The 72089-nt window shown below is 35.5% G+C and overlaps 2 protein-coding genes across 2 annotated transcripts; one reads left to right on the forward strand and one right to left on the reverse strand.

The window, feature by feature from the left end:
* The first annotated feature begins 16263 nt into the window (after positions 1-16263).
* LOC139887919 (uncharacterized) lies at positions 16264-17193 on the forward strand. Its single transcript, XM_071870966.1, has one exon. The coding sequence runs from the start codon at positions 16264-16266 to the stop codon at positions 17191-17193; it is 930 nt and encodes a 309-aa protein (XP_071727067.1).
* Positions 17194-23009: 5816 nt separating this feature from the next.
* Positions 23010-50233, reverse strand: LOC139887920 (uncharacterized). Its single transcript, XM_071870967.1, has 3 exons — positions 49805-50233; positions 23691-23828; positions 23010-23591 (listed from the first exon to the last, which is right to left on the reverse strand). Exons 1-3 carry the CDS (start codon positions 50231-50233, stop codon positions 23010-23012), a joined length of 1149 nt encoding a protein of 382 aa, XP_071727068.1.
* Between the last annotated feature and the right edge of the window lie 21856 nt (positions 50234-72089).

Genomic DNA, 72089 nt, shown 5'->3' on the forward strand with positions numbered 1-72089 from the left:
ACACCTCCTACATACACTACTTGTAGATACTCTTCATATTATTATTATTATTATTATTATTATTATTATTATTTTATTATTATTATTATTATTATTATTATTATTATTATTATTATTATTATTATCCCTACATACTAAAACACATCCCTAGATTCGTAGTTTCAGTTATATCCAATCGTCCTTTCGAGTTTTCGTTCACACTACAACCGGTCCCTCAACTTCGGCTTACTTTACACAACGACCCCTTGAGTTTACACCTTTTCGGGGGCTGAAGTCGTAATTATATAATTTTATTAAAATAAAAGAAACTAACTCCACCCGAAATTTTAACGGGCCCTATCTTCTCGCTCGGTGCGAACTCGAAAAAATCTGATGAACACAACGCGACTAACTATACGCGAAACAGACGTCGTTAAAAAACACTAAATAACGGGCCCTATATTGTCGCTTGGTGCGAGTTAAATTTTTCCGAGACCACCGTTCAACTCGAAATAATTTTACGAACACAACGAGACTAACTATACGCGAAACGGACATCGTTAAAAAAATACTAAATATTTCGGGCTGTATTTCATACATATACATACATGTTCAACAAACAACCTAACCTACTAGATATATTAGGTACCAAATAACGTATATTCAAATTCGATGGCAAGTTGAATACAACCGCAGCAACGCGCGGTTTAAATTTTTTCTAGTTTAACACTAAAACCGCCATTTCTATCAACAAATTACTCTTCTCTTCGTGGTAAGCTTTTGATCAACTATAAGGGTTTGTTTATCATTTAAATTATTGATTATTAATACTTTGTATCTTGTGTACAAATCTATATATTACTGTCAGTTTTTGATTTAATTGATTTGTATATATTTTTTTATTTTAAAGTTTTTTGCATTATTATCTATAACCTTCTCATTAATTTTATGTTTCTGAATTTATATCATGTGTTTAGCTTCCAAAGGGCTTCAATCGTCATCGCTAATTGGGTAAGATTTTGAATTGAAGTTGTTTTAGGTTTGTATGTGTCTTTTTATCACTGATAAAAGCTTTCAATTTCATTATTGGAGCTTTTGTTTATGAGCTAATTTTTTTTGAATTTATGTTTTGAACTTAAAGAATATCATCAGGTTGATTTTCTACTGTTTCGTTCTTCCGAAAATATAGCAACTCACGCTGAATCGATTATGTGGTTACACTTTCCCAAATTCATTTATGATTTTGGCTACACTTAATCTATTTTCGTTTTTGATTTGATGTTGCTTATGCTTCTTTAGGATTATGTGGGTCGCTGATTAATGTTGCCTATGCTTCTATTTTAAGTTTTGCTGGGTCACTAAATATTGGTAAGATATGCCTCCTCTTTTTACATGTTCATTAATTTGTTCCAATTTTTAAGATTAATTAGGAGCAACAACATATATCGAAAATATACAACCACACGCTGATGCATCCATGGCGTCATATAGTATAGTTATGATTTTGATATTACCAATTTAATTGTTTATGTACGATAACATATGTGATTAAGAAGTAGGTATAATTTGTTATACTTTGGGTAGTTGATGAAACTTGGAAGAAGCGTCTGCCTTTTTGATTTACGAAACAACAAAATTCTACTCGTAATAGAAGTTAATAACCCGCGTCTTCGTATTTGACAGATCATCATAATTTTGAAGGTCAATAACATGGAGCATGCCTTCAGAAATGGTGTATTTGCATTTTCTCAAATATCTCATTGTTCTCATTGTTCTCCTTTCAGTTTAAGTTTATTCTTACAAACCTTTTTTTTGGCATAACTTCTTATAGAACTTAGAAAATTTTGCCTAGAAAATAATATTTACCTACTTTTTATGTTTGTTTGTGAAAAAGGTCTTACAGAAGTCGCTGCTTGATCAAGAGAAGCACAGTGTGAAATTTAAAGCTTAAATCTAAAGTGTGAAATTTAAAGATTAAATCTAAAGTTGAGGCCAGATTTTATTATCATTTACAATACTTATATGTGCCTCATTCAGATTAAATTAGTTAACACCAATGTAAGAATGTGAATCAATATATCTACATGGGTATATAGTCCTGCCTCTTCTTGCTCAACTATAGTCATTAACTAAAGGTCAACTTCAGTTGCATAAATGAATTGTCAAAAATCAATGGCATTGAAGAAAGTAGTCACCTGCATTCAATTAACATCATGAATATCATAGGAAACTACATATGACCAACCTTAAGCTGTTAAGTCAAAGCTTAAGGTGTAACCAACAAGTTTACTGTGCGCTTGAACTCTATTAGTTGTTACCCCTTTCATTTTATACCAACTGTTACGATATATGACTTCATATTGGATTTTGATTTCAGTCAGTTTCAAGGTGTTTAGTGGTGGTTATTATGGAGGTTCAGATTGTCTTGTGACCGAAGAAGGCAGAACTCATGCTTCACGTACTAGAAACTCATATCAACATATCGACATCGGCTGCTAATGTTGTTTCATCTGTTGGTGGTGTATGTGTCTTTATATATACAAAGTATCATTATGTGGATGTAACAACCAACCAAGAGAAACACATGTGCAGTTATATGATAAAACTACACCACTTCTGTAAATTGTCAATTAAAAATTATATATATGTATTATGGAGTACAATTTTATTTTGAAGAAGAGATTAGTTTGTTTTGCAATCTACTAACTTTGAATTTTGTACATTTTCAAATGAACACTCTTAGTGTCGATGGAGAGTAATGTCCATGTTTCCAAGCAAGTTGAGACATGGATGATGTTTTTTACATTATGGGCCGTGCGTATGCACGGCAAAGACATACTAGTATGTATGTATATATATATATATATATATATATATATATATATATATATATATATATATATAAGGGCGAAGCTAGGTGGGGTTCGGGGGGCGTCCGCACCCACTGGATTTGGAATTTTAGTGCATAAATTTTTAATTTTTTTTATTTGCTCCCGGTGAATTTTTTTCTTTGCCTAAAACTCTACATATTTTGCCTCAAAAGTCTCTATATTTTATCCAAAAGTCTTTATATTTTATCAAAGAGAAATTTAACCTCAGTGAAAAAAATTCTGATGCCACCACTATATATATATATATATATATATATATATATATATATATATATATATATATATATATATATATATATATATTAGGAATATATTTTTATTTAAGGAATAGAATTTATATATTTTTTATTTTTTATATTATTTAATTAAAAGTTACTAATAATTTAATTATTTATTTTGACTTTTATTCATTTATTATATATATATATATATATATATATATATATATATATATATATATATATATATGAGATACAGAGTCTAAGATGCTTTAGTTGTTTGTGTTTATTAGAAATTACAATTATATAAATAAATTATACTAATTGTCATCGTCTTTTGAGAGAATTGTTGATGTTGAAAAAAAATAGAACACACGAGAAAAATCTACTATATCAGTTAGAGAATCAAATAACTTTTAATGATTTTATTTAACAACTCTGCAACACACGGGCTCAAAAATCTACTAATCACATTTTGTTGACACTATTCTATTTATAGGTCATAACAATGATTGTCTGATAAATTCAATTAATTTTGTACGATTATTTTATCAACTCGTGCAATACACATGCTCTAAAACCTAGTATATACAGTAATATATGTACACGATATCATATTTATTTCCTCTTTTTATTCATAGTTGTAGTTGTTCCATATAATTAAAAATCTCCTTAATTTCTTCATGCAATTGATGTATCTATATATTCATATAAAGCACTAATTAAAATGATGATGTTATCATTTTACTAATTACCCTTTAATTTTTGTAATGATGATGTCATTATTTTATATTAATATTAATTCTAATTAAAAAAATACAAAATAAAAACAATTAAATGCCAAAAATGTATGAATGCATTTAGAAAGCAAAAATAATTAATAAGAATATCATTTAATATTTAAATACGGTATTACTATTTTATAAATATATGCATCTCAACCATATATTATCATAACTTTTTTCTCAATCTGTACAAACTTTCATATCATTGTTAATAGTTTTTTTCAAAGAATTATTCTCTTTTATGTGTTGTTTGATGATGAAATTTATCACACCTTGAATGTTTTATTATTATATGTTAGTTAAACAATATGATTCTGAAAATCGATAACATACGTCAAATCATATTGTGACTATTTAAAATGAAGGTATATAGTATGATAGAAGAATTAAAAAATAATCATAATTTTCGCGAGGTTTAACCAAGTATTTTGAATCCCATTTTTAATGTTAAATAAGCTCATTTATGACAAGAAAATAGTAATTGTAATGAAAATTGAGAGAGGATGGTGGGAGAATTAATGTAGTTCATTTATTTTTACTAAGTTCACGACGATAAGTTTTTTAGTCGAAATTTGTGGTCCCACGAGTCATTAAACTAAATAATTTTAGCATTTTACATTCACTTAATACCTAAAACATATCACTAAATTATTTCATTTAAACAACCCCTCATTTCAATGGTTACTCTACTAATTAAGGTACATACAACGTTAGATTTTACCAAACACATGATTACCAAAGATCGAGGAGGTGGCACACCCTCCTAAATTTTCCCCCACGTTCTTGAATATTAGTTAGTCAAATCATATCGCATTATAACACAATTGTTATAATTCAGTAGGCTTATAACTACCTTTAGTGGTTTGATTCTTGATGTTATAATTCAGTAGGCTTATAACTACCTTTAGTGGTTTGATTCTTGATGTTATAATTCAGTAGGCTTATAACTACCTTTAGTGATTTGATTCTTGATTTAGAATACTAATAATGAAGTGTAAGAACAAAGATGATAATGGAGAGAAAGAAAGAAACACTTTGTAAGTGTGAGAAATGGTGCAAGTTTAATGCTTGCATTCATGAGTATTTATAGCCTAAAATCTCAATATAAAAATACATACTTTGTGTACCAAAATTGACTATATGTATACACCAAAATTGACTATCCATATCTATATTATTATTATTATTATAACACTCCCCCTTGGATAGCAATTTTATTTTGTTGAAGATCAACTATAAATTACTGCCTCGTTAAAAACCTTGCTAAAGAAAACCCAGTGGGAAAAAACTTTAGCTAAGGGAAAAAGAGTGCAGCATGGAGTTGACTCCCCCTCAAGTAGACATCGCTTCAGCTGTTACATCTTTTGAACATGTCTCATGCCAATGTTATGAACGTGTGTTCTGAAAATAGCAGTTGGAAGTGCTTTCGTGAAAAGATCAGCAGAGTTTTTGCTAGATTGCACATATCTCATTTCAATCTGGTTGTCCTTAATGAGATTTTGAGTGTATGAGAAGAATCTAGGTGGTATGTGTTTTGTTCGGTCACTTTTGATATACCCTTCTTTCATCTGTGCTATGCAAGCTGCATTATCTTCATAGATAGTTGTTGGACTTTTATCGCGTTCTAGTCCACAAGAATCAGTAATGAGTTGTGTCATTGATCTCAACCAAAAACATTCTCGAGTAGCTTCATGTAATGCAATCACTTCGGCATGATTTGACGATGTAGCAACAAGTGTTTGTTTTTGAGAACGCCATGATATTGCAGTACCTCCATTTAGGAATACATATCCAGTTTGAGATTTAGCTTTATGTGGATCAGATAAATAACCTGCATCTGCATAACCAACCAAATCTTGTTTTGATTCGTTAGAATAAAATAATCCTAAATCAGTAGTTCCTCGAAGGTATCGAAATATGTGTTTGATCCCATTCCAGTGTCTTTTGGTAGGAGCAGAGCTGAACCTTGCCAACAAATTAACTGCAAAAGAAATGTCAGGTCTTGTACAATTTGTAAGATACATAAGAGCTCCAATTGCACTAAGATATGGTACTTCTGGTCCAAGAATGTCTTCTTGATCTTCACATGGACGAAATGGATCAGCTTCAACATTGAGTGATCTAACAACCATAGGAGTACTTAATGGTTTTGCCTTGTCCATATTGAAACGTTTCAAAATCTTTTCAGTATATGTTGTTTGATGTACAAGTAAACCATTAGGCATATGCTCAATTTGTAAACCAAGGCAATACTTGGTTTTTCCGAGATCTTTCATTTCAAATTCTTTCTTTAGAAGTTGAATGGCTTCATGGATCTCTTTATTTGTACCTATGATGTTAAGATCATCAACATAAACAGCTATGATCACATATCCGGATGTTGTTTTCTTAATGAAAACACAAGGGCAAGTAAGATTATTTGTATACCCTTTGCTTATCAAGTAATCACTTAATCGGTTATACCACATACGTCCCGATTGTTTTAACCCATATAAAGATCTTTGTAATTTAATCGAATACATTTCTTTGGGTTTTGCATTTGATGCTTCTGGTACCTTAAATCCTTCAGGTATCTTCATATATATATCACTATCAAGTGATCCATATAGATAAGCAGTCACAACATCCATGAGATGCATTTCTAAATTTTTAGAAACTGCCAGACTGATTAAGTACCTAAAAGTAATTGCATCCATAACAGGAGAATAAGTTTCTTCATAATCAATTCCAGGTCTTTGAGAAAAACCTTGAGCTACAAGTCTAGCTTTATACCTTGTAACTTCATTTTTCTCATTTCTTTTTCGGACAAAAATCCATCTGTATCCTACAGGTTTCACATCTTTAGGAGTGAGAATGATGGATCCGAAAACTTTTCTTTTATTGAGTGATTCTAATTCAGCTCGTATTGCTTCTTTCCATTGAGCCCAATCATGTCTATTTTGACATTCAACCATAGATGTTGGTTCTGGATCATCATCATTATTCATGATGTCATATGCAACATTAAATGAAAATTTCTCATCAAGATTTTTCATTTCATTTCGGTTCCATAATATTTTTGAATATGCATAATTGATTGCAATTTCTGTATTGACATCATCAATCTCCTCTGCAGTAGGAGTACTGATTTGTGGTTCTTCTTGAACACTTTCTTTTACTTCATTATCAGCTGATTTTCTTTTTCGAGGATTTTTATCCTTTGAACCGATTGGTCTTCCACGTTTCTGACGTGGCAAAGATTCATGAGTGACGTTATTGCCAGCTTTTGGAATTTCAATTCGAGCTGGAGTATTTACTGCTGGTATATATGATTTTGTCACCGTTTTTGTATCTGTAAATGCATCAGGCAATTGATTTGCAAGTTCTTGTATATGCATTATCTTTTGAACTTCTGTCTCGCATTCTTTTGTGCGAGGATCGAGATACTTTAATTGAGGTTCACACCATGAAACATCATTTTCTTTATTTTTCATTTCTCCCCCTAATCTAGGGAACAATGTTTCATTAAAATGACAATCAGCAAAACGTGCTGTAAAAACGTCACCTGTCATAGGTTCAATATACCTTAATATTGAAGATGTTTCATATCCAACATATATTCCCAACCTCCTTTGAGGACCCATTTTTGTACGTTGTGGTGTCGCAATTGGAACATACACTGCACAACCAAATGTTCTAAGATGGGAAATATTTGGCTCTTGACCAAAAGCAAGTTGTAGGGGGGAATATTTATGACTTGCACTTGGTCTGATGCGAATCAATGCAGCAGCATGTAAAATTGCATAACCCCATATAGATACAGGGAGTTTTGTTCTCATTATCAATGGTCTAGCGATTAACTGTAAACGTTTAATCAATGACTCGGCTAAACCATTTTGTGTATGCACATGAGCAACAGAATGTTCAACAACAATTCCTATAGACATGCAATAGTCATTAAATGCTTGAGATGTAAATTCACCAGCATTATCAAGTCTCACCCTTTTAATGGTGTAATCAGGAAAATGAGCTCTCAATTTAATAATTTGGGCAAGAAATTTTGCAAATGCCACATTACGGCTTGATAACAGACAAACATGAGACCATCTGCTAGATGCGTCTATTAGAACCATGAAATATCTAAATGGTCCACATGGTGGATGAATTGGTCCACATATATCACCTTGAATTCTTTCAAGAAACATTGGTGATTCTTTCTCAACCTTAAGTGGTGAGGGTCTAGTTATCAATTTTCCAAGAGAGCAAGATGTACATGGAACCATTGTATCATGATGGATTTTTCTATCCTTTAGTGGATGTCCATGAGTACATTCAATAATCCTTTTCATCATTGTTGATCCTGGATGGCCTAATCTGTTATGCCATAAACTGAATACACCAGGATCAATATATTTTTCGTTAACTACCATATGTATTTCTGGTACATTTATATGTGTATAATGTAATCCAGAACTAAGTCTTGGCAGTTTTTCAACCACATGACTCTTGTCAGTGATACTTAAATATTTCTCATTTTCTGTTGTCACTGACTGATAATCATACCCGTTAAGGTATATGTCGGAGAAACTCAATAAATTTCTGCTTGACTTGGGAGAAAATAAGGCATCATTTATTAAAAATTTTGTACCATTTGGTAGTATGAAATTTGCCTTTCCTATCCCTTTTATCAAGTTAGCAGGTCCTGATATTGTATGTATAGTTCCTTCCGTTGGTTTTAGATCAATAAAATATTTCTCGGATTTAAGTATAGTGTGTGTAGTTCCACTGTCTGCTATACAGAGATCTCCACCACTTGATTGATGTTGTATTCCAGCAAAATTCATATTGAACTTCATATATAAGAAATAAATAGTGAGTACATTAATATTACACAATATTTTAAACGCAAATAGATAGTACTGAAACATTTAGCAAACATAATGACAAAGACAGACGATATTAAATCGTTTATTTTTCAAAAAACACACAACTTAAACATTCAAGAAATCTTCATATAAATCAGATGGTTTCTCAGTGACTGTTGGATCAATATTATCCACAAAATTCACTTCCTTTTCTTTACCTTTCAGCGAATCCTGATACATCTTAACAAGATGTTTAGATGTTCGGCAAGTATTAGCCCAGTGGCCCATTCTACCACATCTGTAGCAAGATTCTTCAGAATTTTTAGAAGAATTTTCTTCAACATCTTGTTTAATGGGCTTGTTTTGTGGTTGATATTTATATTTTCGTGGATTACTATTTCTTTGACCACCATGGCCACGACCACGACCACGTCCACGCCCATTACCATTACCATAAGGATGGTTTCTACCATAGTTATGGCTTTTGGCATGATGATGGTGATGGTTATTATAACCACGACCTTGCCCGCGTCCTTGTCCCTGTTTATAATTATTTGCAGTATTTGCTTCAGGGATTGCAAGTGTACCAGTAGGACGGGATTGCTGATTTTTCATTAATAGCTCATCATTTTGCTCTGCAACTAAGAGATATGAATTAAGTTCAGGATATGTTTTGAACTTTAGCATTCTCAAATTTCTTTGCACTGTGATGTTTGCAGCATTCATTGTGGAGAAAGTTTTCTCCATCATGTCTGCATCACTAATTTCATGTCCACAGAATTTAAGTTGTGAACATGTATTATACAGAGCTGAGCTGTATTCATTTACTTTCTTAAAGTCTTGGAACCTTAATGTTCTCCATTGTTCCATTGCAGCTGGAAGTAAAATTTCTCTTTGATTATTGAATCTGCTTTTGAGACCTTCCCATAAAACATGGGGATCTTCTACAGTCACATAATTATTTTGTAAGCATTCATCAATATGTTGATGAATAAAGCAACATGCCGTAGCTTGTTCTTTTTCAGAACAAGTGTTGTTTTCATTTATGGTTTCAAGAATGCCCATTGATTTAAGATGCATTTTTACTTTTATAACCCATGGCATGTAGTTGTTTCCAGTTGATTCTAAAGGAGTAAATTTAAGCTTTTCCAGATTCGACATTTTCTATTATCAAAAATTAAAACAAACATCATGATAAATTAGAGTCAATTTATATTCATAAGTATATAAACATTAAACATAAATTTAATATAACATAAATGATAAGTAGGTGACAGTGTCGACCATGTGTAAGCAATCATAAATAAATGTTATATAACAAAAATATAAATATTAGTAAACATAAATGAAAATTTGGCGACAGTGTCGACCATATATTTTTTCAGGTGGTATAACCGACCTATATCATTCTGGTGGTATAACCGACCATATATCATTTTGGTGGTATAACCGACCATATATCATTTTGGTGGTATAACCGACCATATATCATTTTGGTGGCAGAGCCAACCATATTTAGTATTAAGATTATCGTGCTGATAACGTGTTATAATTCAGTAGGCTTATAACTACCTTTAGTGGTTTGATTCTTGATGTTATAATTCAGTAGGCTTATAACTACCTTTAGTGGTTTGATTCTTGATGTTATAATTCAGTAGGCTTATAACTACCTTTAGTGATTTGATTCTTGATTTAGAATACTAATAATGAAGTGTAAGAACAAAGATGATAATGGAGAGAAAGAAAGAAACACTTTGTAAGTGTGAGAAATGGTGCAAGTTTAATGCTTGCATTCATGAGTATTTATAGCCTAAAATCTCAATATAAAAATACATACTTTGTGTACCAAAATTGACTATATGTATACACCAAAATTGACTATCCATATCTATATTATTATTATTATTATAACAACAATTAATTACTCCACATTGGTACCTATAGTCCTATATATACACACACAGTCAACTCATACAAAAACAATTCACAAGCTTCAACTATAGTCTATATACATCAATTAACTTGTATGTATCGCAACATGTTCAAAAGGCAACAACAATACCTTCTCGTTCTGTTTATCTTCTACCTTATTATAAATACAACCTTCTCAATCGTGGAAGCAAGTCGAATGATCAACATAACAACAGGAAAGGCGGATGGTCTTAAAGGTGAAGGGTCAGTAGTCGAAGACAATGTTACAAGTCTTGTAGTGGTTGAACGCTCAGGTCCGAGTCCAGGTGAAGGACACAAGCAAGTTGAAGTCGTCAGGAAACACAATACTACTCATTAGACATTTCTGTTAGTTAACTAGGTTTGTTACTACGTAGTATACATCTTACTATAAATGGACGTGATATAATTTCACAATAATATGATTGTTATTTTGAATGTTACCTATATATGAAATGCTTATGCTTATACATGTATACATTATACGTGTTTATACCATGACGCTAGCGACTAAGCATAAAAATTCCGGAGTACTTTTCTAGCAGTACTGTCATATGAATAAAAGTTGATCGGAACTAATGAATCATCTGAATTATATTAATATTACAATTACAATTGTTCCACTTACATACTGTCTCAGGATTACTTGCGATGCTATTTATGACTACAATTTGAGTTCGCTATTTTATTTAAAAATAGGAAAAGAAAATATTTAAATGCAGTAAAGGAGACCCACCATTTACGATAAATCTGCCAAGTTCTTAACGGAATTAATAATAATAATAATAATAATAATAATAATAATAATAATAATAATAATAATAAGACAAAATTGTCCAAATCGTCCATGTGTTTGACTTTTTGCTCAAATCGTCCCTATGTTAACAAAACTGCATAAATCATCTTTAAATGCCAAATAACGTCCCAAATTAGTCTCTGCCTTAACTTTTGTTGAACTCTCCGTTAGTCAAAAATACACGATTAGTCCCCGAAGTTTCTTAAAAAATTGCAATAAAGATCCTCTTCATCATCTTCAAGATGAAGCTTTAGTGAAACAAAGATCATCTTCATCTTGAAGACATAAAGTTTATTAATATCATTATTTTATGTCTTCAAGATGATGATCTTTGTTTCACTAAAGTTTCATCTTGAAGATGATGATGAAGAGGATCTTTATTGTAATTTTTAAGAAACTTCAGGGACCAATCGTGTATTTTTGACTAACGGGGAGTTTAACAAAAGTTAAGTATGGACTAATTTGGAACGTTATTTGGCATTTAAGGATTATTTATGCAATTTTGTTAACACATAGATGATTTGAGCAAAAAGTCATAAACACATGGACGATTTGGGCAATTATGTCTAATAATAATAATAATAATAATAATAATAATAATAATAATAATAATAATAATAATAATAATAATAATAATAATAATAACTAGTTGTTGAACCCTCGCTTCGCGCCGGGAGTTCGGTTTTCAATGTATTTTATTGCGTTTAGTTTGTAAAATTATTTCGTAGCTAAAGATGATGTCGTTGAAGCGCAACTCGAGTCGAACTAAAAGATATAACCCGTGAAAGATTTAAATGTTATTTTAAATTAACAATATATGTCCATCTCCGCGTTTAGCTATGTAATTATCAACTTTTAAAAATTTAACGCAAAATCAACGTGTATGAAAAGTAACCCAATTTTTTAGCGTTTTTGCATTTAGTTAGTGACATTGTGTTCCTAAAATTATTTCGAGTTTAATGATGGTGTCGGAAAAATTTAACTCGTTGCGAGGGAGAAGATATGACCCGTTGAATATTTGGGTGGAGTTTATTTAAGATTTTTTATGAAAATGGTTATATGACACTTGACCCCCCTGTTTGGGGGGTCGATTTGAAAATTTGAAAAAAATGTGAGGGTATTTGTTGGTGTAATGAAATTTAATTAGAATTAAAAAAAAAGTGAAATGACAAAAATGCTCCTAGTTACTATTCACAATTTTTGTCTATTAGATAATATAGTAACAAGTTGTTGAACCCTCGCTTCGCGCCGGGGGTTCGGTTTTCAATGTATTTTATTGCGTTTAGTTTGTAAAATTATTTCGTGGCTAAAGAATGATGTCGTTGAAGCGCAACTCGAGTCGAACTAAAATGTATAACCCGTGAAAGATTTAAATGTTATTTTAAATTAACAATATATGTCCATCTCCGCGTTTAGCTATGTAATTATCGACTTTTAAAAATTTAACGCAAAATCAACGTGTATGAAAAATACCCCAAATTTTTGCGCTTTTTAAAAAGCGTCCGTTTTGCGTATAGTTAGTGACATTGTGTTCCTAAAATTATTTTGAGTTTAACGATGGTGTCGGAAAAATTTAACTCGTTGCGAGCGAGAAGATATGACCCGTTGAATATTTGGGTGTAGTTTATTTAAGATTTTTTATGAAAATGGTTATATGACACTTGACGCCTCTGTTTGGGGGGTCGATTTGAATATTTGAAAAAAGTGTGGGGTATTTGTTGGTGTAGTGAAATTTAATTATAATTAAAAAATGAAATGACGAAAATGCCCCTTGTTACTATTTACCATTTTTGTCTATTAGATAATAACTAGTTGTGGAGCCCTCGCTTCGCGCCGGGGGCTCCGTTTTGAATGCAAGTTAAAAAAAGTCGTGATCTATTTTGTAAAAAAAAAAAAATTTCGATATCTAACATTGAAGGGTTGTTCCTTTTGTGAAAGTTGCTTCTTTTAGCGTCGTTTGTTTTTTGTTTTTTTTAAAAAAGTTAGTTGATCTATTTTATAAAAAAGAATGTTTTTCGACATCTTTTGGTAGCATTGAAGGGTTGTTCCTTTTATGAAAGTTGTCTCCTTTATCGTTGAGGAAGAAAAGGGAAAAAAAGTTAGTTAATTTTTTTTGGTAAAAAAGAATTTTTTTCGACATCTTTTGGTAACATTGAAGGGTTGGTTCTTTTATGAGAGTTGCTTCTTTTATCATTGGAGACAAAAAATAAAATAAAATAAAATTGTAAAATGACAAAAATACCCCTAGTTAATATTGATGAATAGTGCTACAGGGTTTTGTTAACAGTGAAGGGTTGTTCCTTTTGTAAAAGTTGCTTCTTTTAGCGCCCGTTTTTTTAAAGTTAGTTGATCTATTTTGTAAAGAAGAATGTTTTTCGACATCTTTTGGTAGCATTGAAGGGTTGTTCCTTTTATGAAAGTTGCCTCCTTTATCGTTGAGGAAAAAAGGAAAAAAAAAAAAAAGGTTAGTTGATTTTTTTTTGGTAAAAAAGAATTTTTTTCGATATCTTTTGGTAAAATTGAAGGGTTGGTTCTTTTATAAGAGTTGCTTCTTTTATCGTTGGAGACCAAAAAAAAAAATTTGTGAAATGACGAAAATACTCTTGGTTACTATTGATGAATAGTGCTATAGGGTTTTGTCTATTAGATATATAGATAATAATAATAATAATAATAATAATAATAATAATAATAATAATAATAATTTTATTTTAATCATTGGCAAGTAGAGAGAGAGAAAATGTGTGAGAGAGAAAATAGAGAGAGAGAGAGAGAGGGCTGGAGCGGCTAGGGCACGGGATGGCTACAACGGCGGAGACTTACAACACCGATTCAAGTGGTCAAGCAGAAGCGATTTGACATCGTACATGTTCTTCAACTTTCCGAAGGAGTACAAGGTGGTCGATCTTTGGAAGACATTCAAACCTTTTGGCTCGGTTCGTGATGTTTATGTGGCGAGTAAATGCCTAAGAAATGGGGAAAAGTTTGCATTTATCAGATTTGCAGATGTGGGAGATGCAGATAGATTGCTTCAAGCATTACAAGGAATAAAGTTCAGTGGGAAGTCCATCAAAGTATTCAAAGCTACATCGAGGAAACCCATCTCTAATACAACTGGTGGTCATTCCTATGGGGCCAATGGTGCTCAACCGAAGAGTAAGGTGGTGAACAATAGTTTCTGTGATAATAGGAAATTCAATGAAGTCCTGGGAAATTTCAAGGAAGATCTTAGGTCAATTCTAAATAACAAAAGAAAGTGTGAAGAGCAAAAAACAGCACCCTCTAATGTTGAAGGAAATAAAGGTAGCAATGTCATTGTTATCGGTGATGATAAGTGCAACAATGAAACATTGAAGAGTGCAATAATTGCTGAGGCGATTAACTATGATGTCCTTAAAAACCTTGAGTCCATTTGTTTGGAGGAAGGTTTTTTCGATATTCAAATCAAATTGCTTTGGGGATTAAACATATTGGTCATCTTCAGTAATGAAGAGGCTGCAATAGATGTGGTTAATAGGGCAGATCATCCACTTAAATGATGGATCCTTAAAGTCACGCGATGGGATGCTTCGAATTGGCCAGACGGTAGAATGTCGTGGTTACATATTAAGGGGGTTCCGCCACATTGCTGGACTAAGGAGGTATTCTCTTCCATTTCAGAGTGGTGGGGTATTGTGTACGATATGGAAAATTGTTCATTACTTGAGTCTCAAAGATTGGAATTCGGTAGGGTTTTTGTTAAATTATACAACCCGGAGGTGGTGAATGGGTCCCTGGTATTACAACATAAGAGCAACAAATTTTTCATCAATATTACTGAGGAGAAAAAGGAATTTGCTTGCTTTGAGGACAACACTAATGGCTTCTCTGACTATAGTTCAGATATGGTAGAATCGGATGAGTTTTCTAGTGATGACAAATCCATAAAACCTACAGATCAAGAAGATGATGACGATGCCTTCGATACTTTTATTGATTCGGATGATGACGATATCTCTGAATCTGTATCAATTCCTGGTTTCAAACCTAAAAAGGATGTAGATGAAGCAGGCAAAAGTCCACAGGAAGAAGAAGATCAAGAGTCGAGATGCTTGGGGAAGGGGGAATTAACGTGGAAAACGAGGAGTTGGTTGAAGAAACCGTGTTTAATGATGAGGGTAACCCCAGTCCCAAAAAGTTATCAGTCGACACGCATGGGGTAAATTCGGCGGATGACTGTTCCAATAACATGGATTAGGTGGATATTACTCAAAAGGTATCTGGGCCAAATGAAATAAATAATGGGCCTGAGGTGGGCATTAATAATGGGCCTGATTCATGTGTGGGAATTAGCCCTAATAAAAATTCAAACAATTCAGACAATTCAGATTCTCTTGGGGCTAATATGGTGCATGGCCCAACAGGCCCAACCTCGGGTACAACTAAAAAAGGTAAAGGTAAAAGGATACCGTCAAAATCAAGGTCTGGTGCACAACCTTCTGAAGTCTCGATCTGCAATCGTTGCTATTGGAACTCAATTGGGAATTGGAAGACTTCATCACGCATCATGAAACTAAAAAGATTGGCTAGGAGTGGGTGTGATGCTTTTTGTGGAGATCGAACTAACTGCAAAACCTGTCAAAAAATTGCTGCTTCAAGAAAGAGTAAGTCACGGAAATCAAAGACATCGCAAGGTAATGGGGTCTCGATTGGGGGGTCTGTGAATAATGTGGAATTAAATGAGTATGGGGAACAGATTGGGCTGGTTTGGCCTCAATCTCAGTAAGTTCCTTTTCCTTCTCTCGTCTTTTTTAGTTGTAGATGAAGATTTTATCTCTAAATGTGCGGGGTTTCGGGGTAACGGGTAAATTTGGTTGGGTCAAAGGTTTATGCTATAATGTGAGACCGGACATAGCTGCGTTCCAAGAAACAAAGTGTAGGGTTCTTGGGGATCAATGGGTTCAACAATTATGGGGTCATGATGATTTTGGATATATTCAAAAGGAGGTGGTCGGGAACTCTGGGGGTTTGTTGATTATTTGGGATACAAATAGATTTAAGGTGAACTGTGCAGTAGGTGGTGAATTTTTCATTTCCATTAGGAGGACTTGGGTGGGATCTGGACATGATACGATCCTCGTTAATGTCTACGGTCCACATTGCGATGCGGGTAAAAAGAAGATGTGGGAATCTCTGGATAACCTTTTGTTATGCAGCGACTCGGGATGGGTTTTATGTGGGGATTTCAATGAGGTGCGGGAACAATCGGACAGGCTTAATTGTGATTTCCACGAAGCTAGGGCTAGGAGATTCAATGAGTTCATTGTTAGGAATAACTTAATTGAGATCCCAATTAAAGGTAGAAAATTTACTCGTGTTAGTGACGATGGCGTTAAGTTTAGCAAGCTTGGCCGCTTTCTTGTAACGGATAATTTCATCAAATTGTGGAAAGATCTCTCCATCAATGTGCTTGATAGAAAAGAGTCCGATCATTGTCCGTTGGTTTTACAAGACGGTGTAATTGATTTTGGTCCCAAACCTTTTAAAATTTTTGATAATTGGTTAGAGTTAGAAGGTGCGGGTAATATTATTCATGAAGGTTGGAATAAAAATGTACGTGGGACTTTAAAGGATTGTATCTTCCGAGACAAACTCAAAAATGTGAAAGCGGATTTAAAGAGTTGGAATAAAAAAGAATTCGGGAATCTTGATGAGGAAATAAATAATTTGAAGGAAAATGCATTGAAGTAGGAATTGAAAGCTGAAAATGGTACACTATCGGAAACTGAACGTAAGTGTTGGTTAGATACCCGTAGGAATTGGTTAGCGAAAGAAAAAATGAAGGTGGGTATGTTAAAGCAAAAGTCATGGGCTCGTTGGGTTCTCGAAGGAGATGAAAATTCAAAAAATTTTCACGCCTCAATCCGTAGAAAGTATAACAAAAATAACATTCGTGGTTTGAATATTAATGGCAATTGGTGCGAAGACCCAAAAGAAATCAAAGCAACAGTGTGCGAATACTTCAAAAAAAATTTCAGTGTAGGCATGAACAGAAGGCCGTATCTGCTACCTGAAAATTGGGCCTGTGATGAAATGATTACTAGTGGGCCTGGTGGGCCTAAGAACCCGAATTGTAGGCATGTTTGCTCAGAGTCTGTCCATGTTCCTGTTTCTGACTCGAATTCTATTCAGACAGCTGCTGGGTCACGACTATACAGGTTATCAAGTGAGATGTCGGATTTATTAGAAGCACAATTCAGCGAAAGTGAGATATGGAACGCGATTAAAGATTGTGGGAGTTCTAAAGCTCCTGGGCCCGATGGTTTTAATATGCATTTCTACAAAAAGTTTTGGCACTTAATCAAAGAAGACTTGATGGCGGCAATCCATGAATTCTGGGTGACGGGTAAAATCTCCAATGGTTGCAATGCGTCGTTTATCACACTTGTCCCGAAAAAATCGGATCCTTCGACTCTTAATGACTATCGACCTATTAGTCTTATCGAGAGTTATTACAAAGTCATTGCTAGAGTTCTTTCCAACCGACTTAGGAAGGTTGTTCCAAACCTAGTCAGTTTCGAGCAGAGTGCGTTTATCAAGGGTAGAAATATCCTTGACGGTGCATTGATAGCAAATGAATCCCTTGATTTTCTAAAACATAAGCGACTAAAAAGCCTAATTTTTAAAGTTGACTTCGAGAAGGCGTTTGATTGCCTAAGTTGGGATTTCCTCTTGGAAATCATGGAAATCATGGGTTTTGGTTCCAAATGGAGAGGGTGGATCCTTTCATGCCTCAAATCGGCCTCAATATCAGTTCTTGTGAATGGTTCTCCGACTAGTGAGTTTAAGCTTGAATGTGGTGTTCTACAAGGCGACCCGCTATCGCCTTTTCTCTTTATCATTGCGGCGGAAGGATTGAATGTGATGGCAAAAAAAGCGGTTTGCAACAAGAAGTTCATTGGTGTGGAAATCGGGAATGATAAAATTCCCATCTCGCATCTTCAATATGCGGATGATACCATTTTCTTTGGTGAATGGAGTGAAAATAATCTTCGAAATCTCTTTAAACTTCTTAAGTGTTTTGAGCTCACTTCGGGGCTCAAGGTTAATTATCTTAAAAGTAGCTTGTTTGGGGTTGGTGTCGAAAAAGTGGATGTTGAAGCTATGGCTACTTTGTTCGGGTGTAAGATTGGAACTTTTCCATTCACTTATCTTGGCCTCCCGGTTGGGGGTAGAATGAACAAACTTGAAAGTTGGAATCCGGTTTTGGAAAAAATTTCCAAAAGGCTCTCGGATTGGAAGGAACGCTCGGTGTCTTATGGTGGACGCTTGACCCTCGTGAAATCGGTGTTAAATAGTCTCCTGTTGTACTACTTCTCGCTCTTCCACGCCCCGCCTTGTGTGGTAAAAAAACTTGAGTGTGTAAGATGTTCTTTTTTTTGGGGTGGGTCGGGATCAAAATCTAAAATTTCGTGGGTAAAATGAGAGGAAACCCTTCTTCCTTTCGAGAAAGGAGGGTCAAATTTGGGCACATTAAAGGGTAAAAACTTAGCCTTGATCGGCAAGTGGTGGTGGCGGTTTAAATCCAAAACCTCCTCATTGTGGGTCAAGGTTATCTCGAGCATATATGGGTCTTCGGGCGGGCTTTCTAATCATAGTGACTCTCATGTTGCCACACTATATACCTCAGTATGGACTAATATCATAAAAGCAGGAAAACACATTGATACACTTGGTATTGCTTTTTCGAGTTCTTTTGTCAGGAGCATTGGTGACGGGCAATCAACTTCATTCTGGAACGATCTCTGGCTTGGTAATGTAGTCCTAAAAGACAGATTTAAACGGCTGGCGTACTTGGAGACTGACTTGGATGCTACTGTTGGGGCAAGGATCGTACAAGGTGGGACTGGAACAGTGGGTAATTGGAATTGGGTTCGGGAGCCGTCAGGTAGGTCGCTTGGCGAACTTGAGGAGTTACAGGGGCTGCTGAATTCGATGGCTCTTAATACAGATAGGGTTGATTCTTGGAGCTGGGCATTAAGTAATAATGGTCGCTTCAACTTTAAATCTCTTTCAGGTCTTATCAATTCGAAGCTCCTGAATAATACTTCTGTTTTGGCGGGCACTATGCGAAACAATTTAGTTCCCAAAAAAGTGGAGGTATTTATTTGGCGAGTAAGAAAAGGTAGGATCCCAGTATTGGCGGAATTGGACAAAAGGGGTATTGACTTACATTCGGTACGTTGTCCACTTTGTGATAATGATATCGAAGACGTCAATCACTCCCTCCTAAATTGCGAATGGGTGTGGGAAATAAGGTTGCGAGTCTTTGATTGGTGGGGTGTCACACGACCCGCTGTCATGGGATTAAACGACATACTAGAAGGTAACGTGGGTAGCTTCGGAACGGATCCGGGTAAAGATGTTTGGCAAGCGGCTCTCTGGACAAGTATGTACTTAATCTGGAAGAATCGTAATGAGAAAGTCTTCAAATACAAATGTTGGAGTGTGCCGGTCGCTTTAAGTGAGATTCAAGTAAAACGATTCGAGTGGACTGCAAAACGGTGCAAAAGAAAAGTTATCGACTGGCATAGCTGGTTTCATAACCCATATTCTCTAACCGTTTAGCAACTGTGTATTCTTGTATATATGTATCTAATGGTGTTGACTTGACACCTTTGCGCATTGTACTGTAAACTGTGAGCCATGGTAGTTTGCTTTGTTTAAAGCGCTACCTTTGAGTTATTAATAATAATATTTGATTGCCTTTCAAAAAAAAATAATAATAATAATAAGAATAATAATAATAACATGTATTAGATAAAATTTTAGGGTTTATTTGTCATTTATATATGTTATGTCTGCAATATTAAAAAGCATATATTTAAATTTGTGCGGTTACCAACATAATAATGAGACATTAATTATTCTTATGTCTTTAGTAAAAATAAATAGTTCAAAGTGAAGAGACGGCTCCCAAACATATAATATAGAAAAATGTATTGATTAAAAAATAAAGCCCATTTTTTTTTTTTTTTTTGAAAAGCAAGATATTATATTAACTCACAAATCGCAAGGTACAATGTATGATACAACGCAATCGTAGAGATGCCGAGCTAGAATCCTACGTCCACTAGAGATTAAGAGTAAGCGTACTAATATTTACAAATTATACAAGTAATGAACTAGGATTATGTAGCCATTCGTGCCATTCAATTCTTCTTGTTTTGCAACGCTTCGCGATCCAATCAAAGCTTAGTACTTGAATCTCACTAAGTGCATTTGGAGGAGTCCACGAGGTCTTCTTGAAAACTTTTTGATTTCTATTCTTCCAAATGAGATAGCCGCAAGTCCACTCAACCGCTTGCCAAAGATGACCCCCCCAATCGGAACAAGTCGAAGGGACAAAACCGCAAAAGAGATTATCAAAAGAGAGGTTTGCCGAATCAAATCCCCACTATTCGCGAACCTTTTCCCAAATTACCCGAACATGAGAGCATGACAAGATCGAGTGATCTACCGTTTCCACATCCTTATCGCAAAGCGGGCAAAGGACGGAATGAAGGTCAATACCCCGCTTGTCGAGTTCGGATAGAACGGGCAATCTTACACGCTTCGCTCTCCATACAAAGACTTCTACTTTTTTAGGAACAAGATTGTTTTTCATTGAAACCGTGCTTGCATTATTTGAAGGATACATCTTTTCCATGATATGTTTTGTTAACTTTTTTGTTGAAAACGAACCACAATTACTTAGCTTCCACGAAAAATAGTCTTCTTTCTCCGGATCCATCGCAAAGGTTGAAAGTAATGATTCAAGGTTATCCATCTCTCCCTTTGTACGACCCGTAACAATTCGAGACCAATTCCATGAGAAAACAATCGAGCCATCAATGGATTGAATACGATTAGCAACCAAAACATGGGGATTATATTCAAGCCATACCAATCTTTTAAAAACCTCCTTTAGCAGTTTGTCCAATAACCAAGCGTCTTCCCAAAATCTAGTGTTGCGCCCATTTCCAATCTTTTTTTCGAACGACCTTGTAAACTCGACCCCCGCATTGTCTATCTCGAATCCTGCTTTAACAATGTTACTCCAAGTAGAATTAGTAGATAAAAAATTCCTTCCCGTATTAAGAAGCCCAGAAACCCCATAAATACTCTTAATGACCTTAACCCACAAGGAAGTGGATTCGGAATGGAACCTCCACCACCACTTGCCGATTAATGCCAAATTTTTACAATTTAAAGAACCCACATTAAGTCCGCCATCCGCCCAAGGGCGGATGACATCATCCCATTTAACCCACGGAATTTTTGATCCCTCACCCGACCCACCCCAAAAAAAATTACGTCTTACACACTCGAGTTTTTTAAGCACGGAGGGCGGGGCACGAAAGAGCGAGAAGTAGTACAACGGTAAACTATTTAGAACCGCATTCACGAGAGTTAAACGTCCATCGAAGGAAATCGTACGCGCTTTCCAATCCGATAATCTTTTCCCAAATTTATCAAACACCGGTTTCCAATTCGATAATTTTTTCATATTAGCACCAATAGGAAGCCCGAGGTAAGTCATGGGAAAGGATCCCATTTTGCAACCAAACACATCCGTCATTTCTATAACTTCATCCTTATCAACCCCCACGCCAAATAAATTGCTCTTATTATAATTTACTTTAAGTCCGGAGCTTAGTTCAAAACACTTCAAGAGCTTCATTAGGTTTTCCATATTCTCAAAACTCCACTTGCCAAAAAAGATGGTATCGTCCGCGTATTGCAAATGAGATAAAGGGATTCTATCATTACCAATTTCAACACCACAAAAGAGACCCTTAGCTACCACCGATTTAGCCATCCAATTAAGACCTTCCGCCGCGATAATGAAAAGAAATGGAGAAAGGGGGTCACCTTGCCTAACCCCTCTCCCAAGGTTAAATTCTTTGGTTGGAGATCCATTAACTAAGACCGAAATGGAAGCCGAACCAAGACATGAAGCAATCCATCTCCTCCACTTGAAGCCAAATCCCATCAAGAACATCATTTCATCCAAGAATTCCCAATTAAGGCTATTAAAAGCCTTTTCAAAGTCGACTTTAAATACCATACTCTTCATGTGCTTGCTCCTCAAAAATTCAAGAGATTCATTCGCGATCAAAACACCATCCATAATATTTCTTCCTTTAATAAATGCACTTTGTTCGAAGCCAACGAGATTAGGGATGACCTTTTTAATCCGGTTTGAGAGAAGCTTGGCAATAATCTTATAAAAGCTACCGACGAGGCTAATAGGCCTATACTCGCTTAGGCTTACTGGGTTAGCAACCTTGGGAATTAAAGTGATAAAGGATGAATTGCAACCCGGGGAGATAGTCCCATTTCGCCAAAAATCGCGAATAACCTCAATCAAATCTGCACTAATAATTGCCCAAAACTTTTTAAAAAATCTCATGTTAAACCCATCCGGACCTGGAGCTTTGTTATTCGCACACCCTTTGACAGCCTCCCAAATTTCTTCCTCACTAAACTGCATTTCGAGATCCACAGCTTGCGATTCGGATAACTTAAAAGACCCCTGAACAGAATTGTTGGGGGCTCGCTGTAGACTGACCAGCAGGCCTGGTTACCGAAACAGAATGAAGAGGCCCGTTGGGCTGGGAAACAGTAAGCCCAATTAATCGAACATGAGATGAAAAGGCAGAAATAAAAACGTGACCAGGAGCAGGCCCGGAAGCTTGGACAGGCCCAATCGTATCTTTCGGTAAAAAACTGGGCCGAGGCCTGGGATTGCTGGTAAAAATACAACTGAAGCGTTTGAAAATCGAATCTTTTAACATAGTCGGGTCTTCAACCCATGCCCCATTGATATTAAGTCCCCGAAAATTACACTTAGTATTTTTCCTACGAATCATGGCATGAAAAAACTTGGTATTTTCGTCTCCCTCCAAAGTCCACTTCAATCGCGCTTTTTGTTTCAACATGTTTGCTTTTGTTTTTGTTTTCTCACCCCAACGCCTTCTACAATCTAACCATTTTTCCCTTTCCGAATTTGTAATATTATTTGCTTCCGCTTTAAGTTCCCACTCCAAAACTTCCTTGTTAAGATCATCAATTTCCCTATCAAGACCCCCAAACTTACTAGTACTCTACTCCCTTAGTGCAAACTTCACATTCTTAAGTCAATCCCTAAAGTTACGATCCTTTTTCGAACCCCGAATAGGAACTTTCCATGCCTCCATAATCACCTTATCAACCTCTTCATAATTAAACCACTCATCGAAGACTTTAAACGGTTTCGGCCCGTAGTCTATAACCTTATCCCTTAAGATCAAGGGGCAATGATCCGAGAGATGCCTATCTAATGCAATCACCGAAAGATCGTCCTAAAGCCCAAGAAAAGAGTTATCAACCAAGAACCTATCTAGCTTGCTAAACTTCATTCTATCATCACTAATTCGTGTAAATTTCCTTCCACTAATATCGATCTCGATTAATCTGTTCCTGATGTGTCAAAACGTAACCTTTAAAATGAAGACAATATGCTTAATAATTAACACATAATACAGGCAACTAAAACCCGATCATGCAGTAACTAGCAAGTAAATTGACCAGTTCAATCCACAGGGAGAAGTTTGTTTTTAAGATTTTACCACGATTAATTATTCTAAAAGGGGGGTTTTGTGTTTGAAGTTGTATTTTCGTTTAACGAAACAGTAAATAAATATAGTAATTAACAAGAATGAGAATGCGATGTTTACTTCTATGCTTGATAAATGATAGGGATTGTTCTTCTATAATTAAAACCGTTATGTAATAGTTACAATAGAGTAGTTTATATCAATTTCACAATTTCTATAAACTTAAGAGTTATGTTTAATCAACAAGATTCTTTCGTGGTTGAATTCACATAAAACCTAGTTTACTAAGATCACTCTAAGTAAAATACATGATTGTATATCTTAAATATCGTTCAATTAACATCCTATACTCACATACAGGTGGCTAGATCACTAGGTGTTGAAGTATAAGCTATGGTCTTTGATAAATTCACATAAATCAAGTCATAACTTACATAATTGAACTAGGATACAAGGATGATTACAACTATGGATCTTTTGAAAGAACATGGTGATTTAGATTGATTAACTAACTAGATTCAATCCGGTTAAAATCACGTGAAACATAAATTACAACAATCACTTGAGGTAATTTCATAACTATGATGCTTTGGAACTTATTCAATTACCGAATTAAACACATAACAAAATCACTTAAGTTTATGCATCTAATCGTCTAGATTACTAGGTGTATTGAAGTATAGATTGTTTTCCTAGTTAACTCACAATAATAGGTTTGCAATCTATATAATTGAAGTAATGAACTAAACAAGCATAACAATGGTTCTTACGGTTGAACTAGATAATTTAATCAATCAAACATATATATAACTAGCATAACATCAAAGTATAGAACAATCCCAAGCCATAAATCTTACATTGAAGCAAACACACAAGGCTTTTAGCCTAACATAATCATAGTAGAACTAATGAAACAGTAAATACAAGTTGAATTCATGTTTAAAAAGATATAGAACAATAGTACCAATTGCGATAAACGATCCTAGCTTAATCTTGATGTTGAAAGAGTGGAGATTGACTTGCAGCCTTCCTTGAACCTTGAAAATCGTATTATAACTGAGGGAAAACGTAGTAGTGAAGGTGTATGAAGTATGTAACCAAAGGCTCTCTTAAATAGGCTCAAAAGTTAGGTAAAATGGCCAGAAATTGACCAGATGCGCCGCATCTCTTTGGGATGCGCCGCATCTCTTTACGTTCAGTAGATTCTAGCTCGATTCTGCACTCAGGACTGTCGTCAGGGGAGCAGATGCGCCGCATCTGGGATAGATGCGCCGCATCCATCTCAGATGCGCCGCATCTGAGGCTGTTTTGGTCCAGAATTCTTTATGCTCCGCATCTGAAACTGTCGGGAGTTATTTGGTGCAGAGATACGCCGCATCTAGGAGAGATGCGCCGCTTTTGGACCTGTTTCAGTGATTTCGGGCTGTTTTACGCGTTCAATCTTCGTTTTAACTCTGTTTTCGCTGTTGGTCTTCATTTATTCATTCACAATGGACTTTTACAAATATACACGAATTACAATACATACGTACAACAATTACATACAAATGGAACAACTTTGGATCGAAATAACGGCAATAAACATGTATGATTTTGGCGTTATCAAAATCTCCACACTTAAACCTTGCTTGTCCTCAAGCAAGACTTACAAGAAATCAAAATTTACTACAGTAAACATACTTATTTAATTGAGAACACAAAAATGGGAATCACACTCACTCGATATAGTACACAAGATACATAAATTATTTTGGAACACAATAACTCACGCTATATGGAACACACACTCGGGTCACAATATATACACACTCACACTTTTTATTTCACACACGAATCAAACTCACGTGTTTTGAGTATACACAACCCTTAGGAGTACACATGCTTTTATTTATTTCATAACGTAATACACACACGAAATGAAATCACACCAAAGTCGAAAGGTGAGTTTTAAAGTCCACATTTCTTAAAAATTTGGATCCTTAGAGAAATTGGGACCTTTGCGAAAAACCTTTTATATTTTGAAAATTAGACATGTTAGTTTTTACACTAACAAGTTTTCCGGTTTTAACCTCAAAGTCCGGTTGAGGGTAACTGAAAACCAAAGCATCAGTCGGCGTTTAGCAAGCTACTCGCCCCCATGATTGAAGTATCATGGAACTTGAAACCGGATGTCCTAAAAATGGTTTTACACAATATAGTTCATAAAATAGCATAAGTTTTTAGAAGAAACTATATCATGTCCAAATATCATCGGTGAACCATGAGTTTGCACACCTCAATTTGTTATGGCATATGTATGTTGGCCGCAGTCAACATAGATGCAGTTGATCTTTACGGAGATCATCCATCTGGGGATTAGATTCATTAGTCTTAAAAGCTAATTTGCAATGTGCCCCCCACTGTACGAGACAGATCCATCTCATGGTTAGGATAAGTCTGACCACCAAAAACCCTGTTTGATGCTGAGGTGAGGTGGATTTCCAGCCGATGATAGAGATGACTTTTCAAGATTTTTCGTCAACCTACAGCTGTTCTGGACTACATCTTCTAACATAAGTTAGCAAGTGTGTCATATTGGAAGACTTGACTTCCTTCACAATCCTTACATAGATGAGCATTGGATTAGATTGTTAGAACAACAAATTACTTGATGATTCTTTTTCATTCAGAATGTGGTATAGCATGATGATTATATCTTTTATATGACTACTAGTTTTATGATTTTTAACAAAATAAACTCAATCATTTGGTTGTTTCTTAATTTGTTTTGTGATAATAATTTCGGTGTATACACCTAGTTTTAAAATCTACAAATTTTAAACAAAATTTGAATTTATGAAGATAAAAGTTTAAAATTTTTCACCATTTTAAGCCTTTTTAACCAAAATCAAAAACCAATTTATAACTTCCTCCCCACACTTGAGTTCATGTATCGTCCTCGTTACATGAAATCAGAAAAATTTAAATTCAAGAGGGTTAAAGAGTGTAAGAGATTTATTACTTTCAAGGTCTAAAACCGAAGTTCACGGGATGATGGCGCTGAACTGAACGTCAGCATAAGAACATCATCCGCTTCTTGCAACCACAAAACAATCACCAATCAAGTATGTGCTGAACTTACTGCCAGTCTTTGTAAAAAATGCAGCATATAACATAATGCTCACCTGTATCAATTCAAACATAGCAAACATACGATAAACACAAATAAATGGGGGTGTACTCCATGTACTAAAAACCCCACTTATAATTATCTAAATTATTCAAATTACAATCATCCAAAATACTATCAAGTTATTACACACCAAACATAAAGATAAATTGTTTTTGAAACAAACCAACATCAATCAAACCGTTCACACACTTCACCAATAATCATGTCAACTTCAGAAGAATCCCCAAAAAGAGTTACTTGGGCCAGCTCCGCCTTCATTTTGGTTTCCCACGTCGTCGTCCTGAAATATTGAGGGGTTGTACCCCTGATAAGTTGCTTGAGCAGGGACGACAGCAGTGTCTTCAGTAGGCGGGTTAGGAGGAGGAGGATAAGGCACAGGATATGGATCACCCATTCAAACCCATGGTTCGTATGCAGGCCAAGGAGAGGGGGTATAGTTAGCGAGATCTGTAGCATATGACACAGTCTGTTCATGTATCTAGTTAAGCTAATTTTGCTGCCCCGCTTGAGTGTACCACGTTCGATCATTCCCTACATCAATGTAATGTTGCATCTCCCTGTTACCTGTATCGTAGTGATCAATTACCTTTTGGGTGTTTCGATCATTATGGAGTCGCAAATCCAAAAACTGTCGCGCCATGTAAGCCTCCCAATCATTTCCCGGACCCGAACTACTTCCAACATTCGGCTGTGGATCTGGCTGCGGTTGTGGTTGCGGTTGCCTGTTCACGGGATCCACATACCTAGTTAGAAGGCCGTTCGACCCCCTAGTTAAAATGTTTGCCCTTGTATAGCTTACTCTATCAAAGGTAATCATATGTTTCTCCTCTAACCCACTTGTATTGATACGAAAATGTTGGGCAATCCTGGTTACAAAATGGCCGCCCATGATTGGTGTAATCTTTTTCCTTTCTTCGAGAAGGAAAGTAAGAATCATTCGTGGAATATGAACATGGGAGTGATCCATTATCGCGTGAATGTACCAGATATCCAAGTTGGTAACTTTTTCGCTACTGTCTTTTCGACAGTTTATGGTACTTGAAATGAATCTTTGGACGCATCGATGCTCGTAGGTACGTAGCTTGCTGCAAGTCTGCTTGCTTGCATTGTATGCGCTATTGCTCATGTCCACCCATGCTTCTGAATGATTAAAAGAAGAAACATAGTATATACATTGATTAAAGTAATTTTGCATCAATTGGTGTGGCAACCCTTCATAGATATCCAACGCCTTTACAAATTGTAGTAGTGTTAATGTTCGGTCTTGTCCTCCAAGATGAAATCTCGTAAAGGTACCGGATGTTGGTGACGTGTAATCAACCCTAAGTGAACCAACGAATTCTTTGACTAAAAGTGGGTACACTCTTTCTTGCATTCTGAATAGGTTTTCCCATGCATATATTCGATGGCCTTGATACGTTACTAGGAAAAGGTTGCAAAAATTTTGATATTCGCCGGCTTCTTCTAATGGTGTCCAATCGATATATTTCCTCGGATACACGTCTTTGTGTAGAAGTGCCTTCATCCATTCATGATATTCCGGATGCCTCAAAACTGCATTGATCCATGGATCCGGAGTGGTTAATCCACGGACATTTAATTTCCAGTTGTCAATATCCATTTCTTCTTCTTCAACGGAATTTTCTTCCTCACTTGTTTCCTCATCTATAATTGCCGGGGCTTTTTGCTTCTTTGATTTTGGGTTTGATGATGATGCTCTAGTATACAAAAACACAACAAAATCAAACAAACAAAACAACAAACCAAGTTGATTAGCGTTAAAGTTATTCAAAACATCTTTCATTTTGCACAAGCCAAAACCATGTAGAACACGTTATATCGAACGCATTACACAAACTCTCATGTCAAACATGATTCTATCATGGATGTACTTATCTCATTTTTAACAAACATGTACTAGTATGACTCATAATCTTTATCACTTCATAAGTTCAATCATATCTAGCATAATTAGTTTCACCAAAACAAGTGTATGAAACCATTAGCATTCATCAATAAGCATGTCAAACAATATGCAATCAATGGTTATCATATATTTAGACACTAAATTCGACTCAAGTTAACAATTTCATCAAAAAACCTAAGCATACAATCCTTAACTTTCATAAGTAAAACTTTTCAATTCGAACAAACATTAAGTTAAGGCATATATGAATTTAGTATAATCAATGCATTGCTTTAATTCCACTTAGAACACTTACTAGTCAACAAAAGTCAAAATTCCCAATTTAAGAACCTTAAAATTCAATAATTTGTGTAATCGTGTAATTCAACTAAGGTTCATGCGGATTTGCTAATGTATACTAGTAATTGCACTCTAAAACATCCCAATTTAAACAAGTAATGGTCATTCTTTCGAAATCCCCAAATTCATGAAGAACCCTAATTTCTAAAGTAAATTTTTGAGCAATTAAGCATGAAATTCGAGCATGAATAAGGATTAGTAACAAAAATACAATCATATAATGACCAAAACATGAAGATTTAAACATCCCCACACTTAGAACAAGCTAAATCCGAATTTGAGAATGAAGAACACAATAACCATGAAGAAATGAAGATTAATCATACCTTTCTCATGTTGATAGACGGATTAGATGCTCAAAGATGGGTTTAATCGGTTGATTTAGTGTTTAGATATGGAAACCTTGAGAGAAAAAGAGATGAAGTTCGGAGCTGTAGGTGAAAAAATGAATAAAAATGATAAACTCCCGTATTTGTGAAAAAAAAATTAGGCAGACTCCAACATTCAGACACAGATGCGGTGCATCTGGCTCAGATGCGGCGCATCTGAGGTAGATGCGGCGCATCTGGTGGCCCAAAAGTGGCGCATGACCTAATCTCGGCGCATCTAAAACTGTCGGTTTTTTTCTTGTCCTCAGATGCGGCGCATCCACTACAGTTGCGGCGCATCTGGCCCTGTTGCACCAGCTTTTGATGTTTTTTCGCGTTTTAAACATTGCGGAAGGTCCCTAAATAACTTGGTTCGTACTAAAATTCGAAAAATCACTCAAAACACTCAAAAACAATCAATCCTAAGAAACGAGACGCATGAATGAGACTATGTACACGTTGTGAGGTTTATTAGTGAGTCGTTCACGCGACTCCTTCCCAAGCTAATTAGCGTTGGGGGAGAAAGTGATGTCATCTTGAACCGTGGTATCAAATCCATCAAAATAGAGTTTTAATCGATGACCATTCACTTTAAAAGTATTTCCGTTTCCAAACAACTCAACATATCCCGATGGAAATGCTTGTTTCACCAAATAAGGTCCCGTCCATCGGGACTTCAACTTTCCGGGAGAAAATTTAAACTGCGAGTTAAAAACCAAAACCTTATCACCGGTTTTAAACTCTTTCACTTCTTTCAATCGGGCAACATGCCACCTTTTCGTTTTCTCCTTATACGAGCTCGAATTCTCGTACACCTCTAACCTCAACTCTTCCAATTCATGCATTTGCATGAATCGGTTTTCACCAGCTTTTTCCATGTCTAAATTACAAAGTTTCAATGCCCAGTATGCTCTATGTTCCACTTCAACCGGAAGATGGCACGCTTTACCATATACAAGTCTAAATGGTGTGGTGCCGATTGGTGTTTTAAAAGTAGTCCTAAAGGCCCACAACGCATCATCTAACTTGCGTTGCCAAATTTTAGGGTTGTTATCAACCGTCTTCTCATGTATGCGTTTCAAGGCACGATTTGTGTTCTCCACTTGACCACTCGTTTGCGGGTGGTACGGAGTAGAGAAACGATGAGTTACGCCATACTTCTTCAACACCTTTTCAAGAAGGTTGTTGGCAAAATGTGTTCCTCGATCGGATATGAGCGCTTTTAGGATTCCAAAGCGCGAGAAGAGATTTTTCAAGAAGTTCACCACCACCCTAGCATCATTCGTAGGTAAAGCTTTCGCTTCAGCCCACTTAGATACATAGTCAACGGCTACTAGGATATACTTGCACTTATGGGAACTTGGAAATGGTCCCATGAAATCGATTCCCCAAATATCAAAGATTTCACAAACTTGGATGCCGGTTTGAGGCAGCTCATCCTTTTTCGTGATGTTACCCGTTCGTTGGCATGCATTACAAGTCCGAACAAAATTATGGGCATCTTTAAAGATCGTGGGCCAATAAAAGCCCGAGTTAAGGATTTTTATTGCGGTGTGGTTTGGTCCGAAATGACCGTCGGTGGGCCCTTGATGACAATGCTCAAGAATTTGTTGAGCCTCTTTTCCGTACACACAACGGAGAATCATTTGATCCGCACTAACACGAAATAGGTCGGGATGTTCCCAGAAATAGGACTTCAAATCCGCAAAGAATTTCTTCTTTTGTTGATAAGAAAGTCCTTTTTGCAGAATGCCTGACGCAAGATAGTTTGCAAAATGGGCAAACCATGGGATTTCAGATTCCTTGTTAACCCTCATTAGAGATTCATCAGGAAATGTGTCCTTGATGATTGTATCATCGAGTTTTTCTAATTCGGGGTTTTCAAGTCGGGATAAATGGTTGGCGGCTAGATTCTCGGCTCCTTTCTTATCACATATCTCAATGTTAAACTCTTGAAGTAAAAGAACCCAACGTATGAGACGATGTTTTGCATCTAGTTTCGAGAATAAGTACCTAAGGGTCGAATGGTCCGTGTAAACAATGGTTTTGGACAACACCACATATGACCGAAATTTATCAAACGCATAAACAACCGCCAAGAGCTCCTTTTTCGTGGTGGTATAATTAATTTGAGCTCTCGTTAGCGTTTTACTCGCATAATAAATTGGACGAAAATGATTATTGAGTCGTTGTCCCAAGACAGCACCTAAGGCATAGTCGCTCGCATCACACATTAACTCAAAAGGCATACTCCAATGCGGAGATACGATAATGGGAGCTTGTGTGAGTTTTGACTTTAGAATGGAGAATGCATTCTCGCAATTGGAATCGAAGTCAAATGGAGCATCCTTTTCAAGAAGTTTGGTCATTGGGCGGGCGATTTTAGAAAAATCTTTGATAAATCGTCTGTAGAATCCCGCGTGATCAAGAAAGCTTCTAATGGCCTTGACATTTGTCGGTATAGGTAGCTTAGAGATAACTTCAATTTTAGCTTTATCTACCTCTATTCCCGCACAAGATATCTTGTGACCAAGTACAATGCCCTCCTTCACCATGAAGTGGCATTTTTCCCAATTTAGGACCAAGTTTTATTTCTCACATCGGATAAGCATACTGTGATGCCCCATACAAAACCATCGTGTACGAATCATCAACAACAGGATCATTACAAGGTTAAGTACTATATGCGTTTTCAAAGCAAGTTGCATTCATGATTAAAAGGTGACGTCATAACCGACGTCGAATGTTTTAAATCAAAAGCGTGCTTCAATAAACAGAAGCAAATAAATAAGTGTGCGTGACCCCAATAGTCGTTACAAGCATAGTTTCAAAAGTAGTAAAGTTATGAATGCAGAAGTAAACGTTCATGCAGGACATCTCTAGAGCAGCGGGTGTCTACAGCATGACTAGTACACAGCGGAAGCTAACCTCAAGCACCTGAGAAAAACATGCTTAAAAATGTCAACACAAAGGTTGGTGAGCTATAGTTTAAGTATAACAGTAAGTAAGGTAGGCCACGAGATTTCAGTGCTACAAAGAGCGTTTCAAAATAGTATGATAAAGTATATGTTAACCGTGGGCACTTGGTAACTAACTTAACGTTTATACCCCCTGAAAGTACACTTGGCAAGTGCGTATGTCTACGAAGTATTAAACACTCATTAAATGCTAGCGCTACTAGCCCGAGTGGGGATGTCAAACCCTATGGATCCATATCTAAGATTCGCGTTCACCGGTTCAAAAACCAATGACTAAACGTTACCGAGCTAAAGGGAATGTTTCTGCCTTTATATAACCCACACATATATAAGTTTAAGTACTCGTGCCTAGTATGTAAAACATAAAATCCGCATGTATTCTCAGTTCCCAAAATAAGTTAAAGTAAAAAGGGAATGCTATAACTCACAATGATAATGTAGTCGTAAAGTTGGTTCGGAAAAGGTGTGCAAGTAATCGGTCCGAAGGTCCTCAACCTAAGGTAAATAGTACTAAGTCAGTAAATCGTCTTAATAGGTTTAAAAGTATGTATTTAAGGTCATAAAGGTCATCATCATTCATCATCAAACAAAAGACGTAAAGTAGGTTTCGTTTATGAAAGTAGTTTACAACAAAGGCTGACTTCAGTCAGTCACCACGGCCTCTACCCTTACTGAATTAAAGTGAGACCAGTGTCCATGGATCTGTCTATGAGTCCTTTAAGTGTGGTAAAATTTACAGAAGCAAACTCGTCTTCGTTTGACCGTGGCGACAGTCTAAGTGCGAGTAGGTCAGAAATTTCTGCACAACGTTAAAGGACATAGTAACGATCGGAGGGCCATAAATCCTAAACCGTAACTCGGATTAAGACGAGTCCTATATTAAAAGTTATCTACTCGAAAAGTTCTATCTAAAAATCATGGTCTCAGTAGCCTAGGTCTACTGGTCTGTTACAGAAACAGAAGGTCAGTAGGGTTTGGACAGAAACAGTAAGTTCAAGTGAGTTCCGGTGGTCTTGGTGCTTGATGTTCATCATGGTTCTCATCCTTGATGCATATAGCTTCAAGTGTACAACTCATTGATGTATCTACATCATCTTAACCAAGTCTTGACCATCATAACTCTAGTGAAAGTCTAAGACATGAAGCACAACTCACTTAAGAGTTGCATGTAGTTTGATGAACCAAAGTTACATCAAAGTCTTAGGTTTGACACTTACATGAACTATAATAGAAATATTGAACTCTAAACTTGAAAATAAACTAATTAATCAAGATCTTAAGATGTAGAACATAGTTCTTAGTTAGATCTTGAAGATCCATGACTCAAAAGTCTAGATCAAGCATAAGTATACAAAGTTATATTTAAAGAAAACTTATTTGTGTGTTCTTGAACTTTCAAGGTTAACTTTTAGTTCAAGATTAATGAGATCAAGACTAACTTGTAGTACTTGACCATTTAAACTAATTACATGAAAGTAAAGTGCAAGAAGAAGTAAACTAAGTAAACAAGTAAATTATTCATGGTTGTTCATACTTTAAAGATTCAAACCAAATTTTGATCTTTAGAAAGTAAACTTTCAAGTTTACTTCATGAACTTCAAGTATGTCTTTCAACCATGAACTTTATAATCTTTTGAAACAAATAAGGTAGAACATAACTAGATAGATTATGTTCTTGTTGTTCTTGTTATAACAAGATAAAAATGAAGAATCAAACTAGTAAGTTCATTCTTGTAACATGAAAGTAAGTAGCAACAATTATCAAAGACAAGTAGTTAAACAATAATCAAGAACAAGTAACAATTAACAAATGATGATGATGGATGACTTTAGGATTAGGTTTTCATTCAAGAAAGAAGAGGAAGAACAAGTTCAAGTTACTTACAAAGAGATAAGAGAAATGAGAGAAAATTGAAGCTAGTTTGTGTGTGTGTTTTTGAGAGAGAATACAAGAGATGAAGTAATGAAGAAAAATGAAATCAAAAGCACCCATATGGTACTCCTAAACCAACAGTTTGGGGCCTTCAAGGGGGGAGAGGAGTGTTTGTTGGTTAATAGCAAGTAAAGCCTTACAAAAGGTGGTTAAAAGATGTAGTTTCATGGGGATTAAGGCATAACTAGATTCCAATCCTTACAAACTAACTAGTTACCATTTAATTGATACTTACACTTTGAAAGAGTGGGCTAACTAAGCCCACTTAAAGGTAGGGTGGGCTTACAAGTCTTAATTCATGAGTCCATTAACTAATCAAAGCCCAAGTTTAATTAATTAACAATTAAACCCAATTAAAGCCCAAGTAACTAACTAATAGCCTTAGTTAATTAAAATGATTAATAAAATTAATCATGAATGTAAATAATATCTAGAAATATTATTCGTGAAGTTTCGTGTGTCACAAAGACGTTTCGGGCACTTAAAAGTCAAGTACGGGCAATCATGGCAACATGTAAATGTAATCACATACATTCGTTTAATCACACGTATTAATAAAAATAATTATTAATAAATAAAAGTTGGAATTTCCATGGTCGTTACGTTACCCACCTGTTAAAGGAAATTTCGTCCCGAAATTTAAGCTGAGGTTGATGGAGGAGTCGGGAAAAGGTGAGGATACTTCCGCATCATTTGATCCTCTCGTTCCGAAGTAAACTCAGGTCCTCGTTTGGCATTCCATTGCACTCGGACGATCGGAATCTTGTTGCGTTTCAAAGTTTTGATCTCACGATCCATAATCTCAACTGGTTCTTCCATAAAGTGGAGTTTGTCGTCAATTGTAAGTTCTTCCAATGGTATGATAAGTTCAGGTGCAGCAAGACACTTCTTCAAGTTCGACACGTGGAAGGTAGGATGAACTGAGCTCAATTGTGCTGGTAGATCCAAACGGTATGCAACGGGTCCAACACGTTCCAAGATTTCAAAAGGACCAATGTATCGTGGGTTTAACTTTCCACGTTTTCCGAAACGGATCACACCTTTCCAAGGTGCAACCTTCAACATAACACGATCACCAACGTTGAATTCAAAGTCTTTACGTTTAAGATCAGCATAACTCTTTTGGCGATCGCGGGCAGTCTTAAGTCTAGCTTGAATCTGAGCAATCTTCTCCGTGGTTTCGTGGACTACCTCGGGTCCGGTGATTTGATTTTCGCCTACTTCGGCCCAACAAATAGGAGATCGTCACTTACGGCCATACAATGCTTCAAAAGGTGCAGCATTAATGCTCGAGTGGTAACTGTTGTTGTACGAGAATTCGGCTAATGGAAAATGCCTTTCCCAGGCCTTTCCAAAATCAATGACACATGCACATAACATGTCTTCCAACGTCTAAATAGTTCGTTCACTTTGCCCGTCAGTCTGAGGATGATAAGCAGTACTCATGTCAAGACGAGTTCCCATGGCTTCTTGCAAAGAACGCCAAAATCTAGAGGCAAAACGGGGATCGCGATCGGAGATGATCGATAAAGGTACACCATGACGAGTTACAACATCTTTGATGTACAGCTGAGCAAGTCTTTCCATTGTATCAGTTTCCTTCATCGCTAGGAAGTGTGCAGATTTGGTAAGGCGGTCAACAATAACCTAAATAGTATCGTATCCGCCCACCGTCTTCGGCAGCTTAGTAATGAAATCCATTGTGATCCTTTCCCACTTCCATTGTGGGATCTCCGGCTGTTGGAGTAAACCAGAAGGTCTCTGATGCTCGGCTTTAACCTTCGAGCAAGTCAAACACTTACCAACATAAGTTGCGACGTCTTTCTTAAGATTCGGCCACCAATACTGTTCTTTAAGGTCGTGGTACATCTTGCCCGCACCTGGGTGAATCGAATATCTCAATTTGTGTGCTTCATCAAGTATCAGGTTTCGTAGATCTCCATAATAAGGTACCCAAATTCTTCCGGCATAACATCGGAGTCCAGACTCCCTAACCTCGAATCGAGAGACAAGTATGTTCAAATGTTCGTGAGATATGTTCTCCTCTTTGAGAGCCTCATCTTGGGCTACTCTGATCTGGCTGTTGAGGTTCGAATGGATGGTGATGTTCAGAGCCCTAACACGAAGAGGTGCCGTCCTCTCCTTTCGGCTTAAAGCGTCAGCTACAACATTGGCCTTGCCAGGGTGATAACGGAGTTCACAATCGTAGTCGTTGAGCGTCTCAATCCATCGACGCTGTCTCATATTCAGTTGCTTCTGATCGAAGATGTGCTGGAGACTCTTGTGATCGGTGAAGATAGTGCTCTTAGTTCCATACAAATAGTGTCTCCACAATTTAAGCGCAAAGACAACGGCTCCAAGTTCAAGATCGTGAGTAGTGTAGTTCCGCTCGTGAATCTTCAATTGGCGAGAGGCATAGGCAATAACCTTTGATCCTTGCATCAGTACACAACCAAAACCACTCTTCGATGCATCACAATAAACAACGAAATCATCACTACCTTCGGGAAGCGATAGGATAGGTGCGGAGGTTAACTTCTTCTTCAAAGTTTGAAATGCTGATTCGTGTGCGGGTTCCCAAATGAACTTCTTGCCCTTGTGAGTCAGCGCGGTCAAAGGATTCGCAATCAGAGAAAATCCTTCGATGAATCTTCGGTAGTAACCGGCGAGGCCTAGGAATTGGCGAATATGCGTCGGAGTAGTGGGGGTCTCCCACTTGCTGATGGCTTCAATCTTGGCGGGATCAACTTTGATACCCTGGTCGCTCACAACATGACCCAAAAACTGTACTTCCTTCAACCAAAATTCGCACTTGGAGAATTTGGCGTAAAGTTGCTCTTGTCTTAAGAGTTCAAGCACTAATCGGAGGTGTTGCTCATGTTCTTCTTCACTCTTTGAGTAGATGAGGATATCATCTATGAAGACGATAACAAACTTATCCAAGTAAGGCTTGCAGACACGATTCATGAGGTCCATGAACACGGCAGGTGCATTTGTTAAACCGAACGGCATCACGAGAAACTCATAATGACCATAACGGGTCCTGAATGCAGTTTTCATCACGTCACTTTCCTTCACCCTCAGCTGGTGATATCCGGATCGCAAGTCGATCTTTGAGTAAACGCTCGATCCTTGTAGTTGATCAAAAAGATCATCAATTCTTGGAAGAGGATACCGATTCTTGATAGTCAATTTGTTGAGTTCACCGTAGTCGATACACATACGGAAGGATCCATCCTTCTTCTTCACAAACAACACAGGTGCGCCCCAAGGCGAGAAGCTTGGTTGGATAAACCCTCGATCTAATAGCTCTTGTAGTTGACTCTGTAATTCTTGCATCTCGGAAGGTGCGAGTCTATAAGGTGCGCGAGCTATAGGTGCAGCTCCTGGCACTAAATCAATCTGAAACTCTACAGCTCTCTGCGGCGGCAATCCAGGCAATTCCTCTGGGAAGACATCGGAAAATTCGTTCACAATTCGAACGTCGTTCACGCTCTTCACCTCAGTTTCTACCGCTTTCACATGTGCTAGGACAGCAAAACGTCCCTTCTTCATAATCTTTTGAGCTTTCACGTAACTAATGAGGTTCAACTTCGAGGTACATCTCTCTCCATAGATAACCAGTGGTTCGCCATCTCTTTGTGGTATGCGAAGTGCTTTATCTCCACAGATAATATCGGCCTTTATCTTGCTCAACCAATCCATACCAACGATCACGTCAAAACTTCCCAATTTGATGGGTATCAAATCAATTTCGAAATCTGCACCAGCTATGTTGATAATAGCTCCACGACTAATATGGTCAACCTTTTCAAGTTTTCCATTGGCGACCTCGACAAGCATACTTTCTTTTAACGGGACTAATGACCAATTAATCTTATCGCAAAAATGTCTACATACATAACTTCTATCCGCACCAGTATCAAACAAGACAGAAGCTAAAAGATTGTTGATTGTGAATACACCTGTCACCAAGTCGGGGTTATCGCGTGCATCCCTTGCATTAACATTAAAAGCTCTACCTCGCGGTGGTCCTCCGTCTTTTCGCTTATTTGGGCACGCATTTCTGAAATGGCCCGTCTGTCCACATTCGTAGCACTTCTTAGGTCCATTGGTGTTTGGCTTCCCATTCAAAGTGGTGACCTTGCAGTCCTTTCCGATATGCCTAGACCGTTGGCATTTCTCACAGACAACATTGCAATACCCAGTGTGGTGTTTGTAACACCTCTTGCATTGTGGTAAGGTTCCTTTGTAGTTAGGGTTGGAGTTGGTGTTGTTGTTGGGGTTGGGGTTTCCACCGTTGTTGTGCCTCTTGGCGGGGGTCTGGTCATAGGTTCTCCCCCTGTTGTTGTGGTGGTTGTTATTGTTGTTATTATCCCATTTCCTCTTTTCGCTACTACAAGCCTCAAACTTAGCCTTCCCCGGCTCATCAATAAGAATCTGATTCATGAGGGTATGCGCCATGCGCATTGCTTCGGGAATATTCGGTGGTTTGGACGATGTGACGTTTCCTTTGATGGACTTAGGAAGTCCCCAGAAGTATCTCTCCATACACTTGAATTCCGGGGTGACCATTGTCGGACACATAAGAGCTAGTTCCGAAAATCTCCTGTTGTAGCCATCAAGGTCGTTCCCAACGGCCTTTAACTGCATAAATTCGATTTCCATCTTCTGAATTTCAGTTCTCGGACAATACTCATCAATCATAGCAGCCTTGAATTCCTCCCATGGCGTAGCATACGCCTCATCGATGCCTTTCGCTTGAGCTAACGTGTTCCACCACGTTAGTGCGTCGTCAGATAGCGTGTAAGATGCAAACTTGGTTTTGTTGTCCTCCGAACAGTTGCTAACTCAGAATACTGATTCAAGTTTCTCGAACCATCTGGTGAGACCAACCGGTCCCTCGGTTCCACTGAAGTTATGTGATTTGCAGCTCTGGAATTCCTTGTAAGTACACCCATTTCGAACGGGTGGGATAACTGGTGGTGGTGGCGGTGGAGCTTGGAGATTTCTTTCTGCTAGGGTTGCAGTGACCCGTTCGTTGATCATGTCCTCAATCTGGGCTGCGGTAGGTGTGGTTCTTCCGTTGGCCATGGTATTCTAAACAAAAGTTTTGACTTAAGTCAAAATCCAGCATTCAATATGTAATAATATAGTATATATTAACCAACATGGAATCAAAACATCACATGTTATTAAATAACGCATCTAGGTACAAATACCACAGAGTCATCGTACAGTAATGTAAATAGAACATCGTGCAAGAATTTAAATCACGCAAAGTTCCATTAATAATAATAAGTTTCATACATCCGAATAATTCCGTACAATACATAAGTGAAACATAAAACTACAACTAGATTACATAACGAAATCTAATACAAAAGTCCTACGGTGAAGGTGGGTGTAGGATGTCCAAAACCTGAGCCATCTGCTCCTCGAGCTTAGTAACCCGAGCTCGAAGAATTCCCACCTACCTTGTCAATTCCTCGACAGTGGGAGTTGGTGGGGCAGGCGGTGCTGGCGGTGCAGGTGGTGCCGGTGATGCAGGTGGAGCGGTCCTCACGAAACGAGGTGCAGATGTCCTGGCTCCAGAAATAGTCAGCACGTAACGAGGTGCCTTACGTATCTGTAGGTCGGCAGGGTACGGAACAAGCCGCTTACGGGCAGTAACCCTCCGACACCGACCAAAAGCGTCAGTAAAAGCACGACCTCCATTCACCCCTGGAATAACGGTGCCATCAGGACGGTACCGCTTCTTCGGCGGGGTGGAGGGTGCCTGTATAGGTATATCAGCAGGGTCCTCGTCGTCACTGGAGTCATCCGAAGAGGTGTTGTCTGATGGAGCATCAGTGGAAGACCCGTCGTCTGAATCATGTGGTGGCGACACGGGTGGCTCAACTGGCAGTCCGAAGGCGGCCAACATCTGTCTGTGTCTACCTGGCGGAATCGGCACTAAACGTCCGTCGGGAGTGCGTCAGCAAGGTGTGCGCATGTGCTTACAAAACGGCCCTTCCCCGAACTCCGCGGGAATCTCAATCCCACCGATGCGGGGCTGTGACCCCGAGGGTCCGGGAGCAGACGGAGCTGGAATCTCCGTAGGGTCAGAAGTGGTCATGGGTGCCGGCGCACTACTACTCGCTCCGGAAGACGAAGCGCTGGGATCACTAGTGGGTAACGGGACCGGTGTATCAGCAACAGTAGCAGGTGGTGTGGTGGAGTCTGAGTCTGAACTGCCCAAAACGCTAGCAGGTGGTACATCCGACATCTAAACAAGGAAAAATAAATTTTCCATGTCAGTAAGTCATAAGCAAGCACGTATTAGGCCAACAGTTTAAATCATGTATAACAATAAGTAGCATGGCAATAATAACGAATCGTACAGAAGTAGCATGCAATCGAAAGCAAGTAATATCATGCAGTAGTGAAATCATGTAGTAGCATATGGCATATAGCAGTAAAAGTAAGCAGCAGCATGCAGTAAGTTCAGCGAAAACAAGTAAACTAGCAAGTTGTAGATTAGTCCTATTAGTGAATCCTACTCGGGTCGGTCTTAGACTCACTAATGCAACCTAATTCCCTACAACCAATGCTCTGATACCAAATGTGATGCCCCGTACAAAACCATCGTGTACGAATCATCAACAACAGGATCATTACAAGGTTAAGTACTATATGCGTTTTCAAAGCAAGTTGCATTCATGATTAAAAGGTGACGTCATAACCGACGTCGAATGTTTTACATCAAAAGCGTTCTTCAATAAACAGAAGCAAATAAATAAGTGTGCGTGACCCCAATGGTCGTTACAAGCATAGTTTCAAATGTAGTAAAGTTATGAATGCAAAAGTAAACGTTCATGCAGGAATCTCTAGAGCAGCGGGTGTCTACAGCATGACTAGTACACAGCGGAAGCTAACCTCAAGCACCTGAGAAAAACATGCTTAAAAACGTCAACACAAAGGTTGGTGAGCTATAGTTTAAGTATAACAGTAAGTAAGGTAGGCCACGAGATTTCAGTGCTATAAAGAGCGTTTCAAAATAGTATGATAAAGTATATGTTAACCGTGGGCACTTGGTAACTAACTTAACGTTTATACCCCCTGAAAGTACACTTGGCAAGTGCGTATGTCTACGAAGTATTAAACACTCGTTAAATGCTAGCGCTACTAGCCCGAGTGGGGATGTCAAACCCTATGGATCCATATCTAAGATTCGCGTTCACCGGTTCAAAAACCAATGACTAAATGTTACCGAGCTAAAGGGAATGTTTCTGCCGTTATATAACCCACACATATATAAGTTTAAGTACTCGTGCCTATTATGTAAAACATAAAATCCGCATGTATTCTCAGTTCCCAAAATAAGTTAAAGTAAAAAGGGAATGCTATAACTCACAATGATAATGTAGTCGTAAAGTTGGTTCGGAAAAGGTGTGCAAGTAATCTGTCCGAAGGTCCTCAACCTAAGGCAAATAGTACTAAGTTAGTAAATGGTCTTAATAGGTTTAAAAGTATGTATTTAAGGTCATAAAGGTCATCATCATTCATCATCAAACAAAAGACGTAAAGTAGGTTTCGTTTATGAAAGTAGTTTACAACAAAGGCTGAATTCAGTCAGTCACCACGACCTCTACCCTTACTGAATTAAGGTGAGACCAGTGGCCATGGCTCCGTATATGAGTCCTTTAAGTGTGGTAAAATTTACAGAAGCAAACTCGTCTTCCTTTGACCGTGGCGACGGTCTAAGTGCGAGTAGGTCAGAAATTTCTGCACAACGTTAAAGGACATAGTAACGATCGGAGGGCCATAAATCCTAAACCGTAACTCGGATTAAGACGAGTCCTATATGAAAAGTTATCTAATCGAAAAGTTATATCTAAAAATCATGGTCTCAGTAGCCCAGGTCTACTGGTCTGTTACAGAAATAGCAGGTCAGTAGGGTTTGGACAGAAACAGTAAGTTCAAGTGAGTTCCGATGGTCTTGGTGCTTGATGTTCATCATGGTTCTCATCCTTGATGCATATAGCTTCAAGTGTACAACTCATTGATGTATCTACATCATCTTAACCAAGTCTTGACCATCATAACTCTAGTGCAAGTCTAAGACATGAAGCACAACTCACTTAAGAGTTGCATGTAGTTTGATGAACCAAAGTTACATCAAAGTCTTAGGTTTGACACTTACATGAACTATAATAGAAATATTGAACTCTAAACTTGAAAATAAACTAACTAATCAAGATCTTAAGATGTAGAACATAGTTCTTAGTTAGATCTTGAAGATCCATGACTCAAAAGTCTAGATCAAGCATAAGTATACAAAGTTATATTTAAAGAAAACTTATTTGTGTGTTCTTGAACTTTCAAGGTTAACTTTTAGTTCAAGATTAATGAGATCAAGACTAACTTGTAGTACTTGACCATTTAAACTAATTACATGAAAGTAAAGTGCAAGAAGAAGTAAACTAAGTAAACAAGTAAATTATTCATGGTTGTTCATATTTTAAAGATTCAAACCAAATTTTGATCTTTAGAAAGTAAACTTTCAAGTTTACTTCATGAACTTCAAGTATGTCTTTCAACCATGAACTTTATAATCTTTTGAAACAAATAAGGTAGAACATAACTAGATAGATTATGTTCTTGTTATTCTTGTTATAACAAGATAAAAATGAAGAATCAAACTAGTAAGTTCATTCTTGTAACATGAAAGTAAGTAGCAACAATTATCAAAGACAAGTAGTTAAACAATAATCAAGAACAAGTAACAATTAACAAATGATGATGATGGATGACTTTAGGATTAGGTTTTCATTCAAGAAAGAAGAGGAAGAACAAGTTCAAGTTACTTACAAAGAGATAAGAGAAATGAGAGAAAAGTGAAGCTAGTTTGTGTGTGTGTTTTTGAGAGAGAATACAAGAGATGAAGTAATGAAGAAAAATGAAATCAAAAGCACCCATATGGTACTCCTAAACCGACGGTTTGGGGCCTTCAAGGGGGGAGAGGAGTGTTTGTTGGTTAATAGCAAGTAAAGCCTTACAAAAGGTGGTTAAAAGATGTAGTTTCATGGGGATTAAGGCATAACTAGATTCCAATCCTTACAAACTAACTAGTTACCATTTAATTGATACTTACACTTTGAAAGAGTGGGCTAACTAAGCCCACTTAAAGGTAGGGTGGGCTTACAAGTCTTAATTCATGAGTCCATTAACTAATTAAAGCCCAAGTTTAATTAATTAACAATTAAACCCAATTAAAGCCCAAGTAACTAACTAATAGCCTTAGTTAATTAAAATGATTAATAAAATTAATCATGAATGTAAATAATATCTAGAAATATTATTCGTGAAGTTTCGTGTGTCACAAAGACATTTCGGGCACTTAAAAGTCAAGTAGGGGCAATCATGGCAACACGTAAATGTAATCACATACATTCGTTTAATCACACGTATTAATAATAATTATTATTAATAAATAAAAGTTGGAATTTCTAGGGTCGTTGCACATACGATCAAGGTTAAAAAGACACGATTCAAAGGAATCTCCAAACACGGAAAAGTCATCCATGAAGACTTCCATACAATCCTCTACCATATCATCAAAAATTTCCATCATGTACCTTTGAAAGGTTCCGGGTGCATTGCATAAACCAAATGGCATGCGGCGATAGGCAAAGGTACCGAAAGGACAAGTGAATGTGGTCTTTTCTTGGTCGTTGGGATCAATTGGAATATGGAAGTAACCGGAGAAACCATCTAGAAAGCAATAGTATTCTTTCCCCGCTAATCGTTCAATCATTTGATCAATAAAAGGCAACGAGAAATGATCCTTTCTAGTGGCATCATTGAGACGTCTGTAATCAATACAGACTCTCCAGCCGGTAACCGTTCTAGTTGGAACGAGTTCGTCCTTTTCATTTACAATAACGGTTGTACCCCCTTTTTGGGTACTACTTGTACTAGACTAACCCAAGGACTATCGGAGATGGGTTAAATTAACCCGGCGTCAAGAAGCTTGACTACCTCCTTTTTAACAACCTCTTTCATGTTGGGATTTAGCCTACGTTGTCTTTGTACTACTGGTTTGAAGTCATTCTCAAGGAGAATTTTATGTGTACAATAAAACGGGTTTATCCCTGGAATGTCGGTCATTTTCCAGGCTATAGCCTTTTTATGGGTTTTCAAAACAGAGATTAACCTATCCTTCTCGTTACCGGAAAGATGTGAAGCAATAATTACCGGTAATTGAGATGTACCTTCGAGATAAGCATACTCCAAGTGTTTGGGTAGCTCCTTAAGCTCTAGTACGGGTGGTTCTTCCAAGGAATTCTTTATTCGGAATTTATCTTTATTTCCGATATCTTAAAATGATTCCTCTTCCTTGGGAATTTCTTCTTCCATGGTCTCATCATCCGTGACCACTTTCATCAACTCATCAAACGCTTCATCAATATTGAAATACTCACTTTCACTTACCGGGGCAAACCCCAATGTATCAATTTCAAGTAGCTCCTGCAATTCATCCTCAACACAAAGATTTATAACATCAATTTGGAAACAAGAGTCATTGGTGGAAGTGGGTCTTTTCATGGCTTTGTCAATATGACAAATTATTCTCTCGTTTCCCACACCTAGACTTAATTGTTCTTTTTAGACATTAATGATAGCATCTGCGGTGTTAAGGAAAGGACATCCTAAAATGATAGGAACTTTTGTGTCCTCTTGCATTTCTAGAATAACAAAGTCGACAGGAAAGATAAGTGAGCCAACTTTTACAAGAATATCCTCGGCTATACCTATGGGAGTATCAAATGATTGATTTGCTAATCGAATACCCATCCGGGTTGGTTTCAAGTCTCCTAAGTCAAGTTTCAAATATAACGAGTAAGGCATTAGGTTAACACTTTCACCTAGGTCGGCTAGTGCATCGTACACTACCGAATCACCCATCATACATGGGATGATAAAACTACCCGGATTTCCCAATTTTGGAGGTACATTTTGCTTTTTCAAGATGGCCGAACACTCCTCATGGAGGAATGTGGCAGAAACATCGTGGTATTTACCCTTCGAGGATATGAGATCTTTCAAAAACTTCCCGTAATGGGGCATACCCTTAAGAACCTCCGCGAGTGGCATGTTAATGCTGATTTGCTTGATCATATCCGCAAATTTCTGATATTGGCTCGCGAGTCTGTCTTTCTTCAATGCTTTTGGGTATGGAATAGGTGCCTTGTACACCTTCACTGGTGGTTCTTCACTTTTCTTCGATATGACCTCTGGTGGATCATTTTTCTCTTGTTCTTTTTCAACATGCTCATCTACATCAACAGGTACCTGCAAAACAGAAGGAGACAAAGGAACTTTCGGGGACTTTGGAATCTCCGGGTTAGTGGTTAAACCACTTCTAGTAGTTATAGCATTTACATGCTCATTCCTTGTTTGATTGTTACTGGGATTCACTTGAGTATTTGAGGGGAGAGCACCAGGTGGTCTCTCTGCTAGTAACTGTGAGATCCTTTCAACATCCCTTTCTAAATTCTGAATCGTAGCTTGTTGATTTCGAATTTTCTGAGTTTGCAGTTTCGCATTTTGCTCGTGTTTAACCATAAAATCTCTCAAAAGATCTTCTAAACTGGATTTCTTCTCGGGTTGTGGTTGTACATGTGCTTGTGGTTGTGGTTGATTGTGTTGGAAATTATTTTGGTAATTTCGTGGAGGTTGATTACGATTGTTTATGTGATTGTAACCTGGTGGTGCATTTCTTTGATTTTGATTTGAGAAATTTCGGTTATTTTGGTAACCTAAATTTCCTCCATGGTAGTTGTTGTTTGAACTTGAAGGTCCTCCTATTTGATAACTGTTGACATGAGGATATTTCCGGTTCATTGCTTCCACCGCCGGAAAGTCATCAAAATTCATTTCACCTTTTTGCAAGTAACCTAAGAAATTTTCTTGCTCTTCCATTGTCGTTTGGTCGCAATCTCGAGTGAGATGGGGACCTTGGTACAATTCACACCCTACCCTGATAGCGTGCATTTCTTTGGTTACCTTCTCAATTTACCTTGCTTGATTTGCCAATTGAACTTTTAATGCAGCGATTTCATCGTTGCTTTTGACATTAGCAACTATTGATGATCTAGAGAACTCCATCTCTTGATGCCAATTGTGAGAATGGGCTGCTATATCGGCAATTATTGTGTGAGCGTCTTCGGGCATTTTTTTCATGATTGATCCTCCTGCTGCAACATCTATATCCTTTCGGGTAGCCACATTGACTCCTTTGTAGAATATTTGGACCTTTTGGAATGTATTCAACCCGTGTTGAGGACATACCCTAAGCATTTTATTGAATCGGGTCCAAGCTTCATAAAGAGTCTCGTTAGACTTTTGCTTGAAGTGATTTATATCACTTTGTAATTTTGCTGCTTTTGAAGCAGGGAAGAATTCTGACAAAAACTTGTCCATCATGTCATTCCAATCTTCAATATAACCTTCCGGTAATGAGTCTAGCCAATCTCTTGCATCATCCTTTAGGGACCATGGAAAATTTTTTAAACATGCAACTTCATCGGAGACATCTTTGATTTTGAAAAGCTTGCAAATGCTTACAAACTTACGAAGATGCTCGTTAGCATCCTCATTTGGGGCTCCACCGAATTGGCATGTATTAGTCACCATGTGGAGAAATTGGCCCTCTATTTCAAAACCATCAGTCATCGTAGGCTGAATAATTGCGTGGCCCTGACCTGTTCTTGTTGCCTTCATTAATGCATCCATCGTTTGATTTGTATCAGTCATCTCTTCCTCTTCTTTAATAACGGGCTCGATGATTGACTGAACAATTGGTTCAGATTTAGAATCTAAAGAAAGTGATTCTAAACCCTGAGCAAGGAATTCTACTTCTTGAGCTCTTAAGCGTTCGTGAAGCTCTCTTTCAGGCTCAGGATATGAAGGAATTAAATTAGAGTTGGAAGAACGTAGATTCATGCACTAATACGTATCCTGCATTTACAACACCACAAACAAACCAATTGCAAAAACACAAGCTTACAATAAAAAGTAACTTTTCTAGGAATTGAATTCCTACAAAAGGATCGAATGATTCAAAGTTTATTAAAATCTTTTAACAAAACCGCTCCCCGGCAGCGGCGCCAAAAAGTTGATGTGTCAAAATGTAACCTTTAAAATGAAGACAATATGCTTAATAATTAACACATAATACAGGCAACTAAAACCCGATCATGCAGTAACTAGCAAGTAAATTGACCAGTTCGATCCACAGGGAGAAGTTTGTTTTTAAGATTTTACCACGATTAATTATTCTAAAAGGGGGGTTTTGTGTTTGAAGTTGTATTTTCGTTTAACGAAACAGTAAATAAATATAGTAATTAACAAGAATGAGAATGCGATGTTTACTTCTATGCTTGATAAATGACAGGGATTGTTCTTCTATAATTAAAACCGTTATGTAATAGTTACAATAGAGTAGTTTATATCAATTTCATAATTTCTATAAACTTAAGAGTTATGTTTAATCAACAAGATCCTTTCGTGGTTGAATTCACATAAAACCTAGTTTACCAAGATCACTCTAAGTAAACTACATGATTGTATATCCTAAATATCGTTCAATTAACATCCTATACTCACGTATAGGTGGCTAGATCACTAGGTGTTGAAGTATAAGCTATGGTCTTTGATAAATTCACATAAATCAAGTCATAACTTACATAATTGAACTAGGATACAAGGATGATTACAACTATGGATCTTTTGAAAGAACATGGTGATTTAGATTGATTAACTAACTAGATTCAACCCGGTTAAACTCACGTGAAACCTAAATTACAACAATCACTTGAGGTAATTTCATAACTATGTTGCTTTGGAACTTATTCAATTACCGAATTAAACACATAACAAAATCACTTAAGTTTATGCATCTAATCGTCTAGATTACTAGGTGTATTGAAGTATAGATTGTTTTCCTAGTTAACTCACATTAATAGGTTTGCAATTTATATAATTGAAGTAATGAACTAACAAGCATAACAATGGTTCTTACGGTTGAACTAAATAATTTAATCAATCAAACATATGTATAACTAGCATAACATCAAAGTATAGAACAATACCAAGCCATAAATCTTACATTGAAGCAAACACACAAGGCTTTTAGCCTAACATAATCATAGTAGAACTAATGAAACAGTAAATACAAGTTGAATTCATGTTTAAAAAGATATAGAACAATAGTACCAATTGCGATAAACGATCCTAGCTTAATCTTGATGTTGAAAGAGTGGAGATTGACTTGCAGCCTTCCTTGAACCTTGAAAATCGTATTAGAACCGAGGGAAAACGTAGTAGTGAAGGTGTATGAAGTATGTAACCAATGGCTCTCTTAAATAGGCTCAAAAGTTAGGTAAAATGGCCAGAAATTGACCAGATGCGCCGCATCTCTTTGGGATGCGCCGCATCTATTTACGTTCAGTAGATTCCAGCTCGATTCTGCATTCAGGACTGTCAGCAGGGGAGCAGATGTGCCGCATCTGGGACAGATGCGCCGCATCTGGCTTGGATGTGCCGCATCCATCTCAGATGCGCCGCATATGAGGCTGTTTTGGTCCAAAATTCTTTATGCTCCGCATCTGAAACTGTCGGGAGTTATTTGGTGCAGAGATGCGCCGCATCTAGGAGAGATGCGCCGCATTTGGACCTGTTTCAGTGGTTTCGGGCTGTTTTACGCGTTCAATCTTCGTTTTAACTCTGTTTTCGCTGTTGGTCTTCATTTATTCATTCACAATGGACTTTCACAAATATACACGAATTACAATACATACGTACAACAATTACATACAAATGGAACAACTTTGGATCGAAATAACGGCAATAAACATGTATGATTTTGGCGTTATCAGTTCCTCATGATGAAATCATTGAACCTATCCGCCCTTCTTTGATGAAATTGTGAATTAAGGCGATCATCCGCAACTCTAACCTCATTAAAATCCCCAACAATTAGCCAAGATGTAGCCATGCCATTGATGAGCCTATCAAGTAATTCCCAAAATAATATTTTTTCACGATCATTATGAGGGTCATATACATTGACGATAGTCGTTTCAACACCCGATACAACCCATTTCCCTTTAATAGCAACAAAAAAGTCACACCCCGAGCAATCCGAAACATCAAACACACTAGGATCCCAAAAAGTAATTAAACCCCCCGAACTACTTGCTTCTTTTTGAATATAACCAAAATTCGACCCACCCCATAAGGCATTAATCCACTTATCATCAATAGCATTACACTTAGTTTCTTGAAAAGTAGCAACGCACGGTCTTTCCCTAACACAAAGATTTCTAACCCACCCAAATTTACCCGATATCGCGAAACCCCTGACATTTAACGAAAGAACCTTCATTAAGAAACAAATAAAGCCCATTCTTCCCACCACGAATGAGTTGTTAGTAGTCTGATTTATAATTGATTTTTGTAATGTATAGATTTTTGAATTGAACTGAATTGAATAAACACACTAATCTAATTTACTTTGATAAAATATTTAAATCTGAATGCTGAAAAAGCACTTTTTAATTTGGACCTGTTAACGTAAAAGACAAGTTTAATCTCCAACATCTAAGGTGCAACGAGATCCGCTACTAGCTGAGTATTCATCCTGCCTAACTGATAATATTAATTTAATATTGGTAATATTTTCACGGAGTATTAAACTAAGTAACGCTATATATAAAAGTTGTATAGTAAAATGTTCTATTACCAACTTGCAGGGCCGGGCTTGGGGCCGTGCAGGCCGTGCGACGGCACCGGGCATCAAATGGTTAAATGGTCGAATTTTATTATGTACGAGTTTGGTACTTTTTGATAGATAATAGATGATTTTAAGCAGCTATTTGTAATTATATTAATATGTTTATATATTAAGTAGGTTTATATAGTTGCTAAAATTCCATAATAAGAAAGGCAATAAGTAATCAGTGTATTTGTAGTAAACTAAAGAAAATTCAGGCTTAAAATTTCTCGTAATACTAAACATGACAAGGGCAACTTTTAATCACGTCGCACTGGGCATCAAAAACTTCAGGCCCGGCCCTGCCAACTTGTCCAACTACATTGTCAGGGCCGTATCATTGAATTTAATGGCCCTGTGCAGACATAAAAGGGACCTTTAAACGTTAATTAGTTTTTGGGTTAAACTGATTCGATCCGCTTTATGAACCAACACTAATTCTTCTCAATACTAATTTTTTGGGTTAAATGTATATAATTATACAGGATTTACAATATTTTGGGATCCTCAGAATTTTCGGACCTTGCGTGACCGCACACTTGGCACATGACCTGAGACGCCACTGTACATTGTATGCTTATTTTTCTTCTTTTTTAAAAAAAATAAAAACAACCGTTAAAATCAGGGTCGTCTTAACAATTTAAAGGCCCTAGACGAAAATAAAAATGGGTCTACATACACATTAATTTTTTTTACTACGCATACAAAAAATAATACTCAAATTTTATCTATTTATTTACTTACATTGTATTTAACTATTAAAAACAATGTATTTTAACTTTAATTGATAATTTTTTATTTGATTTAATTAAATATATTGAGAAAATTATTTATATATTCAAAATTTTGGGTTCTTCTAAATTTTTGGACTCTAGACAATTGCCTATACTCAAAAATATAATGATTTGCGTGAGTGTCAAAAGAATGTCTTATGTGATAGGTGCAGACACTAAATTGAAGCCGTAAAACTGGTGGGTTGACACTACTAAAAAAAGTCAAGATCAGGCGAACCTATAATCTTAACTACTACACTTTTGGAGTTTAGGTGCAATCAATTACTATCAAAGTTTCCGAACATTCACTTTATATGTTTCAAAATGATTTTTTTTTTCCAAAAGTCAAAGTATTTCGTATCATAGCACGTAATACGATTAGGATTTTGTTTCTTTTAACGAGAATACGTAAAAAGACTAATGTTTGATACATATATTTTGAAGTGTGTAATCTCTTTCTCTTCTATCTATTTATTCTATCTATATCTATATGTTAAAAGAAAGAGAAAAAAAGTTAAACGTAATTCTAAGAGCTACGTTTAAGCATTTTATATATAAATTAATTTTATATTTATAACTAATCGTTATCGTGAATAACACTAGTACCAACATTATATAAGGAAAATCGATATTAAAAAATGAATATTTTGGTTTTGCAATTAATTCAAAAGAGGTTTGAAACTTAAATATGTTATGCTTAAACGTTGCTCTAATGCTCTGTTCCAGAATTGGTTTCTAAAAAGAAAGGAAGGGAAATGGAGAAACATAATGACAATGGTATTCCAGAGTTTGATTTTAGAAATAAAGGATATTAAGGAGAAGGAAAATTCAGTGTAATTTATCTTTCTTTTAAATTGGAAAGATTCAATTCTGTCCCTTTCATTCTCCTTCCTCATATTTCATTTCTTTTATAAAAAATCTCTAAAATGGACCCTAAAAGATACGTTTAACATTCTTTGAAAAAAAGTTATAGTATGTTAACTTTTGTTAAACATTCAATATTGAAAACTACTTAATCATTGATTTGAGTTATGATGTTATATTCTTTTTTCTTCATATCAAACTTCAATTTAAATTCAACAAATCATTTACATTTTAATTATTAATTTTTAAATTGTTACTACAAATGAATATTACTTAATAATATTATTATTTTATTTAATTAATTGATATATTTATATTATATTATATTATATTATTATTATATTATACCTACACACTAAAGCACACCCGGACTTTTGTCGTTTCAGTTGTTTCGGATTGTGGTTTTGAGTTTACGTTCACACTACCATCGGTCCCTCAACTTCGCCTCAATTTACACAACGTCCCCCCAAGTTTACACTTTTTCAAGGGTAGAAAGTGTAAATATATAATTTTATTAAAATAAAATAAACTAATTTCACTCGAATTTATAACGGGCCATATCTTCTCGCTCGGTGCGAGTTAAATTTTTCCGAGACCACCGTTCAACTCGAAAAAATCTGACGAACCCAACGGGACTAACTATACGCGAAACAGACACTTCTCAAAAAGCGTTAAACACCTCGGGCTATCTTCAATACATATACATACACTTATAGTAAACAACCCAAACTATCTACATCATATCGATTATGTTTCCATATTTTACACAATCTTCCTGACGTTAGAAATGCATATGCCATTAGGTATACTAGGTATTAACGACGTGTATCCAAAAACACCCGTATCAAAGTGTTTTTATTTCCGTAAATACATAACGCTACGTTAACTATGATTATGTAACCCGAAAGGCACTGCGGCATCGTGCGGGCCACTTTTCTAGTATATACTTAAACACATGCCGGTTTTGGTCGTTTATCACCAAACCACGGCCAAAAAATGGTCAAAACGACATGGAAAAAAAAACCAAATCACCCCCCAAAAGTGTACCAACTTACACCTCAACCCTCAAAACAGGGGTACAAAATGTATATTTAATATTTTAATTAAAAAACTTAAGCAAAATTCACTAATATTTTTAACCGGACATATCTTCTTGTTCGCCGCGCGTTAAATTTTTACGAGACCACCGTTCAACTCGAAATAATTTTAGGAACACAAGCGACTAACTATACGCGAAACGGACGTCGTTCAAAAAACATTAAATACTTCGGGCTATATTTCTGTGACAACCCAGAAATTTCCGATAAAATTTAATCAAATTCTTTACATGATTTCATTTAACTTCGAACAAATTCCGACGATTCACGAACAAACAGTTATAAAAAGATATGTAAATATATATGTGAGTGTATATACATCATTTACAATTATTATTATTATCAGTATTATTAATATTATTATCATTTTAATTATTATTATTAATAATTATCATTAACCTTATTATTAATATTATTATTATAAGTATTATTATTATATTTATCAATATTACAATCTATTATTATTATAATCATTATTATTATTAACATCATTAATAATATTATTATTATCATTTTTATTATTATTATCATTATTATTAATGAACTTATTACAATTATTATTATTAGGTTTATTATTATTATTATCATCTTCATTTATTATTATTACTATTAATACAATTATCATTATTATTATTAATATAATTATTATTAATTTGTATTATTATCAATATAATTATTAATTATTAATATTGATTAAAAATAAAAAGTGCAGCTATTTGATTAGCTTCTTATATTTTTTTTTCGTTTGTGATTCAACATCGACACATACTCCATTATTCAATAAGATACAAACAAACTAGATTTTAGGTCATTATTTGCTTTTCATTTTTTTTTCCTGGATCGTGATTTCCATATCTACATTCCATATTTTTTCTGCTTTTTAATTTTATAATCATCGTGATCCATTTTTTTATTTATCTCCTAATTATTTTTTTATTTCATCTACTGGTTTTTATCTTGGATTCTATCAAGTTCCATTGTTATAAATAAATCCATTCCAGTTAAGTGATATACCATACGAAATTACATTATCAATTATCAATTTCAATTAATCGATTTTTTTTATATGCTCGATATCTCTGTTATTCATTCATTTTCCAAAAACCTCGAATTCGAATCGTTTTTCAAAATGTAATATTGCAGTTTTGTTAGGAATCGTCTATTCAATCTTTCTGTAAAGTTTCAACATCCAATTCTTTCTAACGAATCCAAATTTCTGAGTCAAAGTTAGTTTTTCAAAAGTCAAACGGTTTGTTCATCATGAAATTCGAATTCGTTTTTGTGTTTCAAGTTCAATTGATTGCTCAAAAAGTTTCTAGGAACGATTTACTACCATTTTCGTGTTGAAATCTAAATCAAAAACGTCCGAAAAATTTAAATTCGATTTTGAGTTCATGGGTGTTTTTCAGCGACTGCAGTAGCAGCAATAATAATTTTTTTTTTTCGTTTCAAGTAATTCAAAGGTTTATATAGGTTGAGTACATTTTGTTTGAAAGTCTAAAACCGATTTCTTAATCACTGCTATGGTTATTTGGGCCTGTGTAATTTTGAGAGGAAGAAGAAGATGAACATTAAAAAAAATGGGTTATATAAATTTGTGTTCTAATAAATTTAGAAAAACAGAAATAGAAGGATGGTGTTGGGTGTTTTTGGGTATTCGAGAGGTCGAGGGTCTGAGCCCCGTCTTGGGCATTTTTTTTTAGAAAAACTATATAAGGTAGTTTCCTTTCCATAATTATTATTATTATTTTTATTATTATTATTATTATTATTATTAATTATGTCATTATTATTGTGTTAATTATTATTATCATTAATATTAAAATTATGAGTATTATTATCATTAACATAACCAATATTATTATTATTATTATTATTATTATTATTATTATTATTATTATTATCACTAGTATCAAGTATTATTATCAAAAAAATATTATTTTCATTATCATTTTATTGTTAATATGAGTATTTTTATTATTATTAAGAACTATTGTTATTATCATTTTCATTAAAAACTACTATTATTATAATTATTATTGGTATTATTATTGACATCAGTATCATTATTTTTAAATCTATCGATATATCTAATATTATCATTAAGAATATTATTAGTAGTGTCATTATTATAAAAATTAACATTTTTATTAAAACTATCATTTTAAATAAAAATTATCATTTCTAAGTAGTATTATTATTATTACTACTATTATGATTATTATCATTTTTACTACTAGTATTATTATTGTTATTACAAATTAAAACAACTCTTTACTCATTATCATTATTAATATCATTTTTATCAAATAAATACTTATATATAGAATATATAAAAGTATATATACAGAAATATATAACAATTGAAATAATATATATAAACTTGTTCAATTACGAGTATATGTGTTAATATATATACTTGATATAGGTTCGTGAATCCGAGGTCAACTCCGCACTTGTTCAGTGCCATCATATGCATATTTACTACAAACTATCGTACCGTATCGTGAGTTACTACTCCCTTTTTATCTATATTTTTGGGCTGAGAATACATTCGCAACTTTTATAATTGTTTTACACGTTAGACACAAGTACTCAAACTTTTATGCTATATACGTGCTTTGTCATGCTAAATCCCTGTCGTAATATCGTTAATTGCTGAGGTATAAGATGCAAACTTAGTTATTATGAATAGCGCTATTGAGAGTAACGTCTCTTTCCATTTGACCGTTGGTCTTTGGATACATAATAATGATTCAACTACACTGACAATACAAGGTGTCACGGGGTAACTTTTGTTTAGTCGCGATATTACAAACAGCAACTCTTTCGATTGATATATTTGGTATTAATCAACTTTAAACTGAAATATTGTGGTCTAATGCTATACTGAACTATTGATTTATGATAAACCTATGAACTCACTCAACCTCGTGTTGACTTTTTAAGTATGTTTATTCTCAGGTACTTAAATATTGCTTTCGCTGTATATCTGCTGCTTTGATGATGATTTTTTGTCATGCTTGGAGTCTTCATGCATTACTTACCAATTTATTTAAAAACACTTAATGCTCTAAATACAATGTAATCTATTTATTTTTCGCTGCAAAACTCAATAAAACGTCTCATATAGAGTCGTTCTCGTTTATACAACTATAATTTGATATAATTAGCACAAATACCCCAGGCCCTATTTGGGGGTGTGACAGACTGGTATCAGAGCAGTATTGTTGTAGAGAACCATGATTGCATTTTTAAGTATACCTTATACAATTAGGTACCTTAGCAATGTCGGACTATAACTTTCCTTGACTATAGTGTCTTTAATTATTGCCTTTAATTGTTAAATGCTACACTATACCTTAGAAACTATGCTTATTAAATTCTTTAATCTTTCTTAGAATGCCAAGCCAATCTAAGAACTCTGCTCACTCTCCTAAGTACTATCCAATTCCGCCACCACATTTAAATACGACACCATGATTTCTGAAATTCTCGACATTCCTTTGTCATCTATCATAGTTTTGTGTATTACATATGTATTACATGAAATGTTAACCATGATTCTTGAAATATCTACTATTCATATTCATTACTTTCAAAATCTTTGCTTTCTCGTTATTTTTAATCATTGAATTTTCTTGACGGGTGGCGTCTACGAAACTCTAGAATGGAAGGGTTTGGATTACCGATTTAAATGATCCTATAGCTCAAGCCCCTAGACCTGAATAGGCCATTACGAATTGAAAGTCTTTAATCGAATAATTATCTGATTACATACTTATCATTTTTATCTCGACATGTCATACTGCAATTATTGCATAAATGGAGTATAGACACATCATATCTTATCACATTTTATCATATCTATCCCAATAAACTTTGTCTAACACTTTTCCTAAATTTTCTCCGTAAATTACGGAAATCTTTTTGTTATATATACGTATTCAAGGAGACGAATATATCAATCAGTATCCAACACTTATTTCATATCAAACCCTATTCCAAACACATAATATGGATTCCTCGAACTCCTCGAGCTCCAATGGCAGTGTAATCGGAACGAACGAACCAATTGGCCATCATAAATTCTGGATGAATTGGGGATAGGTTCGTAGTCGACTCAATCAATGGAGAAAAGAATAAGGAGATCCCTTCCACCAACCGAATTCACCTCTTGGCGAAGAACCTGAAGCACTTACCGGTGAACCAATCCGGAACACTATTTTCACCCTCATTTCCAGGATATCCCGCCATGAGTATATAATATCTAGAATTCTAGATCTTATTCATCCACTCGTCCGAACCGCCAATCATCCCGGAATAATAGAAGAAGTCAACGAGCTTCGCGCTCGAATAGTGGCTCTAGAGAATATGGTGCAAAATCTGAGAGCATCAGCAGCACCAGCAGTATAACCAGCACCACTAGTACCATCAGTACCACCAACACCACAAGCACTGTAAGTACCATCAACATCACCACCAACAGCAACAGTACCAACAACAACATCCGCATCCCATGTAGTGACCCAAACTTTTTCATGTTTATATATATTAAATGAAATTGATATTTACATGATTATGTGTTTCCAACATGTTAAGCAATCAAACTTGTTAAGACTTGATTAATTGAAATAGGTTTCATATAGACAATTGACCACCCAAGTTGACCGGTGATTCACGAACGTTAAAACTTGTAAAAACTATATGATGACATATATATAATTATATATACAGTTAACATGATATTATGATAAGTAAGTATCTCATTAGGTATTTTAACAATGAGTTATATACATAAAATTGAGTTTATTGAATTAAGAAACTCTAAACGGTATATATAACGATTATCGTTATAACAACGTCTTACTAAATAAATATGAATCATATTAAGATATTGATACACTATATTTAATCATGATAAATGATAAGTAAACATGTCATTAAGTGTATTAACATTGAACTACATATGTAAAAAACAAGACTACTAACTTAATGATTTCGAAACGAGACATATATGTAACGATTATCGTTGTAACAACATTTAACTGTATATATATCATACTAAGATATATTAATATATCATAATATCATGATAATGTAATAATTTAACATCTCTTTAGATATAATAAACAATGGGTTAACAACATTTAACAAGATCGTTAACCTAAAGGTTTCAAAACAACATTTACATGTAACGACTAACGATGACTTAACGACTCAGTTAAAATGTATATACATGTAGTGTTTTAATATGTATTCATACACTTTTGAAAGACTTCAAGACACTTATCAAAATACTTCTACTTAACAAAAATGCTTACAATTACATCCTCGTTCAGTTTCATCAACAATTCTACTCGTATGCACCCGTATTCGTACTCGTACAATACACAGCTTCTAAATGTATGTACTATTGGTATATAACTCCAATGATCAGCTCTTAGCAGCCCATGTGAGTCACCTAACACATGTGGGAACCATCATTTGGCAACTAGCATGAAATATCTCATAAAATTACAAAAATATTAGTAATCATTCATGACTTATTTACATGAAAACAAAATTACATATCCTTTATATCTAATCCATATACCAACGACCAAAAACACATACAAACACTTTCATTCTTCAATTTTCTTCATCTAATTGATCTCTCTCAAGTTCCATCTTCAAGTTCTAAGTGTTCTTCATAAATTCTACAAGTTCTAGTTTCATAAAATCAAGAATACTTCCAAGTTTACTAGCTCACTTCCAATCTTGTAAAGTGATCATCCAAACTCAAGAAATCCTTGTTGTTTATAGTAATATATCATTATAAATCAAGTTAATACTCATATACAAACTTTGATTCAATTTCTATAACTATAACTATCTTAATTCGAGTGATAATCTTACTTGAACTTGTTTTCGTGTCATGATTCTACTTCAAGAACTTTCAAGCCATCCAAGATCCTTTGAAGCTAGATCATTTCTTGTCACTTCCAGTAGGTTTAACTACTAAACTTGAGGTAGTAATGATGTTCATAACATCATTCGATTCATACATATAAAACTATCTTATTCGAAGATTTGAACATGTAATCACTAGAACATAGTTTAGTTAATTCTAAACTTGTTCGCAAACAAAAGTTAATCCTTCTAAATTGAATTTTAAAATCAACTAAACACATGTCCTATATCTATATGATATGCTAACTTAGTGATTTAAAATCGGAAAACACGAAAAACACCGTAAAACCGGATATACGCCGTCGTAGTAACACCGCGGGCTGTTTTGGGTTAGTTAATTAAAAACTATGATAAACTTTGATTTAAAAGTTGTTCTTATGGGAAAATGATTTTTCTTATGAGCATGAAACTATATCCAAAAATCATGGTTAAACTCAAAGTGGAAGTATGTTTTCCAAAATGGTCATCTAGACGTCGTTCTTTCGACTGAAATGACTACCTTTACAAAAATAACTTGTAACTTATATTTCCAACTATAAAACTATACTTTTTATGTTTAGATTAAAATAGATTTCAATATGAAACCATAGCAATTTGATTCACTCAAATCGGATTTAAAACGAAGAAGTTATGGGTAAAACAAGATTGGATATTTTTTGATTGTTGTAGCAACGGGAAATATTGTAACAATTCTATACAAATCGTATCCTAGCTAACTTATATTGTATTATACATGTATACTAATATATTATGTAATCTTGGGATACCATAGACATGTATGCAAATGTTTTGACATATCATATCGACCCATCTATATATATTATTTGGAACAACCATAGACACTCTATATGCAGTAATGTTGGAGTTAGCTATACAGGGTTGAGGTTGATTCCAAAAATATATATACTTTGAGTTGTGATCTAGCCTGAGATGTGTATACACTGAGTTGTGGATTGATTCAAAAAAATATATATCAATTTATTTCTGTACATCTAACTATAGACAACTAGTTGTAGGTTACTAACGAGGACAGCTGACTTAATAAACTTAAAATATCAAAATGTATTAAACATGTTATAAATATATTTTGAACATACTTTGATATATATGTACATATTTGTTATAGGTTCATGAATCAACCAGTGGCCAAGTCTTACTTCCCGACGAAGTAAAAATCTGTGAAAGTGAGTTATAGTCCCACTTTTAAAATCTAATATTTTGGGATGAGAATACATGCAGTTTTATAAATGTTTTACGAAATAGACACAAGTAATTGAAACTACATTATATGGGTGAATGATCGAAGCCGAATATGTCCCTTTTTTCTTGGTAACCTAAGAATTAGTAAACCGATCTACTAATTGACTCGAATCCTAAAGATAGATCTATTGGGCCTAACGAACCCCATCCAAAGTACCAGATGCTTTAGTACTTCAAATTCGTTTATATCATGTCCGAAGGATTTTCCGGAATGATAGGGGATATTCTTATATGCATCTTGTTAATGTCAGTTACCAGGTGTTCACCATATGAATGAATTTTATCTCTATGTATGGGATGTATATTGAAATATGAAATCTTGTGGTCTATTATTATGATTTGATAATATATAGGTTAAACCTATAACTCACCAAAATTTTTGTTGACGTTTTAAGCATGTTTATTCTCAGGTGATTATTAAGAGCTTCCGCTGTTGCATACTAAAATAAGGACAAGATTTGGAGTCCATGCTTGTATGATATTATGTAAAAACTGCATTCAAGAAACTTATTTTTTTGATGTAATATATTCTTATTGTAAACCATTATGTAATGGTCGTGTGTAAACGGTATATTTTAGATTATCATTATTTGGTAATCTACGTAATGCTTTTTAAACCTTTATCGATAAAATAAAGGTTATGGTTGTTTTAAAAATGAATGCAGTCTTTGAAAAACGTCTCATATAGAGGTCAAAACCTCGCGACGAAATCAATTAATATGGAACGTTTATAATCAATATGAACGGGACATTTCAGTTGGTATCCGAGCATTGGTCTTAGAGAACCAGAAAATTGTATTAGTGTGTCTTATCGAGTTTGTTAGGATGCATTAGTGAGTCTGGACTTCGACCGTGTTTTTCTTCAAAAACGATTGCTTAACATTTTTTTGTTGGAAACTATATATTATTAACATGTAAATATTATGTGATATATTAATCTCTTAACGTGTTTTATATTGTGTGATAGATGTTTACCTCTAGTACAAATCTCATCAATTTATCTAATAATAATGAAGAGTCGAATATATTTTGGGAAGATTCACAAATTCCCAAAGAGGAACCGGAAGAAGAGGAACCGGAAGAGGAGGAACCGGAAGAGGAGGAACCAGAAGAAGAAGAGGTTCCGGAGGAAGAAATATTGATACCTATAGTAAATCGATTAAATAAAAGAAAATTCTCAACCAACGGACCAAAGTTAATAATGGTCAATGGTGTTTCCGCCGAGGAAGCAAAATATTGGGAAGATTATCAATTTTCCGATGAATCGGATCCCGATGAGGATTCCGATGATATTATAGAAATTACCTCGACCCAATTTAATAAAGCAAAAGAAAATAATAAGGGAAAAGGTATAAAAATAGACAAACCCGATTCCAACCCCGATGAACTTTATATGTATCGGCAACATCCGTATTTCCTAAAATGTAACAATGACCCGGGAACCTCTAAACCACCAGGTTTTTCTAAACCATTATGAAAAACGACGGCTCGTATTAGAGGAACACCATATATTCCTAGAAAATTAGAAAAACGAACCAAGTCGGAAGAAGAAGAAACCAGTGATTCAGATTAGAGGGTTGTAATCATGTTGTGTATTATATGTATTGTAGTGTGCTTGTACTTTTATGTTCTATGTAAAAAAATTGCTTGTATTGTTTGTTAATTATCTTTTACGAATCTAATCCTTGTCTATTTTACAGTATAAAAACAAAATGGACGTTAAGGGTAGACAACCGAATATTTTAGAAGACCTACCAGAGGATATGATTGAGGAAATCTTGTCTAGAGTCGGTCAGAATTCATCAGCACATTTAGTTATGGCGAAATTAACTTGTCAAACATTTGAAAGACTTTCCAGAAATGCCTTAGTTTATAAAAGGCTTTCCTTTGATAGGTGGGGTATATCACATTGGGGAGACCATAAGTTACGCCGTGTTTTCTTTAAAGCATTAAATGCGAGGAACCCAAATGCAATTTTACGTTACGGGTTAAGAACCTATTTTGACTCAACATATCCCAACATAGGATTTTGTGAATTAGAAAGAGCTTCTAACATGCAACATAAAGAAGCATGTTATGCTTACGGGTTAGTGATGTTCGCTTCTTACCAAAGTGAGAAAAAGAACATCGGATTGCAACTTTTAAATAAAACCTTCCCACAAGTGACGGATTCAGTAGTTGGGGTGAGAAACAAGGTTTTTAGATTATTACGGGGCAGTTGGACATTACGAAACCCTCGTCCTTTTGACGACATTACAACATGCTGCCTAGCCAATGGTCATAACAGTTATTTTCTACAAGACCAAGGATGGGAAGTCGTCTTAGTAAAACCAGAATGCATGACTTGTTTCTGGACTTATGAATTACGTGTCTTTATTTCCTTTGCTGAACAACTTGCGTATTAACTAGATTTATCTTCAAAACTGTCATGTATCATAGTGTACTATATTTCATGTTATATGTAATATAGCGAAGTTGTAAGTTTGAAGAATATTTGTATGTGATATATTATTATAATCAGTTTTTCATATGGAATTGTAGTAGTTGAATTGTATATTAGCTACTAAGTATGAACTTAACGGGTAGGTAGTACCCGAATTTAAACTTATAAAACGCTAATATGAAGAAAAAGCTTTTATAAATGAGTTCATATTATGCTACGAAATACTATTGACTACTCTTAATATTCTGTATGATTAACTCGATTCAGTTGGCTATTTTGAAGGAAACGGCACCGACTACTCGACACACCATGAATATGAGCGAAGAGGAATTTCGTACCTTTCTTGCTGCAAACATAGCCGCAGTACAGGCTGCGCTACATACCAACAATAACTCTGAATCTAGCAATGTAGCTAACGGCGCAAGAAATCATGTAGGATGCTCCTACAAAGAATTCACTGCCTGCAAACCTTTGGAATTTGATGGAACCGAAGGACCAATTGGATTGAAATGGTAGATCGAGAAAGTCGAATCGGTGTTTGCCATAAGTAAGTGTACTGAAGAGGACAAAGTTAAGTACGCTATGCATACCTTCACAGGTACTGCATTAACGTAGTGAAACACCTATCTTGAACAGGTAGGACAAAATGCTGCTTACGCACTACCGTGGTCGGCATTCAAGCAATTGATGAACGAGCAGTACCGTCCTAGAAACGAAGTCAATAAACTCAAGGCAGAACTTAGAGAGTTACGAACACAAGGGTTCGACGTTACCACATATGAACGACGATTCACAGAGTTGTGCCTATTGTGTCCGGGAGCATTCGAAGATGAAGAAGAGAAGATAGACGCATTTGTAAAAGGGTTACCAGTAAGGATTCAAGAAGATATGAGTTCACACGAGCCCGCTTCTATACAGAAGGCAAGTCGAATGGCTCATAAACTCATAAATCAGATTGAGGGAAGAATTAAAGAGCAGGCGGCCGAAGAAGCTAACACGAAACAACTCAAGAGGAAGTGGGAGGAAAGCGGTGACAAGAGTCACCAGTACAACAACAACAACAATTACAACCACAATCGCAACAACTATCCCAACAACTGAAACAACAATCGCAACAACAACCGCAATCCTAAAAATAACTACAACAAACATCCCAACAAAAACAACAACTACAACAACCGTTTCAACAACAATAATAATTCCAACAACAACCTCAATAACAACAACGGCAACAAAAACCAAAAACAGCCATGTCATAGGTGTGAAGAAAATCACCAGGGGTTTTGCATGACATTTTTCAACAGGTGTAAAAGAAATGGTCATAGCACGACAAAGTGTGAGGTCTACGGACCAAAGTTTAACAGAACTAAGGGAGTAAATAATGTCGGAACAAGTAATGCCGAAACGAATAGTGTCGGAGCAAGTAATACCAACGCTGTTTGTTATAAATGTGGAAAATCTGGCCACATTATTAGAAATTTCCCGAATCAGGGGAATACTAATGGGCAGGGCCGTGGAAGAGTTTTCAATATTAATGCGGCAGAAGCACAGGATGACCCGAAGCTTGTTACGGGTACGTTTCTTATTGACGATAAATCTGCTTATGTTTTATTTGATTCGGGTACGGATAGAAGCTATATGAGTAGAGAATTTTGTGCTAAATTAAGTTGCCCATTGACGCCTTTGGATAATAAATTTTTACTCGAGTTAGCAAATGGTAAATTAATTTCAGCAGATAATATATGCCGGGATAGAGAAATTAAACTGGGTGATGAAACGTTTAAGATAGATTTAATACCAGTCGAGTTAGGGAGTTTTGATGTAATAATTGGCATGGACTGGTTGAAGAAGGTAAGAGCAGAGGTCGTTTGTTACAAAAATGCGATTCGCATTATGCGTGAAAAAGGAAAACCTTTAATGGTGTACGGAGAAAAGAACAACGCGAAATTAAATCTTATTAGTAGTTTGAAGGCGCAAAAACTAATAAGAAAAGGTTGTTACGTCATTCTAGCACACATTGAGGAAGTTAAACCTGAAGAAAAGAACATCAGTGATGTTCCCGTCGCAAAAGAATTTCCCGATGTATTTTCGAAGGAATTACCGGGATTACCCCCACATCGATCCGTTGAATTTCAAATAGACCTTGTACCAGGAGCTGCACCAATAGCTCGTGCTCCATACAGACTCGCACCCAGCGAAATGAAAGAATTACAAAGTCAGTTACAGGAACTTTTAGAGCGTGGTTTCATTCGACCAAGCACATCACCATGGGGAGCTCCTGTTTTGTTTGTCAAGAAGAAAGATGGTACATTCAGGTTATGTATCGACTACCGAGAGTTGAACAAACTTACCATTAAGAACCACTACCCACTACCGAGAATCGATGACTTATTTGATCAACTACAAGGCTCGTCTGTTTATTTGAAGATCGATTTACGTTCTGGATATCATCAAATGCGGGTGAAGGAGGATGATATTCCAAAGACTGCTTTTAGGATGCGTTACGGTCATTACGAGTTTATGGTTATGCCGTTTGGATTGACTAATGCACCAGCTGTGTTCATGGACCTCATGAACCGAGTGTGTGGGCCATATCTTGACAAGTTTGTCATTGTTTTCATCGATGACATACTTATTTACTCGAAGAATGATCAAGAGCACGAAGAACATTTGAGAAAAGTGCTAGAGTTGCTGAGAAAAGAAAAACTGTACGCTAAGTTTTCAAAGTGTGCATTTTGGTTGGAAGAAGTTCAATTCCTCGGTCATATAGTGAATAAAGAAGGTATTCAGGTGGATCCAGCAAAGATTGACACCGTTGAAGAGTGGGAAACCCCAAAAACTCCGAAACACATACGCCAATTTTTAGGGCTAGCTGGTTATTACAGGAGATTCATTCAAGATTTTTCTAAAATAGCAAAACCCTTGACTGCATTAACGCATAAATGGAAGAAATTTGAATGGAAAGATGAACAAGAGAAAGCGTTTCAATTGTTAAAGAAAAAGTTAACTATGGCACCTATATTGTCATTACCTGAAGGGAATGATGATTTTGTGATATATTGTGACGCCTCAAAGCAAGGTCTCGGTTGTGTATTAATGCAACGAATGAAAGTAATTGCTTATGCGTCTAGACAATTGAAGATTCACGAGCAGAATTATACGACGCATGATTTGGAATTAGGCACAGTTGTTTTTGCATTAAAGACTTGGAGGCACTACTTATATGGGGTCAAAAGTATTATATATACCGACCACAAAAGTCTTCAACACGTATTTAATCAGAAACAACTGAACATGAGGCAGCGCAGATGGATTGAATTGTTAAATGATTACGACTTTGAGATTCGTTATCACCCGGAGAAGGCAAATGTGGTAGCCGACGCCTTGAGCAGAAAGGACAGAGAACCCATTCGAGTAAAAGCTATGAATATAATGATTCACACTAACCTTACTACTCAAATAAAGGAGGCGCAACAAGGAGTTTTAAAAGAGGGAAATTTAAAGGATGAAATACCCAAAGGATCGGAGAAGCATCTTAATATTCGGGAAGACGAAACCTGGTATAGGGCTGAAAGAATTTAGGTACCAAAATTTGGAGATATGAGAGAAATGGTACTTAGAGAAGCTCATAAAACCAGATACTCAATACATCCTGAAACGGGGAAGATGTACAAGGATCTCAATAAACATTTTTGGTGGCCAGGTATGAAAGCTGATGTTGCTAAATACGTAGGAGAATGTTTGACGTGTTCTAAGGTCAAAGCGGAGCATCAGAAACCATCAGGTCTACTTCAACAACCCGAAATACCGGAATGGAAATGGGAAAACATTACCATGGATTTTATCACTAAATTGCCAAGGACTGCAAGTGGTTTTGATACTATTTGGGTAATAGTTGATCGTCTCACCAAATCAGCACACTTCCTGCCAATAAGAGAAGATGACAGGATGGAGAAGTTAGCACGACTGTATTTGAAGGAAGTCATCTCCAGACATGGAATACCAATCTCTATTATCTCTGATAGGGATGGCAGATTTATTTCAAGATTCTGGCAGACATTACAGCAAGCATTAGGAACTCGTCTAGACATGAGTACTGCCTATCATCCACAAACTGATGGGCAGAGCAAAAGGACGATACAAACGCTTGAAGACATGCTACGAGCATGTGTTATTGATTTCGGAAACAGTTGGGATCGACATCTACCATTAGCAGAATTTTCCTACAACAACAGCTACCATTCAAGCATTGAGATGGCGCCGTTTGAAGCACTTTATGGTAGAAAGTGCAGGTCTCCGATTTGTTGGAGTGAAGTGGGGGATAGACAGATTACGGGTCCGGAGATAATACAAGAAACTACCGAGAAGATCATCCAAATTCAACAACGGTTGAAAGCCACCCAAAGTCGACAAAAGAGCTACCCCGACATTAAAAGAAAAGATATAGAATTTGAAATTGGAGAGATGGTCATGCTTAAGGTTGCACCTTGGAAAGGCGTTGTTCGATTTGGTAAACGAGGGAAATTAAATCTAAGGTATATAGGACCATTCAAGATTATTGATCGTGTCGGACCAATAGCTTACCGACTTGAATTACCACAACAACTCGCGGCTGTACATAACACTTTCCACGTCTCAAATTTAAAGAAATGTTTTGCTAAAGAAGATCTCGCTATTCCGTTAGACGAAATCCAAATCAACGAAAACTTCAATTCATCGAAGAACCCGTCAAAATAATGGATCGTGAGGTTAAAAGACTTAAGCAAAACAAGATACCAATTGTTAAGGTTCAATGGAATACTCGTAGAGGACCCGAGTTCACCTGGGAATGAGAAGATCAGATGAAGAAGAAATACCCGCACTTATTTCCAGAAGATACGTCGACACCTCCAACTGATTAAAATCTCGGGACGAAATTTATTTAACGGGTAGGTACTGTAGTGACCCGAACTTTTTCATGTTTATATATATTAAATGAAATTGATATTTACATGATTAAGTGTTTCCAACATGTTAAGAAATCAAACTTGTTAAGACTTGATTAATTGAAATAGGTTTCATATAGACAATTGACCACCCAAGTTGACCGGTGATTCACGAACGTTAAAACTTGTAAAAACTATATGATGACATATATATGATTATATATACAGTTAACATGATATTATGATAAGTAAGTATCTCATTAGGTATTTTAACAATGAGTTATATACATAAAATTGAGTTTATTGAATTAAGAAACTCGAAACGGTATATATAACGATTATCGTTATAACAACGTCTTACTAAATAAATATGAATCATATTAAGATATTGATACACTATGTTTAATCATGATAAATGATAAGTAAACATGTCATTAAGTGTATTAACAATGAACTACATATGTAAAAACAAGACTACTAACTTAATGATTTCGAAACGAGACATATATGTAATGATTATCGTTGTAACAACATTTAACTGTATATATATCATACTAAGATATATTAATATATCATAATATCATGATAATGTAATAATTTAACATCTCTTTAGATATAATAAACAATGGGTTAACAACATTTAACAAGATCGTTAACCTAAAGGTTTCAAAACAACATTTACATGTAACGACTAACGATGACTTAACGACTCAGTTAAAATGTATATACATGTAGTGTTTTAATATGTATTCATACACTTTTGAAAGACTTCAAGACACTTATCAAAATACTTCTACTTAACAAAAATGCTTACAATTACATCCTCGTTCAGTTTCATCAACAATTCTACTCGTATGCACCCGTATTCGTACTCGTACAATACACAGCTTTTAGATGTATGTACTATTGGTATATACACTCCAATGATCAGCTCTTAGCAGCCCATGTGAGTCACCTAACACATGTGGGAACCATCATTTGGCAACTAGCATGAAATATCTCATAAAATTACAAAAATATTAGTAATCATTCATGACTTATTTACATGAAAACAAAATTACATATCCTTTATATCTAATCCATATACCAACGACCAAAAACACATACAAACACTTTCATTCTTCAATTTTCTTCATCTAATTAATCTCTCTCAAGTTCCATCTTCAAGTTCTAAGTGTTCTTCATAAATTCTACAAGTTCTAGTTTCATAAAATCAAGAATACTTCCAAGTTTACTAGCTCACTTCCAATCTTGTAAAGTGATCATCCAAACTCAAGAAATCCTTATTGTTTACAGTAATATATCATTCTAAATCAAGGTAATACTCATATACAAACTTTGATTCAATTTCTATAACTATAACTATCTTAATTCGAGTGATAATCTTACTTGAACTTGTTTTCGTGTCATGATTCTACTTCAAAAACTTTCAAGCCATCCAAGATCCTTTGAAGCTAGATCATTTCTTGTCACTTCCAGTAGGTTACCTACTAAACTTGAGGTAGTAATGATGTTCATAACATCATTCGATTCATACATATAAAACTATCTTATTCGAAGATTTGAACATGTAATCACTAGAACATAGTTTAGTTAATTCTAAACTTGTTCGCAAACAAAAGTTAATCCTTCTAACTTAACTTTTAAAATCAACTAAACACATGTTCTATATCTATATGATATGCTAACTTAATGATTTAAAACCGGAAAACACGAAAAACACCGTAAAACCGGATATACGCCGTCGTAGTAACACCGCGGGCTGTTTTGGGTTAGTTAATTAAAAACTATGATAAACTTTGATTTAAAAGTTGTTCTTCTGCGAAAATGATTTTTATTATGAGCATGAAACTGTATCCAAAAATCATGGTTAAACTCAAAGTGGAAGTATGTTTTCCAAAATGGTCATCTAGACGTCGTTCTTTCGACTGAAATAACTACCTTTACAAAAACGACTTGTAACTTATATTTACGACTATAAACCTATACTTTTTATGTTTAGATTCATAAAATATAGTTCAATATGAAACCATATCAATTTGATTCACTCAAATCGGATTTAAAACGAAGAAGTTATGGGTAAAACAAGATTGGATATTTTTTGATTGTTGTAGCTACGGGAAATATTGTAACAATTCTATACAAATCATATCCTAGCTAACTTATATTGTATTATACATGTATTCTAATATATTATGTAATCTTGGGATACCATAGACACGTATGCAAATGTTTTGACATATCATATCGACCCATCTATATATATTATTTGGAACAACCATATACACTCTATATGCAGTAATGTTGGAGTTAGCTATACAGGGTTGAGGTTGATTCCAAAAATATATATACTTTGAGTTGTGATCTAGCCTGAGACGTGAATACACTGAGTCATGGATTGATTCAAGATAATATATATCAATTTATTTCTGTACATCTAACTATGGACAACTAGTTGTAGGTTACTAACGAGGACAGCTGACTTAATAAACTTAAAACATCAAAATGTATTAAACATGTTGTAAATATATTTTGAACATACTTTGATATATATGTACATATTTGTTATAGGTTCGTGAATTAACTAGTGGCCAAGTCTTACTTCCCGACGAAGTAAAAATCTGTGAAAGTGAGTTATAGTCCCACTTTTAAAATCTAATATTTTGGGATGAGAATACATGCAGTTTTATAAATGTTTTACGAAATAGACACAAGTAATTGACATTATATGGGTGAATGATCGAAGCCGAATATGCCCCTTTTTGCTTGGTAACCTAAGAATTAGTAAACCGATCTACTAATTGACGCGAATCCTAAAGATAGATCTATTGGGCCTAACGAACCCCATCCAAAGTACCGGATGCTTTAGTACTTCGAATTCGTTTATATCATGTCCGAAGGATTTCCCGGAATGATAGGGGATATTCTTATATGCATCTTGTTAATGTCGGTTACCAGGTATTCACCATATGAATGAATTTTATCTCTATGTATGGGATGTATATTAAAATATGAAATCTTGTGGTCTATTATTATGATTTGATAATATATAGGTTAAACCTATAACTCACCAACATTTTTATTGACGTTTTAAGCATGTTTATTCTCAGGTGATTATTAAGAGCTTCCGCTGTTGCATACTAAAATAAGGACAAGGTTTGGAGTCCATGCTTGTATGATATTATGTAAAAACTGCATTCAAGAAACTTATTTTTTTTATGTAATATATTATTATTGTAAACCATTATGTAATGGTCGTGTGTAAACGGTATATTTTAGATTATCATTATTTGGTAATCTACGTAATGCTTTTTAAACCTTTATCGATAAAATAAAGGTTATGGTTGTTTTAAAAATGAATGCAGTCTTTGAAAAACGTCTCATATATAGGTCAAAACCTCGCGACGAAATCAATTAATATGGAACGTTTATAATCAATATGAACGGGACATTTCATCCCATACCTCAACATCACACTCAGTACCTCAAACATCAACATCGTACGCCCGATAGATACCAAGGAATATTAGTAATAATGTGTTAAGATGTATTGACTCATTCTCTCTGAAGAATTATATATGTATACTTTATATATATATATATATATATATATATATATATATATATATATATATATATATATATATATATATGATTTGGAACAATAATAAATCTTTTCGTACTAAGCTATTACGTGTGAATCTTAACTAGTATGTAACTAATTGGTTAATTCATATCACTAATATGCTATGATGTACACCCTTCGTTAATGACTTAACAATCGTTAATCACTGCTTCAGCACAATAAACTCCATTTCATAATAAACCAAGTGTATTATTCAAATACATGTTTGATTTTACACTTCCATTTTCGATGTACTCGAAACTTTTTAAAGAAAACATTATTCGTGCCTTGCGAAGTTCACAAGGACTCCACGAGCATCAACATCATACACTGAGGAAAATCAATAACAATGAACAATGAAGTATTGATTCATAACTTCATAAGAGAAATATTCCCCGAAGACTATGTAATCTCTAAAGTTTTGGAGATTATTTATTCTCGTTCCAACCGTAAATCAAATGAGTCTAATATTATATTAACTCATTAAATCTATATTATATCTGAAGAATACATACATGAACGTATATCTT

This window comes from Rutidosis leptorrhynchoides, chromosome 2 (assembly GCF_046630445.1).
Source record: "Rutidosis leptorrhynchoides isolate AG116_Rl617_1_P2 chromosome 2, CSIRO_AGI_Rlap_v1, whole genome shotgun sequence".
Taxonomy (NCBI): Eukaryota; Viridiplantae; Streptophyta; class Magnoliopsida; order Asterales; family Asteraceae; genus Rutidosis; species Rutidosis leptorrhynchoides.

What these genes read in the sequence shown, in the direction of transcription:
- LOC139887920 (XM_071870967.1), bottom strand. Translation starts at nt 50,233, where the DNA reads ATGAAGGTTCTTTCGTTAAATGTCAGGGGTTTCGCGATATCGGGTAAA. An exon ending in TTGTTGGGGATTTTAATGAG is followed by an intron (nt 23,829 to 49,804) that starts GTTAGAGTTGCG and finishes CTTGGGCTTTAG; the next exon opens with GACGATCTTTCGGTGATTGC. An exon ending in ATTATGAAGAGGTTGATAAG is followed by an intron (nt 23,592 to 23,690) that starts GTGATTATGGAG and finishes CTAAGGGAGTAG; the next exon opens with AGTACTAGTAAGTTTGGGGG.
- LOC139887919 (XM_071870966.1), top strand. Translation starts at nt 16,264, where the DNA reads ATGAAGATTTTATCTCTAAATGTGCGGGGTTTCGGGGTAACGGGTAAA.